We start from the raw sequence: 55,210 nt of genomic DNA, 5'->3' as shown, positions 1-55,210 counted from the left end.
TTGTGTCCACATTCTAGCTGTCGTGAAAGACGCTGCTATGAACAAGGGTGTACAGTCTGGAAGGTTTTACTTGAGAGTGACGGGGTCTGATTTCTCTTTTGATGAGACGTCGCTGACTCCTCTAAGGGGGAGGTGACAGAGCAGCTCAGCAGAAAGGATGGTGGGTTTGGACCAGCTGATGGCAGGGTGAGGGTCTGAGAGATACGTGGACAGGCTGGATGCTGGACAGAACGAGATGGGTAGGGGAGGGAGGCATCAGGGGGAGCCTGGCTGATTTCTGGCTGGCACAGCTGAGTGCACGGGGTGCTGTTTCATCACCTGGGGACTCGGGAGGAATAGGGTTGGGGATGGAATAGGGTTGGGGATAGAACAGAGTGGAGTCCTCCCCAACCTGCGTTCCCATCAGCGGTTGCTCTCCCTGAGAGCCTCTGTTACATGCCTGCTATCTGGAGTTTTAGCTTTGCAGTTCTTTACTTGTTCTACTCTCTTACATAATGGTTGCAAAACAGGAATTGTGGGGCATGAATCGATGAAGGAGGCCTTGGCATCGTGTGAGAGCTGGAGGCCCCGAGGTGACTTGACACGGTTAAGAGCACAGGTTCTCAAATAGCCACCCCACCATGGGAACTTGTGGAGTAAATGACTGTGTAGCCAAAAGATTAGGAGTGGAAGTCTTCTGAACGGACAATGAAATGATCTCCGAGGCAGACTGCAAAGGGGAAAAACAAACAAAACAAAACAAAAGAAAACAGAATAAAAGAGCAAAAGAACCTGTGTATGTAATTGCTTGTATGTGCAGAAAACATCTCTGGAAGTGGATGGTACTGGTTGTTTCCACAAAGTTGATGGAGGGGACACAGAGAAGGAGTCTTCACTGTAAGCACTTTGATCCCCTTTGAATTTGGAATTGTATAAAGATATTATGGATTCAGAAGAATTTTTTAAAAAGGAAGAACAGGTCTGACACTTGCTACAACTTGGGTGAAACTTGAGGATGTGAAAGACAAGTGCGGTGTGATTCCTCACAGATGAGGCGCCGAGGGTAGTCAGGTTCATGGAGACAGAAGGAAGAATGGTGGGTGCCAGGGGCTGGGGGGAGAGGAAGGGGGGCTATTTTTGTTCACTGGGGACCGTGTCTGAGTTTGGGATGATGGAAAGCTCCCGGAGGTGGATGGTGGTACTGGCTGCACAACACATGTGAATGTGCTTAATGCCAATGAAGTGTACACTAACAAGTGGTTAAGGTAGTAAATTTCATGTTATATGTGTTTTACCACAATTAAAAAAATAATAATAAAAAGGGAGAGAACAGGTTCTAGAATGAACCTGTCTGTGTGGAATCCCAGGTGCACCGCTCACCAGCTGGGCAAAAGTGCTTCCCCACTGTCTGCCTGGATTTCCTTGTCTGTAGGATGAGCGTAAGAGTATTATCTCTTGCCTCTGGCCATGAGGAGGAAATCGGTGTAATGCACGTTGAGTCGTGCCGGGCATGGAGAAAGCACTCCGTGAAGGTTGGCGAGTCCCACACCGTCCTGTCTCCACATGGACAGCTTCTGTTCAAGTCCACACACGTGTGACTCTGGGGGACGCAGAGGATCTCTGGTAAACCGGGCTGCTTTCACACTCAGATGGGGGTTTCCTGTGTCCCTGCTGGGCTGCTGCATCCATCATGTGTACCTGTGGGCTTAGCCAACTCCCACACTCCTGACCTGACTGCAGGGCATGGGTTGAGAAGCAAGGTCAGGTGAAGGAAGAATAATTCCGAGGTCCACCTGTAGGTGAGCCATGTAAGGAAGCTTAGAATATCCGAGAATGTTTTTTTAAAATTTGTTGTTGTTTTTGTTGAGGGGCAGGTAATTTGGTTTACTTTTATTTTTATTTTTTAAATGGAGGTACTGGGGATTGAACCCAGGACCTTGTGCACGCTAGGCATGCGCTCTACCACTGAGCTACACCCTCTCCCCCCCCCCCCTTTTTTTTGAAAATTCAGTTTATCTATTTAAGTACTACATTATTAGGTGCAGACATATTTAGAATATTTATAACTTTCTAGTGAATTTTACCTTTGTCATTATATACTAACCTTCCTTATCCCTCATGGTGCCTTTTCCTTCATTTTTTAAAGTATTGTTGGTTTATAATGTTGTGTTAATTTTTGGTGTACAACATAGTGATTCAGTTATACACATAAATATATATTCCTTTTCATATTCTTTTTCATTATAGGCTATTACAAGGTATTGAATATAGTTTCCTGTGCTCTATAGTAAGACCTTGTTGTTCATCTGCTTTATGTATAGTTAGTACCTGCGAATCCTGAACTCCCACTTTATCCCCTGGGAGTGTTTTTATATCCCTATCCTTCAGCCATAGAACAAGCGTGTCTCTGTGTCTCCTCCCCCAAACCGGCTGTCAGACAGGGAGGGTCTTCTGGACACATGGCCTGTCTACTCAGGGACACCGCCCAGGGGCTGTGCAGAGAATGGCCCTGTGAGTGTCATCAAGATGGTTCACAGGGTCAAGAACCTTAAAAATGCAGCCGTTGTGAAAGACCTTGGCCTGTTCCCTGCAGCGCAGTCTGTCCGCTGTTCTCCAGGGCTGTATTGTGGGGAGTCAGGCATGTCCTGTTCCTGCTCCCGCATCTCTCTCTGGATACTCCTCCCCTGGTTCCACGCGCGTCCCAGCCTTTGCCGGTCGTGGTGGGGAGATGCAGGCATTTCCCTCCTCTGCCAGGAGCCTGCAGAGCAGCCGTCTCTGCCTTGCCTCATGGGCAGTTGGCAAAAAGTGTCAGCTGAAGCTCCAAGCCCAGACCTCCTTAGACCCTAATAACTGATCTTCACACATCCTTAAACCGCCCTGAACCCTGCGAGTCCCAGGCCAGAACCTGCACCCTGCCATACTACATGGTGACGGCCGGAAGCCAATCTTTTCTGGCCACACGTGGGCAGTCGCCTGATCACTGTGCTGGAAGACAGGCCCTGGGCTATTAGCACCGTGGGCATGACAATGAGTTGGCACAGTTCCCGCCAGCGCCCCCAGCCAAAACCGTACCCCTTGTTGGCTGGGCCTGGACTTGGGCGAGCCCTGACTGGACTTGCCAGAGCTGCAGGGATGGAGCCTGGCCACAGCTGGGGAGCGGCCAGGGACCCTGCTCTCGGTCCGATCTTCTCTGGGCTCCAGCTTAGGGGGTGAGAGCACCTTGTGCCTGGCTCCAGCTGCACCCCGAGCCTGAGGAGGGGAGGGACCAGGGGCTCTGGAAGCCCTGCTTTTGGATCTGGACTTTCAGCATGTGTGTGCACACGTGGCTGCTGGGTTGGTGAGTTCCCCTGAGGGAGCCCGTCTAGGCCCCCATTTAAAGGGCCAGTATCCTTGGTGGGTAGGAGGGCCTGGGCCAGCAGCAGCCCCGAGCCCTTGCTGCAGTGACTGAGACCAAACGTTCATCCCCTGGGCTGGGAGCTTGGCATATCCTCTGAGCAGGAAGGTAGGGTGCAGCCTGGGCTGGGACTTGCAGTCAGCCAGATCCCAGAAAACAGGTTGGAGGCTGTGGGAGGGCCATTCTGATCCTTTCTCTGCAGAGGGGTTGGTGGTGGTGAATGTTGGGGCTGGGAGGTGGGGGTGGGAGGGTGTTGGGGTGGGTGGCGGGTGACAGTCCACCGTTCCGATCTCTGCAAGGATTTTGGTCATCTTCCCAGGACAAGTTGTCCCTCAGCCCACAGATGAAGGCAGTAGCCCCCCTGAGATGTTCACATGCGCTGTCTAGCGGCACCCTGTGGGGACACGTCACCCTCCTCCCAGTGGCAAGTTGTACCCAGGTACAAAGTGACCTGGCTTTTGCTGTTTCTGGAGTTTCAGGGAGGGGTGGGGGTGTGGCAGGCTTCATCCCACTAAGGATCTGTGCAATTTCTTGGCTCCCCAACCAGGTAGGGTTATGGAGCTGAAACTTGGGGGGCAGGAGGGTGGAACAGGGCTGGCAGCTGGGGATGTGCCCTCCCGAGGTGGTGGCACCTGGCAGAACCAGCAGGTTCTTTGCTCTGGGGGAAGCTCCCTCCAAGGGTCGGGGCAAGTCCCTGTTCTGCCGGGTAGGAACTGGTTCCCCTGTTTTACAGGCGGCTCGGGGGATTTGGGCAGCGGGTTTGGGGTTGACAGCACATGACACGATGCACTTCCTGACCTTTCTTGGGACGCTGATTCACTTTACTGCTGAATTCTGCAGGCTCTTTGTTCTGCAGTGAGTCACCAGGTCCTGCCCTCTGCGCCTGTCCTCTCCCATCTCCCCTGCCCGGAGCTTGCTCCCACAGTGAACTTGGCAGGTCACCGCTGAGGCCCCTCCACCCAGCGCCTCTGTATAGCCCTGCTCTCTGCCCTCTGGGAGGACATGAGCCAACATGGTCCACAGCTGGGGGGGTCAGGGCCCAGCTCTGCTGCTGGCCGGCCGAGGGGCTCTGCGGGGGTATGGTTGTCCCACACCCACAGGGAGGGGGAGAGAAGACCAACCACCTTGGGCTCCTGGCTTTTAGTCTGAGGCCCAGGGATGTCTCATCCAGAGGAGCCTGGTGAGCCCCTGGCCCTGCATTCCCCACCTATGGCCCCACCTATGCCGCCCGCTCTGGGTACCACATCACTTTCGGTCCACCAGGGTGATACAGTGGCCTCAAACACAGGTATTCACGAAGTGAAATAGAACTTAACTTTATCCATGTATTTACCATCTGTTTTCATAAGTAAAATAGTTATATTTTCCATGTATATATTTTATATGTAATATATATTATGTAATGTATTTTATCCCATATACATATAAACATACATAATACACATCATAATAATTGATACTATAATATTTATAAGAAAAATAACTAAAATAAAATGTGTTTTTGGTCTCAAGCCTTCACTCTGCTAAGAGGATAGAAACCTAGTCTCGGCCCTCTTGGGTTTCCAAGAGTTGTGCCTAACTTCCAGCAGGCTTGTTCAGAACCAAGGCATTGGCGAGGTTTGTGTGTTGAGGGCAGCAGGTGCTTGATGTCACCTGTCACCAGCTCATCCCTTTTCGCTGGCCATCAGCCAGTGCAGGCCTCCGGTTCACTGATTGCGCTGCCACCTCGGGGCCACTCCTGGGTGCAGAGAGGAATCCCGCTGCTGCTCCCATGTGGTGCCAGGGCCGGGAGGTTCTGCTGTGACATGACCCAAGACCTGTCTGCCTAGATGTGCTCACACATCCATTTCTGCCCTGGGAGGCTTGCTCTCAGGTTTTTCAGGCCCATCTGTGGACTCTGCTTCCTCACTAAGGCTTGGTCTCTCTTTAACACCTCCCTGCTCTAGACAACAAAAATTATTCTCAGTAAGAACTGTGAAATGAAATGAGGAATAAAGATCAGAAAAGAAATGCAGTGACCACTGATTTATTTATCCATAAAGATCAATTTCTTTTATTGAAGGACACACATCATGCTGGTAAAAATAAATATCAGAGCACAAAAGTAGTCACACATTAAAACACAGATATTTATTCAATAATTTGCATATTTACCTAATGAACTTTGATCCTTTGGTTATATTCTGATATATTAACATCTCATGTAAATAATTATCTAATTAAAATTCACCCAGAAGTGCATTTTTATAAAATTGAAATACATATCTGCAAAAGGTAAATTTAGGCAGCTATTAAATTGTAGCCACTGATGTAATGCTTTATTTTATTTTTTTGATTTGTTCTTCAGTTTTAGAACAATCAGCAATACACTTCAACTTCAAAGATACTAAAATTCAGTCAAATAGTTCATGTGTGAACCGACTTTCACTTCCCAAGCATAAAAATTACACCTTACACTCTTTTACTGTTTTGTTTTAAACCCAAAGAAAAGCTCCGAGTGGTCTAAGATGATGGAAATGAAACAACCGCAGTTCTCTCTCGTGGTCTTCACAACCACAGCACTTTTGTTGTTTACTTTGAATTTGCTATTTAAGCACAGGAGTAGGTGGCCCACGGGAGTGGGAGACAAGAACTGAGTCCGAAGCCAGCTCCAAGGATTCTGCACCTTCACAAACTTACTCTTGACACGAACCTGTCGGAGACCTTCTGTGTACCTGAGAGTTCTTAGAAATAATTTCCCTGTAGACTGCAGTGTTTATTAAAAGATAAGCCATGGACATGTGCTAATTTGGAGCTTACATATATTTTATGGAAACTCAACATTAACCGTATCAAGTGCTTGCAACTTGGAAGAACTTTCCAGGTAAGAGTATTTTATCACTGACGTTGTTTAGAATTGCTGATGCATGGTGGTAATAACCGACAATGAAAAAGAATATGAAAAAGAATATATATGTGTATAACTGAATCACTATGCTGTACAGCAGAAACTAACACATTATAAATCAATTAAAGTTCAATTTTTAAAAAGCCAAAAAAAGCACATAGACTTTTAATGAATCTTATCACTGTTTTTATTTTATTTTATTTTATTTATTGAGGTATAGTTAGTTTACAGTATTGTGTCTATTTCTGGTGTACAGCACAATTCTTCAGTCATACATGAACATACATATATTCATTTTCATATTCTTTTTCACCATGAGCTAATACAAGATACTGTATATATTTCCCTGTGCTATACAGTTTAAACTTGTTTATCTATTTTATATATACCAGTCAGTATCTGCAAATCTCGAACTCTCAGTTTATTCCTTCCCATCCTCCTCCCTACCAGCAACCATAAGTCCGTATTCTATGTCTGTGAGTCTATTTCTGTTTTATATATAAGTCCTTTTTTTTTAGATTCCACATATGAATGATACCATAAGGTATTTTTCTTTCTCTTTCTGGCTTACTTCACTTAGAATAACATTCTCCAGGGCCATCCACGTTGCTGCAAATGGCATTATTTTATCATTTTTTATGGCTGAGTAGTATTCCATTATATAAATATACCACAACTTCTTTATCCAGTCATCTGTCGATGGACACTTAGGTTGTTTCCATGTCTTGGCTATTGTAAATAGTGCTGCTGCGAACAATGGGGTGCAGGTGTTTTTTTGAATTAGGATTCCCTCTGGATATATGCCCAGGTTATCATTGTTTTTAAATCCTTTTACTGCCTGCACCTGGAGGCCACTGGTTTGAGCAGGGACTGCCAATTTGTGGTAATACAGGCAAGCTTCATTTTATTATGCTTTGAAGACTGTATTTTCTATAGATCGAAGTTGTGTGGCAACCCTGTGTTGAGCAAGTCTGTTGGTGCCATTTTTTTTCCAGCAACGTTTTCTCACTTCATGTCTCTGTCACATTTTGGCAATTCTTACGGTATTTCAAACTTTTTTCATTATTATTTGTTATGGTGAGCTGTGATCAGTGATCTTTGGTGATGCTATCGCAAAAAGGTTATGACTTGCTGAAGGCTCTCTGGTGGCTAGCATTTTTAAGCAATAAAGTATTTTTTGATTAAGGTATGTACATTGTTTTTTTTCTTTTTTTAGTTGAAGTATAATCAGTTTACAATATGTCAATTTCTGGTGTACAGTAGAATATTTCAGTCATACATATACATACATATATTCATTTTCATATTCTTTTCCATTATAGGCTATGACAGGATATTGAATATAGTTCCCTGTGCTACACAGTAGAAACTTGTTGTTTATCTATTTTATATATAGTAGTTAGTATCTGCAAATCTTGAACTCCCAATTTATCCATTCCCATCCTGGTAACCATATGTTTCTGAGTCCGTTTCTGTTTTGTAAATAAGTTCATTTGCCTTTTTTTTAGATTCCACACGTAAGTGATATCATATGGTACTTTTCTGTCTCTTTCTGGCTTACTCCACTTAGAATGACAATCTCCAGGTTCATCCATGTTGCTACAAATGGGATTATTTTATTATTTTTTTATGGCTGGGTAGTATTCCATTGTATAAATATACCACAACTTCTTTATCGTCATCTGTTGATGGACATTTAGGTTGTTTCTGTACACTGTTTTTTAATTTTATTATTTAATCTTTAATTTTAAAAATTAAAGTATATTTGACTTACAGTGTTGTGTTAGTTTCTGGTGTATGGCAAAGTGATTCAGTTATACACATATATGCACATATTCTTTTTTATATTCTTTCCCACTATGGGCTTTTTTTTGCATTCTTTTTTATTGAAGTATAGTCAGTTTCCAATGTTGTATCGATTTCTGGTGTACAGCATGATGTTTCAGTCACACATATATTCCTTTTCATATTCTTTTTCTTTTTCATTATAGGTTACTACAAGATACTGGATATAGTTCCCTGTGCTATAAAGTAGAAACCTGTTTTTCTATTTTATATATAGTAGTTAGTATCTGACATTATTTTTTAAGATATAATGTTATTGCACACTTAGTAGACTATCATATAGTGTAAACATAACTTTTATATGCACTGGGAAACCAAGATACTTATGTGACTGGCTTTGTTGTGATATTCGCTTTATGGAGGTGGTCTGGAACCAGATCTGCCGCATCTCTGAGGTGTGCCTGCACTCGTTCTGTGCTCCCCGGCTGCCCTGGGAATCCTCTTCTGTCTGGGGATGTGGTGGGGGCCTGGAAAGCCTGGCTTTTACACAAGATGAGTACCTGGAGGTCTCTCCACTCCTCTGAAGGCCTAGACTTTTGAACTGCAGAAGCCCCCTTTCTCTGCCTTCCCTGTCACAGCTATTCCCTAGGGCCGCCCGGATCAGGGGAAGGGCCAAAAGAGGAAAGAAAATAAGAGGAAAAATAACATAGGTTAACGTTTCAAAAACTTCCAACCACGAGTGGATGGCTTGGGAGGAACCTCCTCTGCTCAAGCCTGGGGGGCACAGGGCTGCTGTCCCTCAAGGTGGGGAGGCTCAGGTGAGGTCCTTGCTGTCTCTCCAGCTGAGAGAGGAGGGAAGGGGCCAGGCTGCCCGGGCCTAGCCTCAGAGATTGCAGGGTGGCTCTCCGCAGCTGCCTCCGGCTTGCCTCAAGCTTGAACTCGGGGGAGGGTCTGCCTCTGGGATCCGGAAGGGCCGGAGGGAACACCAGCTCCACCCTTTGCTCTGGAGAAGGGGTCGCAGGCCCAGAGAGATGCCGTATGTCATCCCAGGTGGCAGAGAGCTGGGGCAGAGACAGAGCTGACCCGGGAGCCTTCCCGCTGGTGTGAGCAGCAGAGCACGGCTCGGCCGGCTGTTTTCTGGTCAGCTCTAAGTGCACCCAGCGTCTTAGGAGCCAACACAGTTCAATGCGTTTATGCTCTGAACCTCGTGGGCCCTTGGGGCCTGGAAGAATGCTGAAAAACAGCCTCTGATGCTATAATTTACTTTCCTATAAACTCACTGGTGGTCTCTCCTTGGTGGATTCAGAATGCCAGGAAATATAACCAGAGAACAAGGATCCCTCAGCCCCAAAGGCTGCCGACAGAGATGCACGGGTCGGGCAGGGCACGGCCGGGAGCAGCCTGGCACGGGGGTCCCGGAGAGGCCTGTGCTGGACGGGTGGCTTGGCCTGAGGGGAGAGTATGGGGGCTGCTTCCTCGGGCTTCTGGCTCTGCCTGGGGTTCATGTCACGTGTCCACAGGTCCCATCCTCCCCAGAGCAGCCAGAGCAGTCTTTTAAAAATAAATCAGATCACCCCACTTCTCCTGGTAAGCCCTTCCTGGCTTCCCACAACACTCAGAATCCAAAGTCTTACCTGGTCTACATGACCTCAGTGCGACCTGTTCCCACCTGTCTCTCCAGTCCTACCTTGTGTCGCGCCCCACTTCAGTGCCCTGTGGCCATGCGGCCTTCCTGCAGGGCCCAGGGAGCCACGCCCACCTCTGGGCCTTTGTTTTGCTTTCCCTCTGCCTGGACGCTCCTCCCCAAATTATTTCCTGATTGCAACTCACATATCCTCGCAGAGGAGAAGCCTCCCCTGATTACCGTGCCCCCCCCCCCCGGTCCCCAGTCACTCTGGGTTCCGGAATCTCGCTTGTTTTCCTTCAGAGTTGTTGTCACCATCTGAAATGGTCTTGTTTACGCGTTTACTTGCTTAGCATCTGTCTTTCCCCCGAATGTACAAAACACTAACATCCTCAGTGTTTTCTGTGACAGTCATTGCCCTCAGGCCCTGGGGCCTGGCTTCAGTAATTTCCCTGTTGCCTGAGATGCACTCAGCTGTCCTGCCCCATCTCCACCTGCGGAAATCCTTCTCACCTCCAAGACTCAGGCCAAAGCCAACCTTCCACTGCGCCTCCTCTCACCTCTTCAGGGAGAATGTGTCATCTGCAGTGACCACATGCTCTATGTCCCGCACCACGTTCAATGCGTTTTCTCACTTAGGCATCATGACACTCCTGCAAGATAGGTGATACTCCTGTCCCCATTTGAAAGGTTGGGAAACTGAGGCTCAGGAAATTGTCTGAGATCCCAGTCGCAAGTGGAGGAGGAAGGATCTAACCCTGGGAAGGCTGACCCTAGCCGGGATCTGCAGCCCCTGTGCTGAGACCACCCACCCTCCCTGACTTGCAGCGCTGGTCCCCACCGTCTGCCCAGAGAGCCCAGAGCCCACCGACTGTCCATCTCCAGGCTCTGCATCCTCCTCACTGTTCCTGGAACCTGGGCCATCGCTGGGGGGATTGAACCTAATTCTGGCCCTTCTTCCCTCACCCTAGGCACCTACTCTTTTTAAACTTGTATTATTTTTGCCAGGAAAAATTGGTTCCATAGAATTAGATGTGAACATTTTGAAGAAGGAGATCATGTGCTGGGAAGGGACAGACAGAACTTGGCCACTGGAAGGCAATTACTGTAAATCTCATCTTAACATTTTTGTGTAATAACATACTTTTCTGTGGTCCAGGTTGCTAAAAAGTACGTTTTAAATTACAACCCCGACTGGAGTAATTAAGTCTTCTCTCTCTTTCCTCTGGAGGGTGGGGCCTCTGTGAAAAGGCCCACAACCTGAGGCTGAGCATCATCTCAGCAGGCGGCACGGGGCCCAGTACGGGGATGTTTGGGACAATGCAGAACTTTGAGCTTTTTTCCTCTCAGCCTCAAGGGTGTCTTCTGTAAATGGGGGATAGCAGGGGCCACCTGCGTTCCTCTCCAAGGGGCTGTCAGAGTTTGATGTATGACAGAGGGAAGTCCAAGCTTTCCAGAGGCCTCAGCTTGAGTGGTGGGAGGGGAGCATGTGGGGAAGAGACTGAGTGGTTGACTGAGGCCCAAGGCTGAGCTGCTCGGAGGAGGAAAAGACAGAAAGGATTCCTGGAGGAGGCATCTGTGAGCTGGGTCTGGGGAGGACTGGGGGAAGAAAGGCCAGAGCTGGGAGAGGCCAGTCTTTCACTCAGCACTCATCTGTTAAGGCCCTGCCACGTGCCGGCCCAGGCGCTGGTACGGGGAGCAGGGTCTAGTGTGGGAGACAGATGCTACCTGCCATGGTGACAATTCCCATGAAGGAGGGATCCGTGGCTGTTAGAGGGGTCCCTGGGCCGGGTGTTGGAGGAAGCGTCCCTTGGGTGGGCTCTGAGCTCAGCAGGCGTTGCCTAGTGGAGGAGAGGAAAGAGCCTCTGTGCAGCGGGGAGAGTATGAATGAAACTTGGTGGCTGGAGGCAGCAGGGCACTGGGAGAAGCTGAGACCTATATGCTGAATGAGGCCCAAGACCTCCGGGGGCAGGGCGGCAGTCCACACAGAGCCTTGAGAGACCGAGGGGCGCTTGGGTTTGACTTGGGTCACAGGATACCACAAAAAGTATTTAAGTGGGTAGAGGGCAGGCTGGAGCGGGGTCACTGTGGGCAGTGAGGACAATAAGCATGGAATGGGGGTGTGTGCATTTGGTGGAGGGAAGAGAACCGGGGTTTTTGGAGGTGGGAGTGGGTGGGGAAGGGAGGTGGGAAGAGCTGGAGCCGCCCGCACTGGTGGGGTGGAGATGGAGTTCATTGTTATTTCCACTTTGTGGTCATGGCTGTTATGTTAGTTGAATGAATGTGAAGGATCCTCTGACTGGGCTCATTAGGGACCCCACCCGCACCTGCACGCTCACACACAGGCCAGGCTGAGCCAGCCTCTGCCGCCCTCCCTTGGCCTGAGCCTGGCTCTACCCTCAGCCCCACAAGCACTCTTACGCTGAGATGGGGAGTTGGCTGGAGAAATGACTGTCCGGGGGGAATTCTGGGCGGGTGACCTGGGGCACCCTGGCTGTGGACACATGTTCTGCCTGTTCCCTGCCCGGTCACATTCTCACAGAGCCCAGCCCCCTCTCCCCCACCCAGGCCCTGACCTGCTGAGGCCTGTGCCAAGATGGCCTTCACCACGACTGAGAGCTGACCCCTCTCCCCCAACAGCAAAGGGGCCCATGACCCAGTGAACAGGACATCCTGGTGTATCCTGCCTCTTGGCTGGGCTTAGAAGCAGGTGGTGGGCAGGGCTGGCTGTGTTTCCCTAGGTCACGGGGTTGCTTTGGCCCAGCCTTCCTCAGGCATCTCCACTGTCACATCTCCCTAAGCCTTGCTTTTCCCATCTGAAAAATGGGCACAGCACCGAGTTAGCAGGGTTGTTGGGGTTGGAGAGGGTTAGTAGCAAAATGGTTGGCCTTGGTCACTCCTTGTTTTGACCCTGGAGCTGAATGGGCCTTCAATCTGGCCCCAGGTCTGGGGAGAGGCTTTCCCAGGCCCCAGGGGTCTCCCAGGCCTTCCTCAGTGAGACTCCCTCTGCCAAGTGCTGAGCTCACGGGGCGGGCCGGGCCCTGGGGGCCACATATCCGTTGTCCTCCCTTTCCTGGGAGCAGGTCCAGAGACAAGGGGCAGGGCGTCTGGTTTTCATCGTCTCTGATTCCTTTGGCATCTGAGCTGCTTTTCAGAAGGAGGAAGATGCACTTAACTGATTGTGACCCAGCTCGGTGCTGAGGAGAAACCGCTGGGCTTGGCATCAGGCAGAGCGGGATCCTGGGCCCACCTGGCCACGTCCCAGCGTGTGGCCTGGGTGCGTTGCTCACCGCCTCTGCGCGTCAAGGGCCCCATTTGGAAAACAGGAATGACGATTTCTGCCCTGTATGCTCCGCGAAGTAGAGAGAACTGTGAAAGTGCTCTGTAAACCCGAAACTATGAAACTGGGGTTCCCCTTTGTGTTGGCATCATTGTTGCGGGGCGGGGAGAGCCCTGCCCAGGGACCTTGCCCAACACAGTGCCATCAGCCCTGCTGTCTGGGGCCCGCGTGTCTGAGTGTCCATCACGGTCAAAGCAAGTTTTGGGTCCGTGGAACAGAGGCCTGTTTTAGGAGCTGCTGGCTGGGGACCCTGAAGAGCGGCAGGGGCCCAGAAAAGGGAGAGTTCACGCTGGTTGGCGTGACTGGGGGACAAAATAAGGCCGTAACAAGAGCTCACACTTATGAGTGTTTCCAACGTGCAGGCACACTTCTAAGACTTTTCCGTGCGTTAACTAATTGATCTTTGCACCTACCCTCAGAGGGAGGTTACTATTATGCAACTTGTAAACCCTTCAAGGGTGGAAAGGCACTTCGAGAGAGGGAGTGGGGTGTGCAGAGGCCTGGGGAGCCCTTGCCTGCTGGGGCACTGGGAGGAGCCGGCCCAGGGGTTTGGGTCTGACGCAGCAGCAGAGGGAACCCTAGGGGGCTCTTGGGTGACCTAATCCTTGAGGGTGGTGGGCAGGATGGGGCTCCCGGGAGGGCTGGCTGTGGGGGTGCAGAGTCCAAGCCACGAGATGGAGTTCCTAGTTCCTCTGTCTTCATACTTGAGCCCAGGCCCGGCTGCCACCCAAGCGGCCCCCGGGGAGCCTTAACACTGAGATAGGCCGAGAAGCTGGGCGGTGTTGGCACCAGGCCTGAGGCCTGCGGGTGCCAGGGGAGCTGACCCCCTCCTGGGAGCTGCCCCCGGGAGGGGCAGCGCAGCCCCGCCTACCGGGCTTTAGAGCAGCTGGGAGCATTCTGCCCACGCGGCCCGGGCCACGGCGCCTTCCCAATCTGAGCCCCCGAACAGCCTGGTCAGGGGACTGGCCCAGCTGGGGAGGGGTGGTCAGGCCATGGCTCCAGTGGTCAGAGACAGGGAAACAGCGCTGGAACCTCTCCTCTCAAATACAGTGAAGCCCCTTCCCAGGGAGGCCGCCCCAGGGTGCCACAGTGGGGCTCTGGGTCTGAGACCTCGGGTGCCCACGCTCAGGGACATGCCCGTGAAATAAGGCAGGCACGTCGTGCTCCCTGGATGGGCCGCCTGTTTTCTGCAACACATCCAAGTAAGGACTTGGGGCTGGGAGTGCTGAGTGTGTGTGTGGGATGTTCGGTTCTGCAGGGCGCCCCGCCCTGGGTCCTGAGAGCAGTTGACAAACATGCTGGAATTTCTAAGAAGACAGGGACAGGGTGGGAAAGGGTGGGGGCGGGGGGCGGCAGAGGTTTTAGTCATGAGGCATCCTGGGTGTGATATCTGTGTAAGAGCCAGAGATAAGATGAGCAGAGATGGCCGGGAAGATTGGGGAGGCCCGAGGCAGAAAGGCCAGCTCGGGGTGAGGCCGCGGGGCGGAGCAGGGGTCACAGGGAGCTGCAGGCTGAGTGGGCCCAGAGGGAGGGAGGGAGGGAAGAACTCACCTTGGTCTTTCTTACTTTTTGAAAGACTTAAATACTTGATGTCTGAATAGAACACTGGGAGAGAGTTCAGGAGTTCAGAGCCCCAGGGATCTGGCACTGGTGGACGGTAGAATGTTGTTCTCGAAGGCAAGAGAACCCCAGCCTTTGTTCTCACCCCACAGAGAATATTGCTGGATTTGCTGCGAGATTGGCCTCCCGGCGGTGCCAATTTGTAAATCCTTCTGCAAATGCCCTTTGCCCAAGAGGCACTTGGCGTAGGTCCTGCTTACTGTGTGGTCGGCAGGCCTTGGGAGAGGTTGAAGGGGAGGACGTGGCCTGAGAAGAGGTGGCCGGAGGAGGCTCGGAGCAGGAAGGGCGGGGGGCCAGGCCTTTCCTGGAGGCTGCACGAGGCGAACCCGCTCCCCACCTGCTCTCCCCACTCCCGGTCACTCTTTGCCAAATTTCTGGGTGGGGCCCCGTACTCTGGCACAACCCACATTTCCCTTCTCAAACCTTGAGCCCAGTCCTGTTCCCTCAGCCCAGCGCCGCGGGTTTCTGCTGCAGAGGGGACGTTTGTGTTTGACGCGGGCGCCCCTGTGAGAGGGTCTCGCCAAGTGTTCATCCGTCTCAGGGGCGGCAGCCCGACCAGACCAGCCGGGCACCTGGCCCCCCCACCCAACAAGTCAGGGAGTTAAAAACAGGCCAGGCCTGTGAGGAGACTGAGGGGCACAGTCCCCAGTCCAGGCAAGGGACAAGATTTGGACAAACTTGCTGTCGGTGAAGTTTTTTGAGAAGTTTTTTGAGAAAATTTGCATGTTGACTGAGTGTTACAAAAGGTGAGGTTTATTGACATGGAAACGCGGATTGTTAATTGAAAAAGTGTTTAAAAAAGCAGGTATGGTAAGATCTTATTTTGGAGAAGACACCGATGAATATATAACAGGTGTTAACAGTGATATTCACTGGGTGGTAAGACATTTTTCCCCTTATTTTTTTATTTTTGTGGATTTGTTTTCTCACACTTAAAAAGTTTTGTCAATTTTTCCAACTTCTGTAATGAACACATACCCATTTTATTGCATTAAAAGGTTATTTTTAACTAAAAAAGTTCGGTAAAAAATTGCTCCCCTGCCAGGTAACAACCCCGGGGCTGCCTGAGTTGGCCGTGGAGCCAAGGTCTACGGGATGGGAAGAACCAACCTTCCTTCCCCTTTGCTCCCAGCCATAGTTTAGCACCCAAACCCCATCCGAGTTGGGCACAGGATCCAGAAAGTGCTGGTAATTGCAGAGCGAAAAACAGAGTTAACTCTGAGATGATCAGTGCTCTAAAAAAAAAAAAAGAACCCCAGCGTGGTCTCCTCTACCAACCTCGACCTTCCTGGCCCAAACCTCTCACTATATGAAAATCCAAATCCACCTTTTAATTTTTTTTTGTTGGGGGCAAGTAATTAGGTTTATTTATTGATATACTTTTAGAGGAGGTACTGGAAATTGAACCCAGGACCTCATGCATGCTAAACATGCACTCTACCAGCAATTCCACCTTAATAGTGGGTGGGCGGGTGGGGAGCAGAATTTGAAGGGTAAAGTCATTACAAGTGCTGTTCATTCCTGCTTCTCACCTGAGTCTTGGTGGGCACCAGGTACCATGAGGGATGTGTAAAGGACCATCACTCAGGGACGGAGGATTTGGGAGGGGGAAGGCTGAGATAAACCTCCGTTTAACTGGAGTAGATGGGAAACTCCAGTTTCTCTGGGCCTTATTTCATCTTCCAAAAGGGCCAAGTTGTCCCTGTGCCTCCCCATTCACATTAACCTCTCACAGGGGACGAGCTGTGTGACAGTGGCTCAACTCATCTGAGTGCGTGCGTGTGGGGCAGGGGAGGTAGGGTTGCCTGCCCATCTAATGGTATCTGTGCTCTGGATGGAACCACTGCTGGGCACCCACACCCCTTCCAGACCTCATTCCTAGACCTGGTTTTGCCTTGGTCCTTCAGTCCCATTCCTTCCCGGGTCACTCCTACACTGAGCAGGAGGAGGAAGGGCACTGCACTCTCCTTGGCTGGAAGCTCTGCGGGGACACTCCCGTGCTCCCCACCAGCTGCAGTGATGGTTCTGTGCAGGGGTGAAGGCAGCCGGTAGTGGAGCAGGAAGGACGGTGTCCCCACCGGCTTCCCCATGCCACCCACTTGGAAGAGAGAGACATAGCATGTTCCATCCTCCTTTTGCCCTCAGAGTCTATAATCTCTCGTGCTGGAGAAGAATACATCTAGAAAAGACATTATTTGAAAAAAAAAATTTGTTGTCCAACAGCTACAAGGTTAAGGCCCTTCCTTCCAGGACTGTCCCTTCCAGCTGCGCGGGTGGGCCGAGCTGCCCCGGGGCAGAAACCCACTCCCAGCTCTGGGCCCCCATTATGCGCCTTGTGATCCCACCATTTTGCCAGTTCAGGCCAAATACCATAGATCTGTCTTCCCGGCTGGAAGCAGCTGCTGAGGGCCGAGGCTGGGGCTGCCCGGTGGGCTCACCATGGGCCTGGCACCTGGCAGCCGGTGCAGAGCAGCCTTCGTTGTTTTAAGAGTCAGAGACGTGGCTAATTTTGATGGGTTCTGTGGGGCATTTGCTAGTATGTTTTTTTGACAACTGTGCTCTAAAATAAACTGTAGAATTTAAATGAAAATGAAGGTCAGGAACAGGAACCCCTCTTTGGTTCCAAACTTTCAGACCAGATTGTTTTAATCCAAAGTCGAGTTGTCACCCGCCTGGAGCTGCAGGAACGGGTGGACACTGCATGGTTTGCTGCCCTCTTGTGGTAAGAAGTGGTAACAGCTGTGGTCATTTCAGGTCCTGTCCCGCTCCTCTGTGTGTTGGACAGAAGGGGGCTGCCCCTGGACAATGTGTGGGCCAGAAGACCCCTGTGTGGTCTCCACATACAGAATCCTGGGCTAGCGGAGGTGGCCCTTCACAGAGCCGAGGTCTGAGGGCTTGCACAGAGGGGCTGCCGTCCAACGGGGTCAGGTGGCTGGAGCTGAGTCTCCCAGCAGCCTCTCGTGACTAGAGCCACTTCCCTTGTGAACGGATAAGCGCAAAGCCAGGCCTCCCTCCCCATTGCTTCCTTCTTCCTTATCTGCTTAGTGATCTGACTTCGCCAGAGTCTCTTCCTGCCCAACCTGCTGGGGGCTGAACTGTGTCCCCTCAGAACTCCCATGCTGAAGCCCTAACCCCCAGGTGTTTGGAGACAGGGCCTTTGAAGAGGCGCTGGAGAGAAAACGAGGCTGTTGGGGTGGCCCTGATCCATCTGACTGGTGTCCTTACAGGAGGCAGTTTGGCCACAGACGTGTGTGAAAAACAGACCACGTGAGGACGCGGTGAGAAGGCAGCCACGTGCAGGTCAAGGGCAGCTGCCTCCGGAGAATCCACCCCACTGACACCTGGATCTCGGGCCTCTGGCCTCCAGAACCGTGAGGAACCACACGTCCGTCGTGTGAGCCACTGCCTGTGCTATCTTGTTGCTGGCAGCCCTGGCGAACGAACACACCTGCCAACAAAACCCTTGTTTCTAGAGGACGGTTGTTGCAGACGGAGGTTTCCAAGGACATAATCACACCCGCCCCCTCCTGGGCCTGGCCACAGGGTCTCTACGTTCAGAGGATCCAAGGATAAACACCGAGCTGTTGCCCTTTATTTTCATTTAATCGCCATAGTAATCTGTTTTAGAGATGACAAAATCCTCAGACATTAACTTGCCCGGGGTCACCCAGGTTGTAGTGGGAAGCAGGATTCAAACTCCCTTCTGACTCCAGGTGCCACCTCCTCCCGGGCTCAGAGAGCTGACGCGGGTGCAGGGGAGGCCAGGGGACGGGGCTGGGACAGCCCGACCGCCTGGCGCGGAGAACGGTGAGAAGACTGGTCCGTCCGTCCCACTGAGTCCCGCAGTGGTGGTGAGGCTTCTTCCACAACCCATCCGGAAAAAACGCACTTCTTCCGTAAAACTCTCCAACATACTCCACGAGGCAGGACGTCTCATCACATCACACACCACCCTTGTGCCGGAAGCTCTCCTTAACGAGTTTACCTGATGGACCAAGGGAGCTTGTTCGTGTACATTCCGGTCTTTGCCAAGCGACTCCTAACCACACTGTTATTTTTTCAAAATACATTTTATTAGTGGCACATGGAGTTTAAAGTGAAGCAATTTCTTTCCAGAGAGAAGGTAAGCCCTGACAGACTGAAAAACTGGGCAGAAATGTCACAGCAAAAATGCCATTTCCAGTGTAAGGGGGCTAACAGGAACACCTCCACCAGGGAGTCACTTTCTTCGCCAGGCTGACCGCGCTGCACACCCAGCTCAGCTGGGGGAACCCACGGCGCCGGACAGGATGGACAGCAGTAAGTCAGCTCATCTCAGCAGTGCCTGGCCCTTCCTGGTCGCAGGAGAGGCTGAGCGGCCAGGAGCCCCGCCGCTCGCTACGCGAGGGCCCAGAGGGCCAGGCAGGCGGAGGCTGGCCTTGGTCGGCCGGGCTGGCTGGTGGGAAACACGCGGCGAGCAGGCTCGTGTGTGAGCCCAAGAAAACCCTCGGACTTAAAGGAGCTCCAGAGTCATCCTGAGGCCCCTTCATCGGTCGATCAGAGCCGTGGGTTACCAGAGGGGCCTTTCAAAGTATCTGGAAACATGTCTCTATTAGTAAGTCAGAGAAGATCTGAACTTTCTTTGAGAAATCAGTTTGTCCCTCAGAGGTTCTTTTACTCAATGTTCTTCTGACTCGGAACTGAGCTCTGCTGCTCACCTTTGCTTCCTCCACTGGCTCCTCCCTCCCCACCTCGCCCCTGCATTGGGTCCTGCCGGGGGCACTGCTGTCCTCTGGACCCCCACACCTTCCAGCCAACAGCCTCCATCACTGTGGTGGGCCACCCAATTCCAAAAGGCACTCCCTGCACCGAGGTTGCTTCTGTCCTGTTGAGGTCACGCTGTTTCTTCTTTCTAACCTAAGACACTGGGGCCCACTCACGAGGACGGCTCTGCGGGCTGTGTCATCTTCACTAGTCTCATTTTGATCTTAATGTGGGCATTTCTCATATCACTTCGGAATCCGCCCCCAACCAAACACTGATCAAGGCAACAAAACAAGTGACAGACCATAGGATTTTTCCATTTCTAGATCTAATTGAATAAGCTAGATCTCCACACCAGGCAAGCGTGCTTTCCCTCCAAGCTAGCATCTAGAACACAGTCTCCCGGGGGCTTAGGGCAGGTCAGTGACGTTGGTCTCGCCAAGGTCGATTCCAGAGTGCAGCCTGCCGTCCTTTGCGGCCGCCCAGGGCATGGACGTGGAGGTCCACTTTGCCGCCCAGTCTCCTGCTTGGTTGACCAGGATGACGCCACCGACACCTTTGACCTTTGACTTCATATAACCCAACGACATGTCCGCAGCCTCTTCTAACGTCTTTCCTAAAAACAAGGAGAGGTTGAGAAACGATACAAGTTATTGAAAGGAATCTGATGGGAAAAACCAAAGTGAGTGAACAGAGATTCTTGGTAAATGATTTCTATTTGAATGCCTCGGAGAAGCTCTTCACCATACAAGGCCCTCCTTGCCCTGCATGGAGCTGCCCCTTCTCCCACACCCGGGCTCCGGGTCTCCACAGCCCCCTGAGAGTACTCCACACGCTCTCCTTTCCAGACCCGAGTGGAAGGTTAACCCAAAAGCAACATCTGTGGCAAACAGGAAAGGGCTCCCTTCTCCTTCCCCACCTATCTGTAAACAGCTTCTGCTTCCTCGTCCTCGGACAGAATGACCTTGTTCCACGTACCCTGTTCTACGTGGAAGAGCGTGAGTCTGGCCAGGTTCACCTTCAGGATGCTTTCCCCATGTCCCGTCGTGGAAATGGCTCCGATGTCATTGTCAGCATAACCTCCAGATCCTGCTCAAGGAAGGTGGTTGGTTCTAACTGAGCGGCAATAGTCAAGAAATTTAAACACACATCCCAAGCCTAATGCTACATAGATATTTAATCCCAAGAGCGCTGAGGTGTCACTACACAGTGAGCTAGTGAGCGCTGGGTGAATAACCTGAGATGGGGGGATGGAGGGCGCCCCCGCGAGGCAGACCTTCCTGGGGCAGCTACACCAGGTCAGCCCCTCCTTTGCCCCAGAGCACATCTGCCCAGACTGCACAGGGTCTCATACACACACACACACACACTCTCTCTCTCTCTCTCCTGGGAATTAGATAAGGTCCTTCAAGGTTCATGCAAAGCACACTTCACTGTGCACTATCTCAGAAGTAGTGGTGAGTCCCTCTCACGCCACTCAGCTCTAACAACTGCAAACTTAAACTCTCAGCTTGCTTAGTTTGCTCGTTTGAGCCCATGTCTGCGAAGAGGTTTGTGTACTTAACCCTCTGGGAATAGTCTGCAGGTCCTAAAACTGGGGCTGGAGAGAAAGAGGCACTGCGGGGTGTTGGGCCGAGCTCAGCACCCCTTCTCCACCTGCCTCCCAATCACCCCCAAAAGACAGCACCCAGGTAACACGTGCCTGCTGGACACAGACACCTTCTCCATGTGCTCTGGACAACTCCCTCCACCCCCTGCCACTCCCAGAAATTCTGAAGCTGCCACCTTCAGGAGGAGGAAGGAAATGAAGGAAGCAGGGAGGAGGGGCAGGGACCAGAAAATGAGGACGAGACGATGAGGGGAGGGCAGGCATCCACCCCGCAAGCCCACCTATGCACGGTGTGTCCCCGACGCGGCCCGCCAGCTTGTTGACGATGCCCCCTGTGGAGGTCGCATAAGCCACGTTTCCTCTGCAGTCCACGGCGACAGCGCCCACGGTCCCCAAGCTTCTGCCAAAAAGAAACAGGAAAAGTGACAGGCTGAAGCTGAGAGACACTCCCAGAGGGGACAGTGCAGCCTCATACCACTTACATTCCCATACTGTATGTTCATGGCACACGCGACACACTTCGACTCCAGCATTCCCGACTCACGGAAATGGCAAAGCAGGCCTGCCCACGTTATACTCTGCACCTCAGTCATCCTACTTACAGGCCACTGGTAGGGCTTTTAGTCTGAGCAGGTGGGAAGACACTGGAGGGCTTGAGCTGAGATGTGCCACGATCCGGGTTAAGTTTTAAAAGCAATCACTCTTACCACTACCCCTGCGCGGCATGGCTAAAGTGAAAAGGACCTGCTACCAAGTGTGGGCGCAGAGGCGCAGGCGGTGTGACCCTCGGGGAGACCACCTACAGGGTCCACTACAGCCGACTTGGCAGTTTTACTCCCCCATCTCTGTCCAACAGAAACGTGGAGATGGTTTCACCAAGAAAGTGTACAAAATGCTCACAGCAGCACTATTTGTAGCAACAGCAAACCACAAACGACACAAACGTCACCAGAGTAAATAAGCTGTGACGCGCAGGGGACGACCTACTGCCACACTTGGCAAAGGGGCAGTTCTCAGAAATACAATGAGAGGAGGCAGCCGAAAAAGTACGGAGTACATGATCCCACTTAGATAACGTCCAAAAACAGGCACTGCTAATCCACGGTGTTGGAAGCCGGGAGCAGCTGCCTTGCGGGGAGGGCAGGGAACGGGGGTCTGGCTCTGTTCGAGGGTCTTTCTCTGGGTGCTGATCACATGGTGCGTCCACTCTGCGAAAATTCCCCAAGGGCTACATATTTGATCTATGCACGCACTCGCGCTGTGCGCTATACGTCTACAAAAATCATCTTAAAAGAATCATTCTGGCTATTGTGTGCAGACTGAGGGAGATGAGAGTGGAAACAGAGACCAGTTAGGAGCTTGGGAGGCAGTGGTCTGTGTCAGAGTGGTGTCAGAGGGGAGGGGGAGGAGTGGGCTGGACCCGGGACATTTTGAAGGCAGAGTTGGTAGAATTTGCAGGTGAACTGGGTGTGAGAGAGAGAAATCTAAGGCTTGTGGCCTCAGGAACTGAAAGGGAACAAGAAACACTTATTGAAAGGTGGAAGGCTCGTAGGGGTAGGTTTCTGTGTTGTTGCTGGTGTGTGTGGAGGGGTGGGGTGGGTAGTTCTGGACACAAGCTTGAGGGACCTGTTAGGCAATCACACAGGGAGTCTGAATCATAGCTGAACGGAGCCTGGCATTCAAGGGACTAGAATTCTATTTAAAGAAGACAGGAGCCCTACCTTCCATCATTCACAAAAGCCAAGGTGGACAGCTAAGGACCTAAATAAAAACACAAAACAAAATCCTTCAAGAAAACCTGGGCAGCTGCATGTCTCAGGGCGGGGATACCTTCTAAGTTTCTGCTCCTACAGACTATACAAGAAGAGGGAGACTACTATTTATTTGATTACAAAAAAAGAGAGAAAACTTTCACATGGCAAAAATACCTATAAGCAAAGTAAAACCAAGATAAAAACAACAGATTTGGGAATTTTTTTTTTTAGCTGAGAGCCTTAAGATTGATAAGAAGGGGACAGAATAACTAAAGAGAAAAAAATGATCAAAAATAGACAAATTCCTGGAAAAGAATGGCCTACCAACAAAAGTACCCAAGCCGGTGGTCACTGGGGGGAGTGACCACAGTGATGCTCCCACCTCCCACCACGTAAGGAAAGAGGTGCCCAGGGGGCAGCTGGTGGCAGCACGCCCACACCTGCAAGGGGTTGAGGCAAGAATACGAAGGCAAATGGAGGCCCACACATCACGCTTAGTATTTAGAATAAATATGTTCTCTCCTGCCACTGTGATAAATGTATCTTGAAAAAGCACTGCAAAGCTATGGTTCTCATTTGATTAAAAGTTGACAAATTACCAATGATGACAATTTAATTATTATCATGCAAGTCGGGATCCTATGCTGATCAGCTGGTGATGGCTGAACGAGTGGGGAAAAACACACAGACACATGTCCAACTCATAAATGATCATGTGTTTATTCCATAAAATTAATTTTCCTCCCTTCATTTCAGGAAGAACTGATCACGTTCTATGATCAACATGCTTTCTATTGACAAAGTGCCAAATAATGACCTTTCTTCAGTCCGAATAGTTCTTAACAAGCTTTTAATCAATTTTAACTTGGAGAAGCTTCACTCTGCTAAGGCAGTAGCAACGGGAATTATATATAAAACTCTTCATGCTGAGATTTGGAAATGAACCCCGATTTTTTCATTACTGCACTCAAATGCTGTGTGGGGTTACGTACGATAAATTATTATCACAGAAGGTGTTACTAAATATTTTAATTTGATCATTTAAATCACAATCAATTATAGGCATTTTTGTCATCTCTTAACCAGTGTCAGGACCATGCAGAATATCTAAAAATCTTCTTTCAAATTTCAACGATGGTATATTATAAAGAAAACTGAAAATAGGAGTGTGTTGCTCGAGTTTGTTCAAATCTTTCTCCAAATGATACTTACATTTTGATTTATCATGAACAGAACAACTGCCTCTATAGAAACTGGTTTCAGGATCATTTGTGCATGGATCTTTTCCTTCAAGTTAGGCAAATATTTGTTTCCTTGTTTCAATTTCTTTACATTTTATGAGGATGTTATTTTTCTTGCATATTTCACACGTACTTTTGGTTTTATTTCTCTATACTTCAAAAAAATTTTAAAAATTCTTTAAAAAGTGAAATAGCCAAACTTGGATTTTTTTTTTTAAAAAGCTTTTAAGCTTGTCAATAGAAAGGAACAGTTCATACTAAGCGCAAATTCAAAATTAATTTCACCTTCTGTCAAAGTCTGTGATTTGCTCTTTGAGGAGCTCCTGTGGTTGTGCTGGACTCTTGATATCTAAATTCAACCTAATCACCTTAAGAGCATTTAGCGGTATTCCCACCACGCGTCCGAGGTCTGTTATGAGGTTGGATGTGAGTCTAGTGAAGCCGCTCCACCTCGGGCACACCTGGAGAGTCTTGCAGAGGACCCGCCTCTGTCCCACAGCATCCGTGATGGACAGCGGAGGGCATGTCTCCTAGAGATGGATCCACTGGGCTCTGCATGTCACGTAGAATGCTTTTGGATTCTTCGCCAGACTTCGTGTTCCCACAGCTTTTACATACCCTCCACGTTAGCTCCATTATCACAGGCCTGCCTTTTAAATGCCAGCTTTTCAACATGTCTTCTGACCATGGCACATTCTAGCTGAACGGAATTGTTAAAAATTTTAGATATGATTTCAGCTCTTGCTTTACTACACATTAAATTAACCTATTTGAATTCTCTATCCTAGATAGTAATCATTCGTTTTTGTTTTCCCCTAACTACATGTTTGGCATTTTATCAAATTTTGAACTAATTTTCACAAACCTAGAAATTTCCTATTGTTTTCTGTAAACATTGTGTTGACAGTACCATTGAAAGCACCATTATGCTTGGCCAAATACTATTATTCCTTCATGAACATTACATCAATATTTTCTTTTATCTTCTCCGGTGATCAACTGTCTACTGTTTATTCAGCCGTTTCCACCCAATTCTAATACCTGCATGCGTCCTTTTTTTGGTAAACGATTCTTTGTGATTAGCAATTAAATCTTCCTTTAGTAAAGAACGTGAAGTTGTAGGGACTTCATCTGAATTGTTCAAGCTGTGGATTTGGTGAGAATAATATTCCTACTAATTTTCATTGTTCTGATAAGTAATTCAATCTTCATGGAACCAGGAATTTATAATGTTCTGAATTTTATGTGGGTCATCCTGGGAGAAGACTGCTTACTTTTAAAGCAGACTGTTTCTTTGAAGATTTTTTACTTCTTTTTTCCGTTTAGCTTTTTTTTTTCTTTTGTGAATTCCACTTTAGTATTCTTCTATCAAAATCTTGACTTGTACTCATTTTCAATCATCTAGGAATTAAAAAGTAAAAATGTAACTATACTGACAGTGTACAAAATTAGAATATATTTTCATCAAAATTAAGAGCAAATCCAAAAAAGAGAATAAAAGTAATTTGAAGATATAATTTCAGAAGTTAGTTTTTTCTAAAATATACAAAATTATCTATTAATATTAAAGTCTAAACATGAATTATAATTAATATAACATTTTAAAGAAACATTACTTAAAAGCTAAAAATCTCAACATTTTTGAAAGTTTAACTCAATCTTAAGTATTTTTATAAAAGTAAAATCATCCATAATTCTAATATTGTGTCCATTTAGTTGCTGACATAAAGAAGGGGTTCTTCACGCATGTTCTGTTTAGACCTGTGCTTCCGATACAGCGGCCACTAACTGTCTGTGGCCGCTGAGCCCTGGAAATGTGGGCAGTCCACAGCGAGACGTGCTGGCAGTGTGAAAGACACATCAGATTTTGAAGATTTAGCATGAAAGAATGTAAAATATCTCATAAATAATTTCTTATATTGATCATATGTTGAAATGATAATATTTTGGGTGTACTGGGTTAAATATATTATTAACATCACTTTCTTTTTACTTTTTTAAAATGTGGCCACCAGAAAATGTTAAACTACATATGCGGCTCTCATATTTCTATCGGATGGTGCTGGTCTAGACCGACGTGCATACAAATCTAAGAGTAGCAGGAATCAGCCCTCATGTGCAGGTCCTGCGGACTCCATGCTGATTTATGAGTAACTGCAGGACCAAACAGAAGCGTGGAGACAGGAGAGAAGGAGGGCACCGGGCACTTCTGGGAAACAATACTTTGTTATGTAAGAATTTATTTGACAAATTACTAATCTGTCTTTTTCTCTTACCTAAGGCGTTCTGCTGTTCAATGCTTCCCCACACTCCACAGCAGTGTCCATTTTTGACGTCAGCAGTAGCATAATCCACACGCCTGTAGACTCAGGTGGCCTTTACTTCCAAGACACAGAGGAAGAAATGCAGAGAAGCACTTCCCTGGGGGCTGAATGATATTAGTCACAGAGCGGATGACGAGGGTGACGCTGTACCACTGCTGAGCGATAGAGGTGCTGTGTATCTGCAGTAAACCAACTGTTTTGTGTGTTTGTGACATGAGGTTCCCCTAAAGCGCAGGGCCCAGGGCAGGAGCCCCTCTTGCTTATATCAAAGAGCAGTACTGGCTGGTGGAGACGCGCGTTGTTGTCGAGTTTTTGGAAAGCAATGTGGCGACATCTATTAAAATGTACATCAACCATTGATAAAGCAACCCTGTTCCTGAGACTTCACCTACAGACACAACAGCACACTTGGTGAGCACGACCAACAGCTACCAGCATGTGGCCAATCTTGTAAAACAGATCTTGACCCGGGGACACCTCAGAATTACCTAGGAAACTCTTCTAACAGACCTGCATGGCCTCCCTCCTCAGATCTACTGAGTTAGATTCTTTAGGAAAAGAGTTCAGATGTGTGTATTTTGAAAAAGCTCCTTAGGTGATACTAAAGTACACCTCTGGTTAAACATTACAAATCGGGAAGAGTATGCAGAGTTAATAGACTACATTCCATTATAAACCTCCAGGTCACATTCAGATTTTATTTTTGAAATTTTGCTTTAAAGAAGGGGGATTTTATTTGGGATTCAGAAAACTATAACTCAGAACCCATGATTAATTCACTTCTAAGAGCTGTACTGACTTCTATGCACTGTGTAAGAGTCGAGATCACAGAGACCTGTGTAGTCTCCTTAAGATGACAAACTGACCCAGAAGCATCCGGGTAATTAATGTAGTAATACACAGCATCCATCTGTTAACTCATGCTGGAGAAGGAGCTCTGGTAGCTTGAGTCACTATTCACAGGAGTAATAAATGAGGTTAAATTTCAAAATCAAAAGAGCAGTTTTCCCATTATTTAGTGTGAACTGTTTTGCACAAAAACTGAAACTACCAAGTGATTTTTGTCTTTTATTAAGAAGTGGATAATCACGAATTTGTCAAACATTCATACTTGAGTAACTCCCCAGAATGTGAGCCCCAGACGACACTTACTTTTGATGGTCTGACTTCTGAGCCCCTTTCTCATGCTTTTCTTTTTCTAGGCGTTTTACGTTTCTCTCTGTTACCAGCTGCTCTCCAGGAACTGCTGGGAGCCCCATGGCCGCTGCAAATTTCGCTGCACCTTGGTCAGTCAGAAAGCAGTGAGGTGTCTTGAGCCAGAAAGAGATAGGAAAGTAGTTAGTTTTTTGAAAAGTTAAAATCTTTAAACTGTTCCATCCGTGTGGAAATAACTATTCTCTCTGGGTACCAAGCCTCAAAAATGCAAATTCTACTGGCTTGCTTTTCTGAATGTTGAAAAAAGCCTAGCTCTCTGAGTTTTTGTATTTTCAAAAAAACCCCCCAAATGATGGAATATTACTAGGAATTCAACTTACATATGATCTTAAATTTAGAGAACTTAATCCATTTGTATTTAACACATGCTATTTCAGCAGTTGGTCTCTTCAGTTTGTATGTGTTATGTTACATGTGTTGAGAGAAGGCTGAAGAATATACAGGAAGGTAACATGAAAACTGTAATCAGCAGTCAAGTGATCATGAGTCAAATTACATCATCAACGGGGTCAGAATCCTGGTTTATTTTTGTTCTTTCATACAATTTTAGGAGAAGAGTGATGTCAAGGACTTTCCTGCAGTCAGCCCCCTTTTAGTCACTGACATATGGCAGTGACAGTTCCTCGGGGGAAGGGTGCCTTAGTCACGTATACCTTTTCCATAACAAGTCTTGCAAGTTTGATGGGATTTGCGACACAGCGGACTGCGGACACCGCTCCTGCAGACAAGTCTTTCCCATTCATAATACTAGCATCCATTTCAACTTCACCATTTTCGTTCAAGACAGATCCACAACCTAAAATCAAAAAGAAGTCTCAAAGCCAGAATTAAGAATTTAGAAATGGCTTCGGAGTTTCCTCTAAACTGCTGACTTAAATTTATCCTCTACTCCATTGTCAAAGGAACATTTTTAAAAACACAAATCTGACTTGGTACCCCTTGACTTACAAAATAAAAGATATGACGCCTTTCCTGATTCGGCTCCTGACTTACTTTTCCAGCTTCATCTCGTCTCCTTGGCTACATTTTACTGAAATATTAGATCCCCTTGATGTACCATGAGCTCTCATTACTCTGTTCTCTTTACCACTAGCACCTTCTCTCCAACTTTCTCTGCCCAGACAACACCTGTCAGCCTAGCTATTCTTAACCACTGTGTGACTGTTTCCTCATCTATAAAAGGGGATAAGAGCAAAGCTCAAGAATATTTAATGGATTATAAAAATACCCAACACCTGACAAGTATTTGGTACCTAATAAGAAATTACTGGGCACACAAACAGGAAATACGACGCATAATTAAGAAATGCTCTTCCACTGGGCTGTAACCCCCCACCACCCCGTGATGTATTATTTTATATATATATAATGCTGGGTTTGATTTGATAGTGTTTTCTTGAGGATTTTGCATCTATGTTCATGAGGGATCCTAGTTTGAAGTTTTATTTTCTTATATCTGTCTGGCTTTGATACGAGGGTAATACTGGCTTCACATGATGAATTGGAAAGTGTACTCTCCACTTCGGTTTTTCTTGAAGAGTTGTATAAAATCGGTATCATTTCTTTGTAAATGTCTGGTAGATTGGCTTTTTATTTTGATGGGAAGTTTTTAACTAAGAAATCAAATTCTTTAATAGATATGGGACTATTCAGGCTATCTTTCTTTGAGTGATCTTTGCCAGTTGTCTTTCAAGGAATTTCTATTTTGTGTAAGTTGGTGAATTTGTAGCATTTTTTTCTATCTAAGGCTTTTAACTGTCCAGTATGGTTTGTAGAGAGGTTCCCTCTTTCATTCCTGATATTTGTAATTTGTGTCTTTTTTTTTTTTTTGTCGGTCTAGAGTTTATCAAGTTTATTGTTCTTTTCAAAAAACTAGCTTTTGGTGTGGGGGAGGGGGATTTTGTAGATTTTTCTGTTTTTTTCTTTTTCTGTTCTGAATTTCATTGATTTATCTTTATGATTTCCTTTCTGCATTCAGCTTGTTTTATGCATAATTTGTTCTCTTTCCTATTAGATCATTAATTTGAGACTCTTTTCTAATACGATTGTTTAATTTTTTATTTAATTTAATGTTTTAAATTTTACCCTAGCACTGCTTTGATTGCATACTACAAGTTTTTGCATGTTGTCTTGATTTTCATTCTATTCAAAATGTGTCCTAATTTCCCTTGTGACTTCCTCATTGATTCATGGGTTAAGTGTGACACTTAATTTCCAAGTATTTGGGGATTTTTGAAATATCTGTTACTGACTTTTAGTTTAATTCTGTTACGATCAAAGGACATACTTTGTGTGATCTGCACTCCTTTAACTTTGTAAGGTTTGTTTTTGGCTCAGAATCTGTTCTATCTTGCCCTTTGCACTTAAAGAGAACGTGTACTCTGCTGTTGGATGGAAAGTTCTATAAACTCAGTAAGGTCGAGTTCATTGATAATGTTGCTCATACCTTCTGTATCTTGATTGTCTGTTTCTATTGATTACTGGGAGAGGAGTATTGAATTCTTTTATTGTAGCTGTGAATTCGTCTGTTTCTCCTTTGAGTTCTATCAGTTTTCACTTCATGTATTTTGAAACTGTTGTTAGCTATATAGCTTGTTGCCTTCTTGGTGAACTGACCCTTCCATTACTTACCATCATTATTATTATTTAATGTTCCTTATTCTGAGGTATACTTTGCCCAATATTAGTACAGTTGCTCCAGCTTTCATTTGACTCATTTTGGCATGGTATAATCTGTCCATTCTTTTACTTCTAATCTATTTGCATCTTTATATTTAAAGTGGATTTTTTATTGGCAGCACATATTGTGTCCCATCTTTCTGTACAGTTTGACAGTCTGCTTTTTATTGGGCTGTTTAGACCATTTACATTTAATGTGATTACTGATATGGTTAGGTATACATTTGTCATCCTGCTGTTTGTTTTCTACTGGTTCAGTCTATTCATTGTTCCCTTCCCCCCTTTTTTTCATAAATATATAATAAACTGATCTTTGACTAAGGAAGTGTGATACTGTGATTCAGAGTAAATACATATTTTGGTCTTTGTCCAGGTTCTAGTTCACAGCTGCCAAAACCCTTGAAATTTCCTAAGGGAGAAGAGCAATGGGAGCATCTTTTGTTATAATATTTGGTCTTTTGTCCTCAATTCCTGTGATCACTTCAGATCCATATTGGGTGTCTTATAATAGGCTGCTTTCAACCACAATCCAGTTTATGTTAATGAGGTGACTTCTGAAAAGGTGGGGAGGCTGGTTGTCAGGGGAACCAACCATGATTAGAGGGTTGGAACTTTTAGTCCCACGCCCTGATCTCTGGGGATGGGAGAAGGACTGGAGGTTGAATCAGTCACCAGTGGCCAATGATCTAATCAATAATGCCTTTGTAATGTAGCTTCCATAAAACCCCCAAAGGATGGGGTTCTGAGAGCTTCCAGGGTGGTGAACAAGAAGGCTTCCATGTGCTAAGGTCGGACCACAAGCTCCACTGGGACAAGAGGACTCCACCCTTTGTATCTCTTCATCTGGCTGTTGATTCCTATCCTTTGATATCCTTTGTAATCAACTGGTAATCTAGTGAGTAAATTGGTTTCCTGAGTTCTGTGAGCCTCTCTAGCAAATTCATTGGGGGGTTGTGGGGACCTCTGATTTATAGCTAGTCTGTCAGAAGCTCAGGAAACAACATGGACTTTCAGTTGGCATCTAAAGTGGAGGGCAGTCCTGTGGGACTGAGCCTGTAACCTTTGGAACCTGATGCCATCTCCAGGTAGTTAGTGTCAGGCTTGAGTTGAACTATAGGACACCTAGCGGGTGTCCAAGAATTGCTTGGTCATGTGGAGAAGCCCACACCCACTGGAATTGGGTGCAGAATCTCCAGAGAAAGACAATACAATGGAGCAAAGACAAGTCTTTTTAACAAATGGTGCTGAAATATGGATATCATATGCAGAAAATCTAGACACAGACCTTGCACCTATCACAAAAATCATCTGAAAATGGATCACAGGCCTAAATGTAAAATGCAAAACTGTGAAGCTGCTAGAATATAACACAGGAAGAAATCTAGATGACCTTGGGTTTGGCTTTTTGGATACAACACCAAAGGCATGAAAACCATGAAAGGAAGAAATAGTTAAGTTGGACCTTATTGATATAAAACATTTCTGCTCTATGAGAGACATTGTCAAGAGATAAAAAGACAAGCCACAGATTGGGAGAAAGTATTTACAAAAGACATAACTGATAAAAAACTTATCCAAGATATACAAAGAACTCTTAAAACTCAACAAAAAGAAAAGAAACAACCTGATTGAAAAATGAGTCAAAGATTTTAACAGACAACTTAACGTAGAAGACATACAGTGGCACATAAACATATGAAAAAAATCAACTGTATTTTCACATTCTAGCAATGAACAACTGGTAGTTGAGATTTTAAAATTTACAATAGCACCAAAATACATGAAATAATTAGCTATAAATCTAACAAAATATTTATAAGATTTGTACACTGAAAACTACAAAACACTGATGAAAGAAATCAAAGGAGAGCCAAATAAATGAAAGTATATTCTGTGTTCATGGACTGGAAGGCTCAGTATTGTTAAGATTTCAATTCTTTACAAACTAATCTACAGGTTCAGCACAATCCTAATAAAAATTCTAGTGGAATTTTTTTGGTGGAAATTGACAAGATGATTCTCAAATTTGTAGGAAAGACAAAACAATCATGAAAAAATAGAGTTGAAAGACTTTTACTATCTGATTTTAACACACTATAAAACTATGGTAATCAAGATACCCTGATGTTGGTGAAAAGATACACATACAGATCAATGGAACAGAACAGAGTCCAGAAATAGATCTGTATGTATAAAGTCAGATGATACTCAACAATGGATAAAGACCTGCCTTTTCAGCAACTGGTGCTGAGAATTATGCAAAAACTGAACCCTGATATATACTTCATACCATATACAAAAACTTATTAAAAATGGATCACAGACCTAAATTTAAAACACAGAATAATAAAATTTCTAGAAGACAAGAGAAAATATTTGTGATCCTGGGTCAGGCAAATATTTCTTAAGATACAACACAAAAAAGCAGGATCCATTAAAAAAAGGGATAAATTGGACACTACAAAATTAAGAACTTCTGTTCTTTAAAAGACACTGTTAAGAGAAAGAAAAGACAAGCCAAATAGGGGAAGAAAGTATCTGCAAATCACATATTTGATATATGACCTATATCTAGAATATATAAAGAACTCTTAAAACTTAATAATAAGAAAAAAAACCTCAATAAAGAAATTGACAAAAGTCTTGAAAAGATGCTAAAACAAATGTCATTTACCATTAGGGAAATACAAATTGATACAAAATGAGATTCTACCATACACCTCTTAGAATGGCTAAAATAAAAAATACTGACAATATCAAGTGCTGGTGAAGAGGTGGAGTAGCTAGAACTTTCATATATTGCTGGTGGGAAAAAAAAATGGGGGTCACTTTGGAAAACAATTTGGTAGTTTCAAATAAAGTTAAATATATAGTTGCCATATGACCAGCAGTCCCACACTTAAGGTATTCACCCAAGAGAAATAAAAACTTAGGTGTACACAAAAAACCTGTATGTCAATGTTTATAGTGATTAGCAGTGATTAGCCTCCAAATGAACATGTCCTTCAGTTGGTAAATGACCAAAACTATGGTATATCCACACAATGGAATACTACTCAACAGTATAAAAGGACAAACTACCAGTACTTGTGTCAACATGGGTGACCCTACAATGCCTTATGCTAAATGCAGAATCCAGACTCAAAAGGCTACACTGTATGATTCCATTTATGACATCCTGGAAAAGGCAAAAACCATAGGGGCAGAAAACATATAAGTTGCAATTAGGGGCTGGGGGTGAATGGAGGTGTGGACACCAGGGGACATGGGAGAATTATTGAATAACAGAACTGTTTTATATTTTGACTGTGGAGGTAGTTACATGACACTGTCACATTTATGAAGCTGTACACAAAAAAGGGGAAATTTTACTATATATAAAAATAATGCTAAAAAAAACCCCTTTTGAAATTGTACAGTATTAGGCCAGTGGATTCTAAGCCTGGTTGTACTTTAGAATCACCTGGAAAGCTTCAAAGCAAATAAACAAAAAACAATTCCTAGACCCCATCACAGATCTTTACCTTATAGATGGATGTTACATTGTAAGGAGTTCAGGAAGAGGGTGGTAAATAAAAATCCTGCTATTTCAGAGACTGACTGCTTATAAAATTGAATTGTAGGGAAAATAAATTATTTAAAGTTCTGTGTAAATACTGCTCAACTTCAGGCCCAGAAAGCAAAGGGTCATGATTTGGTTGTCAATCTAAGTAAATCTTTAAAGAATATTTCTAGCATCCAAATCTAAAAGTTCAATTTTTACAGTGTTGCTGTCTAAAAAACAATTCTTTTTAGTAAACTAAGTATTATGAAAAAAGCTTTAAACACAAAATGAAACCCCTATTGAAAATGTGAATATAATGTAAACAAAGGCAATGTTTCACAAACATTCAGACAAGCTGTGTCATGAATGTTAATCATTGCCACCTAACTCGGTAACTGCTGGGAGTTCACTTTTTGTATCAAGTTCCCAAACAGTTATTGTAGAGAATTATAGCATTGTATAGGATTTGTATGTATATACAAATCTATATATTATATAGGATTATAGAGGCTGCTAGAAATAGTTTGCTTGTATGGACCTCAGTTGGGAAAGGCAAATGGAAAACAGAGCTCAAGGTGGACAGTATGCTGTTATGACCCCTGTGGAAGCACCCAATACCAAAAAGGTATGTCAGGAAACAGCCACTGCCCTGACTCACACCAAGGGTCACTGTGATGCTGAGAACACCAAGCCTCAACATGCCTGGGAAAGGAGATTATCTACTGGAATTTGCAATGGGACATCCTGCCAGGATGGGTGAGGGGGAACTGCTCAGTCCCCACTGGGATCCCATTGTCTGGCTGAAAGCTGGACCTGTTGAAATGCATTATGTGCACAACACTGAGAAAGAGAAGGTGGGGGTTCTGGTCCAGCCTATCCGGCCCCCAGTCCCATCTCCTCTGGCTTGACAGCGCTGCCTCCCCTGGCTAACAGTTACGGTATGTACAACCAGGTCAAGTTCCTAAGGCTGCCAACCTCCCTCTCCTCAGGGCCCGGTGGGCACTTTCTGTTTCTCGCTGGGACGATCATTGGGCTGTTGTCTTTGTGCCCTCCATTTTGGCCTGGAGGACAGGACAGCATACACAAGGTCCTTACTAAGTTCACTCACCAAGCTCTGAATGAGAGCCAACAAAGCCTGTCCTCACTGCATGCTGAAATGTCTAAATAGAAAAGCTCTCCTCCGAAATAGGATGGCCTTGGACATCACTACTGCCTCGCAAGGTGGTACCTGTGCTGTTATCGAAACAGAATGCTGGGTGTTCATACCTGATAAGTATGTTAATGTATTGTCTTTGTTAAATCACAGAACACGAGTGATCACTCTCAGTGATCTGGCTCCCAGCCTAGGGGACTTAGGAACAATGATCTGAACCATGGGGCTCTTGGTAAAAAAAGGTATCACTGATTTGGGGAATTATCATCTTAACTTGTGTTTTCTTTTGCATCTGCCTCCAATGTAGTCAGATAGCTCTTGAAATACCACACTGACCACTCAGGACACACTGATGAAAACGGGGTGTGTGCGAATGTAAGAGCCAGTAACGAAGGGAAGAGTGCTGGGGGAAATCATGGAAAGAATGTGAAAGCCATTGACCTGTGGGCTGGCTGGGGTGGGGAAATGGGTGGCATTCACTCCCTTCCCCTGGAATGTGCCCTCCACTTGACTTCCTGCTCTAGAAGCTGCCCAAGGACACAGTCGTGAGGTAGAAATGTGGTGTTGACACCATCTGGACAGTATAGGGGGCTTTTAAGATTCTGGTGGGCTCGGACAGAGGTCTACTTATCTTGCAAGATGAGCCTTTTATGTAAGTTCCCATAAACCTGCCACCTCCCAGTCTGGAGTTGTCTGCCTTTTTCTTCAGTTTCCCCTTGCCCTCCCTTATGGGAGTTTTATTCAGATTACATCCAGAGGCTCCAGAGGTTGCTACCCAACAGCAGTCTACTCCTTGCCCCCCCCCCCCAAAGGCTCTTGATACGTTAATTCTAGGAAGCGGGTTAAAGAAAAAGGAGTAATGAATTTAAAAATTCTTTAAGGCAACTTGGTCAACAAATAAAAAGGGAAACTCTAAAATCTCTTTAGCACATCAGGTTGTACCATAAAAAGGAATAGATTCATTGACACTTTAGAAAGGTTCTATTTTGTTTGCGGGGGAGAAGCTTAACCCGGTCTGGCGTCAGTTACCAGTTGCGGTGCAAATGTACCTGCGTTGAACTCGGGATCATCTTCCAGGACGGTCACGGCTCCTTCCACGGCGTCAACTGCGCTCCCTCCCTCCTTGAGGATGTTGTAACCCGCGGTGGCGGCTCTAACGATGCCCTGGCGCACACGCTCTTTCCGGTCCTTGGAGATATTGCTGGCTCCGCCACCGTGGACCACGATGACGGTGGGATTCATGCCGACGGATCCTAGGGATCAGGAAGATGAAAGTGTCATTTCAGGCGGGTCCAAGAAACCCCGCACGGGGCATGACTCCCACTGGGGACAGGGTCCAGTTTCTACTCCGGGAGGGGAGAATGTTTACAGCCGAAGGCAAATTCCTGAGACTCAGGGAGTAGGGTGGACAGAGGCGGCTCGGTTTGAACTTTGCACGAAAAGTCCAGAGCGCACGCCCCTGGCCCCGCGCACCCGCCGGCTTCAAGGCGGAGGTAGGATGCTCTGCGATTCAGAGCCCGCGGCGCCTCCTCGCCAGCTGCTCTCGGGCCTCAGTTTCCCTGGGGAAACCGGGTTCCCGTTCGGTGCTGGGTCCCAGGCCGGGGAGGGGTGGGGATGGAGCGCGGGGCTGCAGCTCCAGCCTTCGTCTTCTGCCCCACGTCGCGCCTCGATTTCCCGGGGACGTGTCCCCAGCTCCCACCCCCGCCGCGGGGCCAGAGGCGGCCTGAGGGCTGGATCTTGCCAGTGCCCTCCCGCCTCCAGCCACCGACACCTGGGAGGGTGCTTCCCCGGCACTCGGGCAGCTGCTCACGCAGGCCCATGGACTTACCAAGGACGCCGCAGGAGGCGGACGCCGGGGCTTTAGGCTGTGCTGAGCCGCCCAGGCGGCCTCGGAACCTGCAAGTCCAGCCCTTCCCGGTGAAGCAGTTCTGGGAACCGCTCTGCTCGCAACCGCTCGGCAGGCAACGGCTCCGCGCCTGCGCACGAGGGGGGACAGGCGCGCCTCGCAGAATTACCGTAAAGCCCCGACGCGCGGCAGCGGCGCAAGCGCTTCTGCTGGCGTCTGCACTTCTGCCGGCGTAGCCGCTTCCTGCTCGACTCCCACTGTCGGGCTCCTAGGACAGGGGCTATGCTGGCTCTCCACGCTCGAGAGCTTCCTACTTGTATGCGGGGAACTCCTCCTCCTCCTCCTTACGGGGCTGGGGACGTGGTGGTGCCGTTGATGAGATAAGTGAAGTGACGTGCTGCAGTTTTGTAAACTGAAAATTGAAAAGCACAGCCGCACGCGCTTAAGTCCTTCCTCTACCCAAGAGGTTTTGCAGCCTTGCTAGTTATTCATTTAGATTCAGTCTCTTCCTTTTAATTCTCTCTCCTCTTAACCTTTGGTAAAGAACAGAAAGATAAACGTGGTCACTGATCAGTTTCTGTGATAGGGTCCTCTTGAGGGGGGAAGCCCCATGAAAAAGACCAGCAGGACCCCCAGGCAGGGCCACTACTTTCCTGCCAGCGCCATCTGGTTCCCTGGCCCAGGGTATTATCTGGCTTTTTGCCTCTATAAAACAGGCGGTCTTCTAGGAAAGAGGAACTTACCCCTAAGATTCTATTGGTTCCCTGAGCTCACTCCTGATTGGCCCATTTCTATCATTCCTAATTGGTCCATTTTTGTCATTCCTGATTGGTCCACTTTGTTATACTTTATTTGCATATGATGTTGCAAAATGTTGCAAGGTCTTTACTGGTAGCCTATAAAAGCCTGTGTAAACCGACAGACGGGGTCCAGAGCTTGCAGTGTTAATTGCTCTGGACCTGCTGGCTTAATAAACCTGAGTTCTCTAATCCTCCAAATGCTGCTTGGTCTCTCATCAGGATCCAGGTTGCTGTCACAACTGAGCTGTAACATTGAACTGTAACACACTTTGCTGCAACAATCTGAGCCTCAGGATCCCCGTTCTGAATTCCTTCAATCACAGTGCTTTAATTTTATTTTGTTGACACTTTCTCTCCTCCATACCCCGGAGCATTCTTTTAAGGCTCTGACCCCTTAATGATGGAACCAATTACCTGTATTCCCTGGGAGCTTCCCGAGATTACCGATTACCATTACCATAGCGTCCTTCAAACTGAGTTTACGTTTCTATCCGGTAAAACAACTGTAAGATACTAGATGAGTAGCATGAACCAAACGATACATTATTCTACTATGTAAAGTAGAGGCAAAAGCTCACAAGGCCCAAAGCTTTGAATTAGAAGAAATAAGCAGTGGGCATTGCCCAGGGAGAACTAAGTCCTTTTCTGAATTCTGCCTTTTCTCAGAGACCACAGAGATGGGGGCCAGAAAGTATCAGCAACCAGAATTATCTTGCTGAATCTCTGACCATTCTGGCTAACATAGCCCTGCCTCTGGCAATTGTTATTTATGAAATTTCCCCCAGACATCTGTGAAGCCATGAAGGTTCTCTCAATACTGGACTATCGTACACAAAAGGCACTCTAAAAACACCTTCCTATCTCTTCTCCATGTAGTCGAGTCTGTGTGTCACACTCAAATTGTGGCTTCTCTGCAGCTACTTTGTGTCCAAACCTACCCTCCTCTGTCATTGGGGTACCTCTTGGGGACCCAGTTTGACAGCATAAGCCAGGGGATGCAGAGAAATTCAACATCAGCCTAAGGACAAGGTTGTGGAAAGGAAGCCTGCTTCAGCCAAAGGTGTGCTATACCATAACCTTGACCAGGAAACCTTCAGTTCATCCTGCTACAATTGTAATTTGCCTAAATTCACTTTTTGAGAAAAGAAGTTAAGGTTTCAGTCTGATGGGACAGCCCAACTCTATAGTTGCCTTTCCTGCTCTTACATGGAGGGTCAGCTGTTCACATAGTGAGTACATTTTGGCATGGATTGTATAGGTCAGCAAAACCCAGCATAAATGTAACGATGTATTAAACTGGCCTCCCCAAGAAGATAAGCTGGCTGTGCCAATAATAGTCTCAAATAGTCTTAGAAGGAGACAAGGCACTGAGAGATATGGGTCCCTTCTCTTCTTTTTCAACATTGAAAGAGAGGGACAGATAAACAATTGCTTCTGCTCTGATAGATAGGGTGGGGGAAAGTTTGTGACAGATGTGAGCACCAGTCATATCCCAGGGCTGCGCAGTCAACATTGGATCCATCCTGGAGGATGGCGCCTCTGATGCAGAACTCTGCCCCTGGACCTCTCCCTGTAATGGGAAGGGTTAGAACCATGCAACTGAGCCATGGTGTCAGACTTTACCGAGCATCAGAATCACCTGGAGGTGAAATACAGATTGCTGGGCCCCACCCCAGCATTTCTGATTCAGTTGGTCTGGGGTGGGGCTCAAGAATTTGCATTTCTTTTCTTTTTTTTTTTTTTTTTTTTTACTTTTTTTAAAATTGAAATATAGTCAGTTTACAATGTTTTGTCAATTTCTGGTGTACAGCATCATGTTTCAGTCATACATATACATACATATATTCATTTTCATATTCTTTTTCATTATAGGTTACTACAAAATATTGAATATAGTTCCCTGTGCTACACAGTAGAAACTTGTTTATCTGTTTTATATGTAGTAGTCAGTATGTGCAAATCTCAAACTCCCAATTTATCCCTTCCCACCCCGGCATTTCTGATTCAGTAGGTCTTGGGTGGGGCCCACGAATTCGCATTTCTGATGAGCTCTTAAGTGATGCTGCAGTTACCAGTGTGGGGACCAACCTTTGAGAGCCACTTGTCTAGGAGGAGCCACTGATATCTTGTCCTTTGTGAACTCGTCCAGCCTGAGATTGGTGACACTCTTCTTCGTGGGATCCAGAGTAGGGGAATGGGAGGTTGGGAAACTTGCGCCATTTCTGGCTTTCCTGTTGTTCATTCAAGTGTTCCGTGAATGATGAATGAGCCTTTGTTTCTTAAGTGCCCAGTGTCAGAGTGTTCAGTTCAGTCCCTCGGGGTGGGTAGGCTAGGGGGAATTGAAATTGGCTGGGAATGATTAAAATTAACCCCCAAAGTAATTTTGCAGCCCTCACGGCAGTTCTCAACAAAAAGGCAGCTGTTGCAAAAGGTTTCTGTCAGCTAAGCTTCCTGCCAAAGCACTGCCCACATCTTTTCCAAGGAAATTCCCAGCACTGATGGTGGTCCTTTGGTGGGGTTCCCTGTCCACAGAGTAAGCTATGAGCATCTTATGGGCAGGAGCCTTGACAGTTCTATTTGTAACATGGGGCCAGAACAGTGCCTAGTTCTCTGAATGTCTTCATAAATGTTGGATGAAGAACAAATGGTTCAGAAACTCAAAAAAGCTAATTCCCAGTGATCTGGGGCAACAGCTCTTCAGAGGAATGAAACAGGAGTGGTCTGGATCTTTGTGAGCTGGTCAGTGGCTACAACTTGTTGTCATGGGAGAAAAGCACTGAACTTCAGACAGGGGTGCCTGGAACCCATTTTCCTGGCAGAGCCACACTGGGGACCTCTTGGGGGCTGTGGCTTAAAGGGAGTAATAGCCCCATGATGGGTACTATCTGGGCAGTTATGTTCATTGCTTTATGCCCTGGGCCTGATATGGAGCCCGGTACACTGCAACTGCTCAAAATGTTTGTTGAATAAAAAATGGGCCAACTTCATTCAGATGCAGGGGCTTCAGAATTGGACAGGGGTTGGGCTCAGGTTAGGGAGGCTGAGGATACCAATGGATAGTAGCAATAATTCAAAGCTCAAGATCTGAATAAGGGAACATATTTATTTTACTCACACAAGGAAAGATCTTTCTCTAGATTAATCAACCCTAGGAATTCTAAATTGGAGGCAAAAATACATTTTCAGGTAAAGGGGTGTATCTGTTACAGACAAAGCATGACAAAGGGTAAAGAACAAAACAAAAATGGCTGTAATTCTGCCATTCAGAAATACTCACAGTTAAATTTTTTGGCATGTTTCTCCCTTTTGCTATTAGAATGATGTGTTTCTTACTATTTCACTCAGGTGGCATTATTTGTGAGCATTTCCATGCTATTAAATGTTTCCCATGTTGTACTATTAGAAAGAATGCTTCAGTGAACATTTTTATACATAAATCCTAATTTACATTTTGATTAATCCTCTATGAAAAAATCCATGGACTAGATTTTTTAGGTCCAAGGTTATGATGCTTGGTGGAGGTGGAGCAGGAAATGTTACACTGCAGGGGTATTGATGAATTACGACTTTCCTCCAACCAATAGTTCACAAAAAGCCGAGAATTGTTTCTAAAATCGGTTCAGGGAGCCACAGATTTTAAATGGAGTCTCTAGCTGTGTTACTGCTCTGGACAGGATTGCAAGCATCTACCACTTTGGAACGTTTCCTATGCATAATATGCATGTAATATGCAAATTGCCAAATCCAGAAAGGAAACAGCAAGTAAATAAGCTTGTAAAATGTCAGACCCTTTAAGAAACTGTGTAAATGAGGCAATGCTTACCGGAATTAGGCAACCCTGCAAGGCAGGCTGGGTAAATTTCAGGATGACAGGCCACTAAGTTGTTTTTCTAGAGACAATAAGGGAACTTGCTTGGCACCCGTTTTGGGAAAAGAGGAAAAAGCACAAAGGCAACCAGCCAAAAGCCTTACTTCCTCATTTGAATTCAGCTGGGGTCCAGTGGGCATCTGCCTTGGGCTGTTTTGTTCCCTGTTTGTCCCTGTGCCTGGCAAGGAGCCATGACACCATACTGTAAGCTCCATGACCCACGCTCTCCCCTGAATATCTTTCCCTAATTCACTCAGCACAACCTGATGTAGCATGGTCTGCATGGTCTGTGCCTGGAGGTGCTTAGAGGAATAAAAAACTCTCAACCAAGTAACGTTTTTCCTGACTTGTCTGGAATTTAGCAATCTGGCTGAGGGCTGGGGGAGGCTGCTGATGGTCCCAGGGATCAGAGTGTGATTTCCATCTGATCCTCCCATCTCAGCCCCATGCCTTTACTTAGTCTCCTAAGGAGCCTCATGTCCCCAGTTCCCATTCAAAGTCTCTTATACTCATTCTTTAAAGGATGAACTTCTGATCCCTGAGGAGGAGGAAGGAGGACCTTTTTATCTGACTGTGGGATGGGAGAAAGGATGTAGCTCTTTATCTCCATATGTAATGTTCAACCAACAATAACAGTTGCATGGATTAGGGACTGGGTTCAAAGGCACCCAACAAATCCTGACCAAGTGGTTTAACCAGATAAGGGTTAATTTTTTTTTTAAAGTATAACAGGAAGTCTAGTAGGAGTGGTCCATACTGGCGCAGCAGCTTGGAAGTGACACCGATGCTCCATTCACCTCTTTCTCTTCTGCCGTTCTTAGCATGTGACTTTCATGTTTCTGGCACCCTTCTGGGCACTTTGATCACTACTGGGCAGGAGGAGTGGGGAAGGGCAAAGGGGAAAGCTCATTCTTGTTCAGTTTGCCCCATTAATTCAAGAAAACTCTTTAGCTTTCTTGGAAGTCCCACAAATGGACACTCATTGGCCCGAACTGTGTCCTTCGGCTGCCCCTAGTGGCAAGAGAGTCTGGGGGTGCATGGGTGGGTGGAACTTTTAGTTTTAGCAGGATGCCCTGTAGCTCCGAATAAAACCAGGTTCTTTGGGTAGGAAAGAAGGATGATGGGATATGAGGCAGACAACCTGAAATTCCTGCCACCTCTGTCTCCCCACCTTGGATTGTTCCTGTGCTAAAAGGATAGAGTCTTTCAAGGGTTCTCCTGAGTAAATCAATTCACCCCTTAGATATATTGTAACTTCCTCTTATCTGCAGTTTGCTTTCCACTTTCCAAAGTGACTTCCTTGATCTGCCGTTGTCTTCTCTCCAATTCTCCGTCTGTGTGAATAATACACTTAATACACCCTTAACATTGTATATTATCACTTTAGTAGGATTTGGGAGGGACGACGAGTTTGTGTGATTCATTCACCATTTAAAATCAGAGGTTGACGACACTCCAAGGAGGTGATTCTAAGCACAGTGGTCCTGGCTGTTCCAGGAGGAGGAGTTGTGGGAAGGTAGCCAGGGACAGAGCTAGGAGGTGGGACCAGAACAGGAGGGACTGACTGGGCAGGGGCAGGCTGGGGCCAGAACTGAAGGAGGCACATTGGGGGAATGGAGGAAGAGAGCAAGGGGACGGAGGGAAGAAGGAAGAAAAGAAGGGAATGACTAACACAACCTGAAGGTTCACCAGGGGCCACCAGCACACTGCTTTTCAACCTTCACCTCGTTTACCCTCAACCACCCCACGAACAACCCAAGTCCCCCCGGTCTTGGGCCATACCAGCCAGAGTGCATCTGTTTTGTCCTCTTGTCTAGGGCTTTAGGCCCTCCCAGGGCCACCAACTAGCAACTCCCCATTCCTCCGCTCAGCCACATGGGAAAAAGGCTTCCTGGCAGTTTCCACTTGGGGCAGAGTGGGAATCTATAAGCTACCTCAAGCCCTTCTTGGGTGTGCAAAAGTCTCTTGGGCTTGCTGCCCTCCCTGGAACTTTTGTACGAGAAGTAGAGACCCGACCTCTCTAGTCTGAGATCCCCAAACTCATTTACGAGTTCTAGCACTCACAACTCGAGGAGATCAATTTGTTGAGAAACAGGTCACAAGGCTATTTCTGGGATGCCCACCTAAGCATTTCCCATGATCATTCTTAGCAGATCTTAGATCTAACCTTCTCTTCCCCGCTGATCAGAGAATTTTTAATTCATCAGGATGGGATGTGTGTGAGTGCAAATAGATTCTGCCTGAGTGTGGATTCCTAGAAATAGTTTTTATTTATATTTGGATTGTAACTTTTAAACCCGAAAGCCAAAATTTTGAGGTCTGGAAGTCTCATTGGTAGGGGAATCATAATATAAAGAGAAGTAGAGGAGGCGGGGGGTGGGGTGGGAAGCACATAATTTTATTCCATACTATACAGTTTAAAAAAAATCAAATGATATAGGAGGATTTTAAGTGAAAAGTAAATCTGTTCATCCCTCCCCCACCTCTCCCATCCCTGGCTTTACTGCCCAGAGGCTTCTCTTTTAAAACTTTTTGCTGTGTCTTCTTGGAGTTTGCTCCGTATCTCTTACTAGTAAATGTATAAACCACAGCTCCCTAATGTGACAACATTAGTCACCACTTACTGAGTTCTTGCTTCCCTAGAGGCAGATTTAATTCATTTATTGCCTATTCACCTTGTCTGCTTTATTGTTCGCAATGGTATTGTTTCCTATTTTTAGTTTTCAGTCAGTTACATTAGTCAATTTAAGTCCTATGTTTACTCTTTATTTCCAGTTCTATCAACTAGGAACAGCACCTCTTGCCTTATTACTTTGTAAGATCGGGGTATTGGTGCTGCATCCTTCCCTTCATTTCTTCCCTTCTTTATTTCTTACTTCCTTCAATACGTAACCACAACTACATCTTAAGTGCATTGACAATAGGTTGAAAGTTGGAGATCAGTAGCTCGTGTTTGCATTGCTGTCCTTCCACCTCCAAGTCTTGGGCTCTCCCTGTCCTAAGTGATTCAGCACCACCTTGCAGTCTAATACTGTAACTCACTTAAATATATTTTTTGGAAAGATTTAAGATGTGAATCACAAATAATAAGATCCTGTTTGTTCTATCAATGAATTTCTAACCCTATGCTTTGAATTTGTCAGTATCCGTACCTTTTTGTCTGTTGTTTTCCCATCCTAGACTCTAGGTTCTCCTGGGGCAGAGACTGCATCTGGACCCCCCCACCCCCGGCCCCCAGCCTCATTGGCACAGGCTTTCTGCCAAGCAGGTTCTTAATAACGTTTGCACTGTGGCTGATAATGAGGACGAGAAGCATGGTGATAGCAGGTTCGAATCTCAGTGCTTATCTGATGGGATAAACAAAACGGTCATTTGGCTGGGAATTTATAGACTGGGCTGAAGGGACTTCTTTCAGAGCAGCAATATTTCTTACTGCCCTTACGGCAAGATGAAATCAAGCAGATGTCTTCTGCCAGACTCCAGCCCAGACAAACCGGATGCGGTTACAGCTTTCTGGCCACAAGTAGATGCTTAAGGCGCTTCCCTTAAGGATTGGCGGGTGGAGAACTGGCGATTATAATGTTGGCGCCTGGTGGGCGCCTGATACACATAAGATCACACACTGTGTAGAGTTCTGTAACTTCCTCTTCTCACTCAGTGTCACGTGTTGGATCCCAGTGATTCTTTATCAGTGCATGTGTAGCTATTGGTGGTTATTTAGGTGACTTACAACTCTTGGCAGTTGTAAACATAATTGTGATGATTATTATGGTACCTACATTGCTTGGAGTGAAGCTGCTTATAACCCACTCTTTTGCTGTCTGAAGGAGAATGGTCTTCCCCTTCTCGGACGGAAGACTGGCTTACCTGACTGTGAAATTGGGCACCCCTTCTGCCCCTCCTTCCCTTGGCTCCCTCAGGATCTGGCCTTCCTGCAGGCTGCTTTTTCTCATCTCTGCTCCTTCCCTCTCTGAGAGGATATTCTGGGTTCTTACAACACTCCGAATGGAGGTAAGGGTGTTATCATTCTCATCTTCCCCGTTTATGCATCGGTGCTCTGTGCCTGCTCCGGCCCTGGGGAGGAAGCTCCCTGGGGCAGGTCTGGAGATGGAGCCAGTAGATGGTAGCCATTCAGCTGTATTTGGGAAAGTTCATTTTGGCCTAGAATTCAGCTTTATGGAGCTGATCTTTTGACAGCTTGTGGAGCTGATCTATTTTAATTCCATGTACATTTTTCACTTGATTCAGAACTCGGAGGGAAGAGATATGATTATTCAACATTCTCACAGACAGCAGTTTGGCCTTGGAGATAGAAGACCCAGGCTCAAAACCCAATCCTTTCATTTACTTGTTTTGTGACCGTTGGCAAGCTACCCTCTCTGAACCTCAGTTTATTCATCTGGAACATGTGGATCATGATAATTAGCCACTTTTGGAGCTGTTTAAATAGTGGCTATAATGAATTTAATACATTTCTTGACACATAGTAAATGCTCAATAAATGTTACTTTTTGCTGAAAACGGACTTACCCTATGATCCAGCGATCGCACTCCTGGGCATATATCTGGGATAAACTCTAACCGAAAAAGATACATGCATCCCAATGTTCATAGCAGCACTATTACAATCGCCAAGTCATGGAAACAACCTAAATGTCCATCAACAGGTGATTGAATAAAGAAGTTGTGGAATACTACTCAGGCATAAAAAGAATAAATTAATGCCATTTGCAGCAACATGGATGGACCTGGAGATCATCATACTAAGTGAAGTAAGCCAGAAAGAGAAAGAAAAATACTATATGATATCATTTGTATGTAGAATCTTAAAAAAAAAGGACGCAAATGAGCTTATTTACAAAACAGAAACAGACTCACAGACGTAGAAAACCAACTCATGGTTACTTATGGTTGGGATGTAGATACCAACTACTACATATAAAATAGATAAACAACAAGGTCCTACTGTACAGCACGGGGAACTATAATCAATACCTTGTAATAGCCTATAATGAAAAAGAATTTGAAAAGAAATATATATGTATAGGTGAATCACTATGCTGTACACCAGAAATTAACACATTGTAAATCTAGTATACTTCAATAAAAAATTATAAATATTAATTTTTGACTAACATTGACAACAGAGAGCTCTTCTCTCTCTATGAGCTTGGCAATTTAATCCACACTCATGGCTTCACTTACCATTTTTATGGCCACTAAACCCATATCTCCAGCCCAGGGCTCTCTTTATAGCTCCAAATCTGCATTTGGATGTCCACTGGACTGTCTAGGTCTTTCCAACTTAACAGACCTGGTTCCTTCTCCCAGGCATTTTGTGCAGCTCTGCCCCAGGCTCGCCCTTTGTTCAGACGCACTGCACTGCCTGCTGCTCCCAGGACACACCATCCTCACCACTCTTTGGCAGCATATTTGCTGTTGTGTGTTTCCTACACCTGGACTTTACCTCCTTGTTCCCCACCCCCAAGCTGCTCAAAGTTAAGTTCGGAAGTCACTCCTTCCAGGGTAGCCTTCCTTGAGTCCCTTTGTCGATACCCTGTGATGCACCCCATCTTGGAGCTCGTTACACAGAATTTCAGTTGTGTACTTCTCTTTCTCTTCCCTTGCTGGCCTGTGGTGAGCTCTTTGAGGACAGAATCTCTCTCCCAACTCTATGTCTTGCATATGACGGCTCTTTGGAAATCAGTAAATGAAATGAACGAATTCACGATTCCCAAATAAGTAGTTCCCACAGTGGAGGGGCAGGGTTTTACCTCAATAAGCCAAAATGTATCAATGATCATTAAAAGTAATTTATGGAAGTGATTGTGACAACATTTAATTCATTAGTAATCCATGAAGAGGGTTGCTGTGACCAAATCACAATAGCAGGAAATTATCACATGAACTCATGCTAGTGGGTCAATCAGAGAAAGGGAGAAAAGAATGAATAAATAGGAATTTTTAAAAATTAGCAGATATTAAGCATAGTCTGTAACTATGTCAAAGATATGGACAAAATTCCAATCAATATTTAACCTCATGGGGAAGTATATATATATTATTGCTAAAATGGTGTGTGTGTGTGTGTGTGTGTGCATATAAATACATATGTAAATAAATAACAAAATATATGTTATTCCTATATATATATTATTTATATGTATTCCTAACAGTAATATATGTTTCACCATGAGAATAATATATAATATATATACTTCTCCATGAGAATAATTACAATAGCCATACAATATATAATATACAATATATACATAATATATGTACATATATATTTCTAGGAATATTTAATATATATCGTCTCTGGATGACACAACTGAACAAAGAAGAAGTGACTGATGACCACCTGACATTAGTCATTTTCTAATTTTGGACAAGCTCCTCAGCAGTAGACTCTAGATGCAGATCCCACTAAGATCCAGCATACTTGGGTTTAAGCCAGTTGTTAAAAATTAAGTTGGATGACCCTGAAGATGGCATTGAATAAACAAAGAGGTTGGTAGTGGGTTCATGGGGTTTTTAGAAAACAGCCATGGAAGTGGTTCCCATCATATTCCATCAGAACGATCCCAGTGTCTACCTGCTACTTGTAAGAAGGGGTGAAGCTTCAGGCAGAAGAACTCCTAATTTGCCTGAGATGATTTTCTGTAAAAGTTCCTAGCTGTCAGGAAATGGATAAATGAGCCCTGGGCTTTACAATGACTACTTCAAGGAGCACAGGAAAATGTTTAGAATTTGATGAGGTTACCATCACCCTCCCTGATAATAAGTTCACCTAGTTCAGAGGGGTACTCAACAGGGCTGGTGCTGGACTGATTAGAAATGATACTTTTGTAGCAGCAAAGGGCCAGAGTGACTGGCAGGGCAGACAGGGGCTGCCTCATGGTTATCTTGCTTTGAGCTTTCAGCTTTAGCAAATGACAAACAATTTAGAACAGGACTTCAGGAGCCTGGGGAATCCAGGACTATTTGAACCTAATGGGACTTGCTGGTCTTGCCAACATAGGCATGTGGCAGGTCACACGGCGTGGCTTTCAGCCCTTGCTTCCTCACTGAGGGCTGGTGCCAAAAAACAGTGTCCAGTACCCACGCCTCCCCTTGTCCTGAGTGGGGAAGACCACAAGAGAGATGGCCTGAGGGAACTCTGCTCTGCCTTCCAGGAGAGCATTCGGGCACCTCTGGAAATGTCTCCTGTTTGCTCAATTGGCTTCTGAGCTTTTGATCTTTATATATCTTTGTTCTTTGTGTAAGTGCAGACACACAGCTGGGTTCTGATGTCAGGAGGGCAGCTCAGGGGACAGGAAAGCTGGGGGGCTGCACTTTGGTCATGGAGAGCAGGTGCATAAGAAGATGCTGCTTTGACCCCTCCTCTACCTGTATGACAGCTGACCACGCCTGGGTCATTTACACATTGATCAAGTCTGAACAAGAACTGTCCTCTCCCTTGGCTTCTTGTCCATCATGACCATCTTCACACATAGGTTTGTTAAAACATTTGAACACACCTCATCCTTGGAGAATTTTCTTAGGGATAAACTCCTTTCTCTGTTCTCTCACTGGCTCATTCCAAGGCCAGAGTCTTTGTTTACAGTGGAGTTGACAACAATATAGAGGTTCATATTTTCAGTCCATTAAGAGCAAGGTTACAGTGACAACTAGCTGCCCACAAAGCACAATGGTGTTAATGTTTGATTAAACAAATTCAATGCCCTTTTTTTCCTAAGAAGCTTCTGAGATGTCAGGAGCCAGGCAAGCATCACCAATGTTGAAAGTGTCTCTGCCCTTGGGCTTCAGGCTGGGAAGACGGTGAAATGAAGAGACAGGTGAAGAGACAGGGTGCTAACTTCCCCTATTGTTACTGGAGAATATAGGTTCTTGTCTCGGGCAGGAAAGAATTCAAGTGCGAGGTATAGTAAAGTAAAACTAAGTTTATTTAGAAAGATACACACTCCATAGAGAGGTGCAGGGCTGTCTCAGAAGGCAAGAGAGAGAGTGACCCTGAGGTACGGTGTTGTTAGTTTTTATGGGTTTGGTAATTTCATATGCTAAGGGGTAGGAGGATTATTCCAACTATTTTGGGGAAGGGGCAGGGATTTCCAGGAATTGGGCCCCATCCACTTTTTGACTTTTGTGGTCAACCTAGGAACTGTCATGGCGCCTGTGGGTGTGTCATGAGTCTCAAGGTCTACCAGAAGTCTAATCTTCTGCCATCTTGGTTCTAACCAGTTTGTCCTGTCCTCAAATGCTGTGTCATTCCTTCAGTGGTTGTACCCTGCCCCCTACCCTCCTGTTTCACCATGAGCTCAAGTTTTCTGTTCAAACCAAACTTTGCTGTCTGGGTCAATTTCATTTTTAATGGAAGCGAAGGCAGCACCCAACTAAAGCAACATGCTCCTTGCCTGCCATCCCACTCTTGTGCCATCCTGCTGTTGACTGGAAGAAAAATGCACAACATAAGATTTGTGAGTTTGGGTTTTATTTGGGGACTTTACCGAAGACTGTGGTCTCTCAGCAGCCCTGAGGGAACTGCTCTGAAGAAGTCGGGAAGAAGCCAGTGTGTGTATATATATATCATATATATCATACATATATATGTATGTTTTTTGACTAGGGAGTACATACAGTCAAGCACGCTTCTTGGTAAAAGATTACTGGTAGTCATGAAGATCAGATATCTCAGTTAATGATGTTGTGTTTTGCTGTGTACAGGAAGGCACAAGACTCTAAAATTCTTTCCAAGATTTCTCTAACTAGCTAAGGGGCCTGCTTGTTCAAAGCACAGAGATTCCTGTTACTGTCTTAAGTACTTCTGTGTCGGCAGCGGGTCATGCCTTAATCCTTGCAGAACTGGGCAGTGAGCAACACTCTTTGTTCCTCTTTGTTTACACCACTCTGTGTGAGTGTGAAGCTTCTTTTTTTTTCATCACAAATTACCCACTGAAATCAAAATAGATTTGAGAGTTCTAACTGTCCTGGCCAGAGGTTTGCTGTCTCACTTGTATGATCAAATCACAAATGATCTACTTATTGTTTATAACTTAGATGATTGATTTCTTGAATATGTGTAAGCACATTTGACTGTCTTTTATGGTTGGATTACCGCATTCTGTTGATTTTTATTTTGTAGTTGGATTTATTCCTTTGATAACTAAGTGAATTTAAAAAGCTAAAGCTCTAATCTGTTCTTAGAAACAATGATCAGTACATACATGTAAACTAAGAAATTGTGCAATATACTGTATATATGTATTTGCATGCAGTATCATGTATATGTGCAGTCAAACTGTAATAATTCTACCTAATAAAACTGAAAAAGGAAAAAAAAATCACTTGAGACCTTTAAAAAAATACAGATTCCCCATGCTCCCCTTTCTGGAGAATTTGATTCACTAGGTCTGAGGTAAACCCCAGATACTTGAATTATTTAAATGTCACTGGTGATTCTGTGGGACAGCAGGGCTGAGAACCACTGAGTAACCTTTACTAATGAGGGGCATATTTACGAAGTGTGTTACCAGCGAGCACATTGGCAGGGTTTGGAGAAGTCCCAGCTGAGGGCGACAGTGATGCTCTGCAAGATGTTGGGGAGTTCTTGTAGCCAGCTCTACCTCCATCAACCGGAGTGGGAGGCATGGTGACGAAGATCATGGAGACCTGGGTTCACATCGTTTGCAGCCTCAGATCTTAGGACAATTTCTCTTTCTATTTAAGTTAATGCAGTTTTCTCACTTATAAAAAAGATGGCTAATAAACATGCCACAGGATAGATTTTACATGGTGAATACATGTACGTGCGTGCATGTGTGTGTGTGTGTATGTAAAATTTACCAGGGTCTGACACAAACTAAACGCTCAATAAATGTTGGCTGCTATTTTCTTGTCCTCTTTGTCAAACATGTCAGAGGTTGTCAACAGTTCCTAGTTCAGTGTATTGATGAAAGTTGTATAATCGTCAATTTTCAGAACTGTAAGGAAACCTAGACTCACTCCCTGTCTAAAATAAACTAAGAAGCAAACCTAGCTCATGATCTCTGAACCTATAGATCCATGGACTGAACTAGGTAGTTAGGCCTCTCTTACAGCATGCTGAGCTGTGAGGAATTCTCCATACTGACGAACAGAAATTGTGCTGGTGCAAGTATATTCCATCACGGGTAAAAGTATCTCTCAGAGAGGACTGTTTCCATGTATTTTTATTACTCTGGAATCTCTTCTTACCTGCTCAGGTTTTTTTCAGTCATGCTTTTTCATGTCTGCCTTCCTCCTCACCTAGTTGACTCTCTGTTTCAGTTCAGTCTTCCTATCCTTGGGGAATTGGTCCATGACCCACAGTGACATGGTCAGTGTGCCTTTGTATGGCTCTGCTGATACCATGCACTTCTTTTGCAGCAATGATGAGGTTGTAGATTTATAAAAAGTGAATTCAGTTAATGGATGCGAGCCCCCTTGAACTTTAGCTCCTTATCTTCAGGGGCAACATCCGTTTTTCTCTTGCTTGCTTGAAACAGTGCCTGGCCCAGAGAAGAGGAAAAGCAAGCATTCCTTGCTGGAAACGTCACCTTCCCTTGGGTTGCAAAGCCATCTGTAGCTAATGACAATGGTGGTGATAGAGTAGCCACATTTTTGGTTGCTAACTATATCCAGACACCATATAAACACAGTTTATTATATTTCATCCTCTCTACAAATGTGTAAGCTATAAACGATTACAATTCCTACTAGACAGTTGAGACAACTGACTAGCAGAAAATAACAAACTTTCTCAAAATTACACATTTTCAAAGCTAGAAAGTCTAACTCAAGCACTGATGGTCTGTACATTGTAAAATAACAAAGTGGTACTTTCAGATTGGATGTCTGGTGGTGGTGACATGTCAGATGGCCTAGAGGAAGATGCAGGTTAAGTTCTGTCTCAGTTGCCCCTTGAACCTCCGTTTCTGATCAAATGAATTTTTCCAGTTGTGGAGTCCTCACTGTAGTTCTTTCATTTGTCTCCTTTCAATTCTTTTCCCCCCCCTTTTCTTTTCTTTTCCTGTAGAAAAGATTATATATTGACAACACCAAGCACTGGTGTGGATGTGAGAACCAGAAATTCTTGTTCAGTGGGAATACAAAATAGTGCAGCCACCTCAGAAGGCACTTTATCAGTCTCTTACAACTGAAGCATACTCTCACCATGTAAGCCAGCAATTATGCTCTCTGGTATTTACCCCAAAGAGTTGACAACTTGTGTCCATATGAAAACCAGACAAGGATGTTTGTACCTGCTTTATTCATAATTGCCATACTCAGAAGCAATCAAGATACTTTCAGTAGGTAAATGGATAAATAAACCATGGTATATCAGGCGATGGAAGATTATTCAGCACTAAAAAGAAGTGAGCTATCAAGCCATGAAAAGACATAGAGGAATCTAAATGCATATTATTAAGCAGAAGAAGCCAATCAGAAAAAAACTACATGCCATATGATCCCAACTATATGACATCTTGCAAAAGGTAAAACCATGGAGACAGTAAAAGGATCAGTGGTTTCCACAGGCTAATGGGGAGGAAGGGATGAACAGACCCAGCACAGATGATTTTCAGGGCAATGAAACTATTACATATGATACCATAATGGTGGTACTTGTCTTATACATTTGTTGAACCCCATAGAATGTGCAACACAAAGGATGAACACTAATTTAAACTATGGATTTGGAGTGATAATGACATGTCAATGTGTTATTGAGTTCAAGCTTGTACTGCTCACTGCATGATAGGCCACTAATCAAGAGATGAGTTGTTGGTGCAGAAATGGCAACTGTATTCGGAAAGCCAGCAGACCAAGAAGATGGTGGACTAGTGTCCCAAAGAACCATGTTCCCCAAGTTAGAATTTAGACTCCCTTTATACTAAAAGGAGAGGGGTTAAAGTCCTAGTTCGGGTCAGACTCCAGAGGGGATGTGTTAATTTATTCCTTCTTGCAGCTATTCCCAGATGGGCCTGGTCAGAAGGTTTCCTGTGAGCTAAACAAAGGTATTTTAGCTTACCACTCATTACAAAGGAGGCAGGATTCCCTGGGCCATTATGGGGTAGGCCATTATGCATAATTTAAGCTTATAGGCAACATCCCTTTGGTGACTGATCTGTAGCAAAAGCAGTGGACTACAAAGGTTAAAGTGAAAAAAAAAACCAGATCCAATATGGAGTCAGATTTGTTCTTCCCTATTACAATTATAGGCTCATCATTGGAACAAATGAACCTTCTGGTGAGAGATATTAATAGTTGGGGAGGCAGTGCCTGTGTGGGTGCAGGGGCTATATGGGAAATTTCTTCTGAATTTCTCTGTGAACCTAAAACTGCTCCAAAAAATAAAGTATACTAAAAACAAAGAGGGACATATGTTGTTAAAATATCCTCTTCAAACAAGGGGAAAAAATCCATGGAAAAGGAAACATCAAGGAATCAGTCACTACTTATAGACTATTAATTATCAGGGAAATTAAAGACAATCTATTGAAAACACTGTTAGAACTCATGAGAACTCACGTTAGCTGAATAGAAGATCAGCATATAAATATCAAGTAAAATTGATAAACCAATTGTTGCCATTAAATAACATAAAGAAAATATGGGCCCATTGGTATAATATAACCATAGACATACTGGTACATTTTGTGTGTGTATAATTTGAATCCTCCTTATTATTTTCACTGCCAACTGTCAATAGTCATAACAAAAAGGAAGGCTGAGAAGGAGCGGAAGTTGACATGAGGATGATCAGGGAAGGCTTCCCTGAGAAGGAGACATTTGATTAAAGACAAAGGAAATAAGAGAAATTGAAATGAGGTTAAAACAGGACTATCCTGTCTTCAACTCCAGACAGACGGAGTCCTGCTGAGTATAAGTGGGACGGTGCTGGGAAGGAAAATGAGAAAGATTTCCATTGGGTCTTTTTCCTAATCCTCATCTTGCCATCAGCTACAAACACAGCACTCAGGATTCTCGCCTCCTCCCTGGTCTCTCTGGTTCCTGGTTCATCCCCCCAGAGTTGGTGCCTGGTGTGTTTCTCACAAGGCATTTAGCCCTCAGGTACCGATCTCCCCACTCTCCACTCCTCAGCGCCTGAAATGCTGACACTTTGTATTAGGTCCCCAGGACCCCAGGTAGAGCAAGATCACCCTTGTCCACTCACAGAGCTATGACCCAGTGCTGGAGACAGACACTTTACCAAATACTTCTTAACTATTTGATGCTTCATGGATTTTATTTAGGAGTGTGGTGATTTTTACCACTTGATGGGAAATTCTCCTATGATCATTCTGTTCTTGATTTTCAGTTTGATTCTAAGGTGGGCAGAGAACATACTTTGTATGGTTTTGATTCTTTTGCCATCGTGACGCTTGGTTGAGTGGCTTGTTGGCATGGACATCCTGGAACGGCTGCTTCCCTTTGCTCCCATCTCACTGCTCCTTCCCACACTCCTGTCTGCTGGGCACCTCACAATTGCCGGTGCTGTCAGCACAACCCATCATTGACTTGACCTCTGCGTGGGTTTGTAGCACCAGCCCCTCCAACAGACTCTTTTCAGGGATATCATGGGGTGGTGCGGCCAGCAAACACATGACTGTGTGGAACACCTACTCTCACTCCACTGCATCAGCTCTAAGATGTCCCGAGGCAGATGTTGGTCAAAATTATCCAGGTCCTGAGACTGGAGAAGGGTTGGGGTTTCCTGGGCTTTCCTTGTCTAGAGGCTGACATCAGATTCTGCACTCATAGGAAGGCACCTCCCGGGAGCT

The 55,210-nt window shown here is 45.7% G+C and overlaps 1 protein-coding gene and 1 long non-coding RNA gene across 3 annotated transcripts; one reads left to right on the top strand and one right to left on the bottom strand.

Moving 5' to 3' along the window:
- The first annotated feature begins 13,500 nt into the window (after positions 1-13,500).
- On the top strand, positions 13,501-18,712 carry LOC116666501. The gene is made up of 2 exons (XR_004323396.1): positions 13,501-14,211; positions 17,857-18,712. It is a non-coding gene; the product is annotated as an uncharacterized LOC116666501 (long non-coding RNA).
- ASRGL1 (asparaginase and isoaspartyl peptidase 1) lies at positions 18,684-36,890 on the bottom strand. 2 transcript variants are annotated; one of them, XM_032489586.1, is made up of 7 exons: positions 36,720-36,890; positions 35,941-36,144; positions 28,169-28,311; positions 27,453-27,610; positions 21,263-21,378; positions 20,351-20,461; positions 18,684-19,988 (listed from the first exon to the last, which is right to left on the bottom strand). In XM_032489586.1, exons 2-7 carry the CDS (start codon positions 36,131-36,133, stop codon positions 19,783-19,785), a joined length of 927 nt encoding a protein of 308 aa, XP_032345477.1. In that variant the 5' UTR covers positions 36,134-36,144; positions 36,720-36,890; the 3' UTR covers positions 18,684-19,782. The 2 variants fall into 2 exon arrangements, with proteins under 2 accessions (XP_032345477.1, XP_006173252.1); XM_006173190.3 differs by having other exon boundaries at positions 19,221-19,988; positions 21,263-21,381; positions 36,720-36,881.
- Positions 36,891-55,210: the final 18,320 nt, after the last annotated feature.

The sequence above is a fragment of the Camelus ferus genome, chromosome 10, assembly GCF_009834535.1.
Source record: "Camelus ferus isolate YT-003-E chromosome 10, BCGSAC_Cfer_1.0, whole genome shotgun sequence".
NCBI classification, from domain to species: domain Eukaryota; kingdom Metazoa; phylum Chordata; class Mammalia; order Artiodactyla; family Camelidae; genus Camelus; species Camelus ferus.
This window is presented reverse-complemented; position numbering and strand designations above follow the sequence as displayed.

Coding starts and splice junctions, on each gene's coding strand:
- ASRGL1 (XM_006173190.3), bottom strand. CDS start 36,133: ATGAATCCCACCGTCATCGTGGTCCACGGTGGCGGAGCCAGCAATATC. Junction 28,312..35,940: donor TGATCCCGAGTTCAACGCAG/GTACATTTGCAC, acceptor TTTTGATTTTAG/GTTGTGGATCTGTCTTGAAC. Junction 20,462..21,262: donor CGGGGACACACCGTGCATAG/GTGGGCTTGCGG, acceptor TTCCTTGAGCAG/GATCTGGAGGTTATGCTGAC.